The sequence below is a fragment of the Lampetra fluviatilis genome, chromosome 32 (genome assembly GCF_964198595.1).
Source record: "Lampetra fluviatilis chromosome 32, kcLamFluv1.1, whole genome shotgun sequence".
Lineage (NCBI taxonomy): Eukaryota > Metazoa > Chordata > Hyperoartia > Petromyzontiformes > Petromyzontidae > Lampetra > Lampetra fluviatilis.
In genome coordinates this window covers 12,625,817-12,697,905 of record NC_136306.1, presented here as the reverse complement: position 1 = coordinate 12,697,905, position 72,089 = coordinate 12,625,817, and the positions used below count along the sequence as shown (strand labels likewise).

General features: G+C 49.8%; 1 protein-coding gene and 1 long non-coding RNA gene across 2 annotated transcripts; one reads left to right on the top strand and one right to left on the bottom strand.

Moving 5' to 3' along the window:
• Nucleotides 1–14,534: 14,534 nt before the first annotated feature.
• LOC144943842 (hyaluronidase-2-like) lies at nt 14,535–53,775 on the bottom strand. The gene is made up of 4 exons (XM_078871690.1): nt 53,749–53,775; nt 23,338–24,344; nt 16,828–16,917; nt 14,535–15,070 (listed from the first exon to the last, which is right to left on the bottom strand). The coding sequence occupies exons 2-4, from the start codon at nt 24,313–24,315 to the stop codon at nt 14,597–14,599; spliced, it is 1,542 nt and encodes a 513-aa protein (XP_078727816.1). The 5' UTR covers nt 24,316–24,344; nt 53,749–53,775; the 3' UTR covers nt 14,535–14,596.
• LOC144943843 (uncharacterized) lies at nt 46,019–54,068 on the top strand. The gene is made up of 3 exons (XR_013639538.1): nt 46,019–46,452; nt 47,944–48,165; nt 54,038–54,068. It is a non-coding gene; the product is annotated as an uncharacterized LOC144943843 (long non-coding RNA).
• Nucleotides 54,069–72,089: the final 18,021 nt, after the last annotated feature.

Below are 72,089 nucleotides of genomic sequence, written 5' to 3'. Positions count from 1 at the left end.
TGATTACCCCATGGCTCTCCCTCCAGGTCAATACTTGACAGACTTATGAGCAGCAGCAAATAGGTTTTGGAGTTAAGGATAATTGAAGCGCTCGCACGCCAGTTCATTATTTTTCAATATGCCGTGCTCACCCGTCTCTAACACGAGTGCCCTTATGTTTCCATTAGTCCTTGTAGGTGAGACCTGCATACCCTTTTCTACAACACTGCACACCGACACTCGCTGTGCGAGGGGTTATAGCCTCATGACAATTATAAGGTATAACCGTCTAATTAGCGGGACGTTTTTGCCTAAGAAGACAAAAATATTTATATACATTTTGTTTGTAATTGTAACTTTTTACAATTTTCTTCAAAAGTACTGCCATGGTTATAACTTTTTAAAATCCAGAGGTTGCCGATGCAATTGGATCTCTCGGCACGGCAGGTGAAACACTGGTGCAGTTTCCTTGAATCCACCCACCTCTGCGGTATGAATGGGTTCATCACCGTCAAATTGGCAGATCGCGTGTCGTGGGGTAAAGTGTAGGTACTCCCGACCTCTTCTAAGACGTCTGGTTAGAATGTAAAAATTGCTCAACTACACTATGGAGGGGCTCTCTGAGCTTTTTTCAGTAGAGACCCTTCCACCAGCAGTGACATGAACAAGCAGTTTCAGGGCATGTGCCTTTTTGTAGGCACTTTAAGTATTGCAGTGGAAAGATGGTTAATTGGGAGACAGACTCATTAACTTTACATCACAGCTGCAAAGTATGCGATAGTTATACATTTTGTATAAACTATCACGAAATCTCTTCAGTTGTTTCTTTATAAATTATAAAAGGCCGTTAATCCAGACGTACGTTTATGACACTGTATGCACGGTATTATATCCAACACTTTATTTCTGTCACCAACAATGAAGCAGCAAGTTAAACACATCCAGGATTAATGGATGTCATTTGTCGGCTAAGATGAAGGAATACAAATTCAAAGGAGGCATATGTGATGCAGCTTAGGCAGAAGACGTCAAAGCTAAAGTGATTGACCCTCAAGCAGAAGGTTGTGAGTTCAAATCCCAGCTGGGGATCAACTCAGGCCCATCTTCTTTTCAGGGATGATAAATTGAGTACCACTTTGTGGGAAGCCTACTGTGTTTGTCCTGTGAGAAGAGACCAGCACTTGTCATAAGCATGTGTAATGTTCACCATAGAACAGTGGTTGTTCTATGGAGAGGCTGGGTCGCTTTTCAGGAATGTGGAATTTACACTGCTGACTTAGGGTGGCAGACATGTTGCCACTCCTGCTCTGCTCCACTCACTTTTGTCTTTAATCTTCACTTTCTTTTTAAGTTCAACTTATTTAAACATTCGAATTACTTAAATTAAACTTTTGTTTTAAAGTTAGCTTGTAGTTCTCGAGTTTTGCGCTGTCGAGTGGTTGTTTATAGCTTAATCAGGGGCCTGCTCAGGCCTCCTCGCGGAGAGCTTCCACAGCCTGTACCTTACAGTGCGGTATTGTACAATCCGGCACATACATGTGTCGTGTGGTGAATGACGACTCGGAGGCAGGTTTCCAGGTAAGGGCTTGCGCCGGTTTATTAACACAAGGGAGCAATGACTGCACTTGAGGTAGGTGCCCCTACACTGGGTCCTTCACGGGGAGCTCGGGCTCTATCTGCTGCTAGCCCAGCGATCTCGCCTCACCTAACCCTCACTGGCTCGTGCAGACGTCTCCCAGCCTTACCCCTGGCTATCTCTCCAACCCCTCTCTATCCCGGGCTCCCACAACGACCCCCCTTTCGTCACGGCCGCCCCCCTTAAGTACCCCCTGGTGACATGACATCCTCGCACCTCATCGCGCGTATGACATCACGTCTCCATACTACTCTACACATGCAATACGTTTTCACTACTTTCAGTAACACTGCACATCATGAAAAAATATTTAAACAACACATCTACTCCGAAACATTACCGTACTATTAGTGTCGAAAAAACGGCAGCCATGTCTGTACCTTGGATGGTGGGGCACTCGTGGGCGCAGGATCTGGCTTGCTCGTCAACCGAACAGCCTCCCCAAGCCACCCTCCTCTGTAACGTCAGCGCCACTGCCGTGAATCAGCCGGGTTGCCTACCTGTGGCGGCCTCAGCGCTGCTCTCTGGAGGGCGTGCGGCATACGCGGGTTGTGCCTCCTAGCGCGCCTTGGCAGGGGTGCGCCCTGGTCGGCAGAGCATTGGTGAGCTCGGTGCGGGACCAGCTCTGCCAGCCCTTCTCTCCCGCGGTCTCCTGTGCATCTCCTATACTCCAGCTGCATGTCTCGATTCCACATGATCAGCGGTCTGGTGGTTATGCACAGCGGTGTGTGAGCCAGAGCACTGACCTCTTTCAGCTACCATGGTACTGTTCAGCTCACCTGTGCTTGTGAGAGAAGCCTGCTGTTCAGTCGTCGTGGGAACTACAGCAACGACTGCTAAAACAACAGTAACTTCCAATTCTCAAACCCAATACTACACTTCAGCCCTATGTTGCACACTCGAGATGAAGGACGTGGGCAGGTGGTCCAAATCGAGGGCAAACACATTTATTGTGATCAATCTGTAAAACTTAACAGCAGCACGTGTGTCACAGCAATCCTCAACCGACGAGTCGCCATTAACCACGTGACTGGTGTACAAGTCCGGTTAATCAATAACCCTGCCAGCCACCCCCAGGCCCATCTCAGTCACAGTCATCGCATGCTGGTGTACACATGTGCATTAATGTACTGCACAGCACATAAGGACTTTCACAAAACCACACTTTACTCTCTTGCTGCTGAGGAAATAATTAAACGTCATTAACAAAAACTCTTACCTGAGCATTGAGTGTTCTCCTCCACCAAGAGACACAGGCTCACAATCTGCCATTCATGTACTTTATTTTATATTGTCATCGTAATGGTTTTACGATACGCATCTCTGTTTTTATCAAGCTTGCAATGTAGTACCTTTGTGACCACCATCCCATCTGGTACGCTGCTACCACTGTCAAGGACAAGAGCAGACTGCAGAGTATCATCCGCACTGCTGAGAAGGTGATTGGCTGCAATCTGCCTACCCTCGAGGACCTGTACACCTCGAGGACCCTGAGGCGAGCGAGGAAAATTGTGGCCGACTCCTCCTACCCTGGACACTCTCTGTTCCAGCTACTCCCCTCCGGCAGAAGGCTGCGGTCCATCAGGACCAAAACCACACGCCACAAAAACAGTTTCTTCCCATCCGCTGCTGGCCTCTTCAACAAGGCCAGGGGCTCAAACTGACTTTAACACTCAAACTGACTTTAACACTCAAACTGACTTTAACGCTCAAACTGACTTTCACACAATATCTGCACAATGACACCCTGCCATATTTGCACTATGTTACCCTATTTGCATTTTTGTAATTTTATATTGTATATTATAGCCATTGTATATTTTAGATTTTATTTTATTAAATTTTTACATACTTTAGCTCCTTAGTATTAGTTAGACTTTGTACCTTTAGTATAGTTAGACTTGTAAACCACTTATTTAAGATTCCTATATGTTGAATGTATGCACCCTCCTGCCAAAGTAAATTCCTTGTCTGTGCAAACTTTCATGGCGAATAAAACCCTTTCTGATTCTGAAAATTACCAATGGTATCAGAAAACGTGGTCTCTTACGCAGACTCTAGATTTGAAGTATTCGTGACTGCAAGGATTCATATTCTTAGGTTTTTTCGGTAAAGTCACGTAGGTAAAAAAAATTAATAATAGTAAAAAAAAAATAACGACGTTTCGGAGGCAACACAAGCTTCCGTCTTCAGGTGGAACCGTCACAGCACGATAGCTGTATCAAGTAAATGAGAGATTACAAGAGATACCATTCCGTATATATAATGGTTGAGGGGGGAGGGGATGGGCCAGGAACGGCCCACTTTTTATTATTATGGTAAGGTGCGGCTTGAGACTACGGCTAGACTACATAACAAATGACTGAGCCTTTATTATGGTGAGGTGCGGCTTGAGACTACGGCTAGCCTACATAACAAAATGCTGCAAATGAGACCGAGCCTCTGCCATGTAGATGGTAAAAGCACAAAAGCAGGTCAGGAAGAAACAGCCTCCTGCTATGTTGTTTAGTGGGTAAAACTTAGAGCAGAAAACCAGTGTGTGAAAAAAGAAGCTAAACCTGGTAAAACAAAACTGGCTGTCTATCAGTAACCTGTACAGTAACTCAAGAATAGTTGTCTGTCAAATAAGATGGTCCAAATAAGTGTAGTTAAATCTTTTTTGCATGGTTAATCACATCTTTCCAATGATTACTCAGTTTGTAACCATCATCACGGTTGAAATTATGTCTGTGTTTGTATATTTGTATGGCTTCGTGTACAACCCTTTGATGGTAGCCAGGAGGTTTGCAGAGCACCTTGGTCTCGGAAAAGACAATTTCATGACTCAAGTATGTTCACAGGGACTCTGATCATGGTTCTATTGATCCCTTTCCGGGCTCCATTCAGAGGATTCAGCGGGTCCCCTTTTGTAAACTGGTTCCCAGGTACAGAACACCGGACTTTATCTACAGTCTCACCGGTTGTTGGGAAATCCGTTCTTGCTATTGTAATGAGAGAGCGCACTGACGGGCGACGGAGGGCTGCATAGGCACTGCTGAATCAGTCATAGCCAATTAGAGCTAACGGTTCCATCTGGGCCAAAGTTAATGGGCGGAGCTCGTGGGTACATGCGGGAACCATCGGGAAGGTTCTGAGGGGGGCGTGGCTAGAGGCGGAGCTTAGCTCCGCCGAGAGGGATGTAAGGAGAGGCAGGGGGAGGACTCGAGGTCGGTGTGGAAGCCTGGAGTCTGGACTGCATCTCCGCCATCTCGTCACGCCACCGGCCACGTGGCAACCTCGAGGAGCGAAGCTCTCTCAACTCCCTGCGCGCCGCCAGCCAGCAGAACAGAGGACGAGTGAGCGCGCGCATTTCGGCAAGAAAGAGAGAGAGGGTGACCATCCAGAAAGTGGGTGTGGAGCCGAGCAGTCATCACTAATAAAAGAATAGACGCAAGTCTCAAACCGTCGTGGAAGTCGTTTATTACACACTTATGCTCCTGAAGGCAAGGTCATTTCTAAATTGTGCCCCATTAGCATGCGACACAATCACTTTAGGATGTTTTCACCTTATCACCGAAACTTGGCTGTGCAAGGGTTGTGACCAGCATTTAACTCATGTAGTCCCCAATGACTACTCGATTTTGGATGTGCCAAGACCAGGTATGGAGAGTGGTGGGGGTGTAGCTATAATTTTCCAATCAGATATAATTTGTATTATTCATCCAGGGTTGTTTGAGTCTCTGACCGTGCGTTGCACCACAGATGAGAACCAGGGATATATTTAACTTTTGTATACAGGCCACCTGGTTCCAGTGGTGATTTTGTGCATGATTTGTCCGAGGTGATCTCTCTACTTATTTTGGAATTCCCTCACACTATAGTACTGGGGGATTTTAACTCTTGGGTTGATGATCCCACGGAGAATTGTCCATATATTTACTGGACATCATGGGGTCTATGGGTGTTACCCAGTCTGTCTGCGGTACAACTCACAATCATGGTCATACACTTTACCTGATCTTTGCCCAGGGTGATACAGTTGCAGAACTTAGCTTTCTCTCCCCTCCATGGACTGATCACAGGGTGATCCAGGCTGTCATAAGAGGCACACACTTCCCTCTTAGACAGTGCGGTGGTTCCGAATCTCGTTGGATTCGGTCCAAGAAGCTAATGGATCCTATTCATTTCGATCTGGCCTTGACCCATTTAGCCTCATTCTCAAATAGGGGCACCACAATTGAGCAAGTTGAGAAGTGTGATGGCATACTTCGCTATGCCATTGATGGCACCTCATCGGTTAGTCCCTGTTCGCCCAGTGGTGTCTGCTCCTTGGTATTCCAGGGAGCTCCACTTGTAGAAGCAAGAACTTCGAAAGAAGGGACGTTATTGGAGTAGATCTCATTGCAATGTTGACTGGAAATCTCTGGTGGCTTGTCAATAGGATTACTTTAAGGTGGTCTTTCTGGCCAAAACATTTAATTATCAGGAAAACTGATTCAGGAAAGGAACCATCCCGCTGAGCTCTTCAGGATGGTCGACAGTTTGTTACATCCTGACTGTACAACCATCAGAATTATTCCTTCTATTGAGCGATGCAGAGATTTCCATCAGTTTTTTACCGATAGGCGTGATCTCATCCACAATGCAATCTGCCCGCCAGATCATGATAAGTTTCACAACAAAGACTCCTCTAGTTATGGATAGGTTTGCCCCAATTTCTTCCTCAGCCCTCTTGCAACTTGCTTCGGGGTTGAATTGGACCACCTGTGATTTGGATCCCTGCCCTTCGTAGCTCCTAAAGGAGTCATTGGAGACAGTATCCCTAATCCTTACATCAATCATTAATTCCTCCCTTTCGAACGGTGAGGTCCCTGTGTCCCTTAAAAATGCCCTGGTGCGACCACTTCTGAAGAAGCCGAGACTGAATATTGCGATTAGCTTCGCATTTTACCTATAGCGTTTGAGACCCATTCAGGGCGGTGAAAAGGGCGCACATGGCTTTAATGACTATGTCACAACGCTAGCTTGCACTGTGCAAATATAGCAAGTCACGGCTTACACGCTGTTGGCTCCATAGAGGTTTTTTGGGTTAGATCGCGTAAATATATAAATATGTCGTTAAGCCCACCACCACCCGACACAGCCAACTAGTAATGTTTTTCACGTAAACAGAACATGCCAATTCATCACTAGTACAGCACGCCAGTGTGTTGGAGAGCCAAGCCACAACAGTAATTCCTGGGATAAGGGATCCTGGGTCACAATCCCCAAACCCTGGGAGGGGGGACTGTGGGATGATGTCATCTTCCAGAAGGTTCTATAAGGGAGGCATGGCTAGGGCGGAGCAAGCCACGGACCTGTATATAAGCCGGACCTCTGAAGGGTCCGACCTCTGAAGGGTCCGGCTCAGTCATCTCCAAGCCGAAGACCGAAGACGGAACTGAAGATAAGACCCTGGACCCCAAGCTCCGCTGTCCTTTTAAGGGCCGGAGCTCAGTGAGGTCAGTGGTCAGGACCCGGAGACCTTGGCACGGTCGGGTCAGCGTAGCCTCCCCTAGGGCCCCTAGCCAGAGGGCTAAGAATTAGGGTGGTCCCAGTGTTAGGCGGCAGTGTAGCCCGGAGGCCATACCTCCTTAGGTATCAGGTGAAATGGGCCATTACCCCTTTGTGTTAGGGACCCTGTATGCAGTTAAATAAATATCGTGTTGCCTCACAGAAGTTTTCCTCTGGTTATTGACCCACTACAAGTCCATGGACAGGGGACAGATATCTGCCCTTGTCTTGCTTGATCTATCAGCGGCTTTCGACACAGTTGACCATGCAGTTCTGCTACAGTGTCTGAAAACCATGCCAGGAATTGGTGGACCGCCTTAAAGCGGATTGCCTCTTGTCAGGTAGATCCCAAAGAGTGTCCATGGGTCCCCATGTGTCACCTAAAGGGCCCGTCCTGTTTGGGGTCCCGCAGGTGTCACCACTGCTTTTCAACGTATATGTTTAGGTGCTGGGGGATATTATCCGGAGGCATGGCCTATGTTGCCACCAGTATGCCGATGACACGCAGATCTACGTCTCGCTTACTGACAAACTTGAGTTGCATGTCTCTGCATTGTCCGAATGTCTGTCCGAGGTAGCAACATCGCTGGAACAAAATTGTTTAAAGTTAAACTTTACAAGATCGAGGTAATGATAATTGCCTCTGATGCTCGATTCAGGCTGGGCCAGTGCCAGATTAAACTTCCGCTTTTTACCAGAGTTCAGCTTCGCACCTTGGCCAACGTATGCAACCTCGGGGTTCTATTTGACCACAGCCTAAACATGCATGCGCAGGTGGCGGCTGTGGTCAAGTCTAGTTTATTTCATCTCTGCCAACTCCACGGTTTGCGCCCTTTCCTGTCAGCCCGTGACCTTGAGTCATTAACTCATGCATTCGTATTGACTCGTCTTGATTACGGTAAAGCCCTATATGCATGGCTTCCACGTATCTTGTTGTGGCAGCTTCAGTGCAAAATGCGGTGGCCCGAATTCTGAGGCGTGTAGCCCGCATCGAGCACATTACTCCCACTGTCCACGACCTGTACTGGCTCTCAGCTTTCGCATCCAGTATAAGTTAGCTATTCCAGTCTATAAAGCTCTGCATGGTCTTGGACCAATGTACCTGCTCGCCCGACTTATCTGTAATACGACTGGGGTTTATACACTATGCTCTTCAGAGCAGGACCTACTACTCTCCCAGCCTCGGCTCTTACGCTCGAAGCTGGAAGGTCGGGCCTTTTCAAATGTTGCCCCAAGGATCTGGAATGCCTTGCCGGCAGTGTTTAGGAGAGAGTGCAAGACTCACTATTTTATCATGGCTTTTACTTAAACATTGTTTGATTGTCCTTGCATTTTATTTTAGTGTACAATGTTTGAATACCTCCTTGAGTGGAGGTGAAATTGCATTTAAAATACGGTTATACGGTTAACCATACCGACACGTGTATTTAATAAGATGCTTGTTTTTAACTTTGCAAAAGACAGAACATTTAAAATTGATTTTATTTTTTACACAGGTATACAATGCAATTCATTCTCTGCTAGCATTTGAAAATGGTTATTATAGATAAATGTCCATGTTTTCTTGGGTTGCTTCGCTAGTTTTTGTGACCTTGACAATGCCCAATTTTGGCTTTCCAGACACACACCCTACCAGCTCAACAACAAAGAAGTCACTTTGTATTATTTATAATGCACAAGTGCTGCATGTTCTGATGTATTACACAGCCTACAGCTTAGCACCTGATTCATGGTGTGGCCATTAAATATTCTGAAATTCTGCAAGCACAAGATTTTTGTAAGATATCTAATTTTTGTTATTTTGCTTTACCAAGTGCCTCATAACGATTACCACTGGCTCTCCAAACAGCCCTGTGTCGCGTAGAAAGGAATATTTTTCACTTCGAATATAAGCAATTGTCGGCGGTTAGGATAGCTGAAAAATAATCATAAATTGAATGTTCATTTACCAAGTTAAATAATTATATTTCGGGAAAATTGAAATGGTTAAAATGCACCGTACAATGCATCGAGCACCATTCAGAAAATGAAGTTAAAATAAAACGGGTTTTTATGGCAACAAATCAAATAATAATAATAAATGTTGATTTAATGAATTAATTCATAATTGAACTTAAAAAGGACATTCAGAGGCTCGGAGAATAAATTATTCATGGCCGGGTGGATCAGGAGGATAATATCTGTATTATAATGCAACCAACAGTGGTTACCTTGGGAGTGTGGAATTTCCGAAATTGTTACAGCTACTAATATAGACGACCAGTGACATTAGTCCAGTGCTAATTTGAATATGGGCTTACGACTTGAGTAGTGTCTTTCACTTGGCTGAGATCTCTGTGATGTTTACATTCATACCACTGTGGATTGGCCAACTCTTGCAAATTATGTCACATGATCTTAGATGTCCATTTTACAGTAGATGTTGGGTGCACGTTGCCAAGTCAGACATTGTCCACCAGATGTGGGAATTGAACCATTGACTCTGCGCGGACTGGGTTTGTGATGAGCACTGTACCCACTTGGCTATTTGGCCTCATAACCAATTATATGCTTAAACGATTTGATTTGGACACAGTGCAGATTTGTTGTAATTTCAAAATTCTGTACACAAGCATGAAATACATAAGCGCGTAGAAATTCAATAAATTAACAGGTAAAGAAATTAAACCAAACAGCTTCTGCTTTACCCATAATTTCGCTTGTTTGGATGTACATTGTTGTTGAAGTCCGTTCATTTTATTATATCACTTAAATGCGTTTCAAGTAATGTTTTGAGAAGATATGTGTTGCATTAAGGCAGATGAATGGGCCCCAGCTGAAGCGTGGTTGCAAGACCAACTCTGAACAACTGCAGATATCGCTTTCATGCGGGGTAATATTGGATGTACGCTCCGCTCGCTTCACACCGCAAATGCAAACACGTTTTTCACGCCTGTTCATTTACACACTCATCTAAAGCTGCTCCATGAATGACAAGTCCATAAATCTGCACTGCCAATGCTGTACAATTCCATAAAGGCAAAGCAGTGTAATGTTGTTAGATATCCAAATCCCATTCTATGACCACTGGGCCAGAAAGACTGAGGAAACGCTATGATTGCTTGTAGTGCATTCGCTAAGCAGTGGCCAACTTCTACCAGTATTGTGAATGATCAGGAATGGAACTCAGGCTGTCGCAGATGTAGTATAATAAAACCTGTAGTGTTGTGGGGGGTGGGGATTTGGATGTGGCTGAGCCCCCCCTCACACCCATCTGAAGTCTTAACCCGCCTCCCTTCTGAATGTATATAATCAAGGCCGATCGCATCGTTACTCATTCTCTTTAGCGTTGAACATTTGCTTAAGAGTTTGGTTAACATTGACTGTGTTGTGCCCCCCTCCTCCCCCCCCCCCGAGGTTTATATGCTCCCCCCCTATTACACAAGGTCACACTACTGGGTTGAGTGCAATGCTCTTACCACTAAAGCACAGCACCTATGTACACAAATGCATCCACCATACATGCATAAATACACTGGCACGTATACATACTGTAAATACTGTGACTGTATACATGAATGAACATACAAGGATATGTTTTGTTAGCATTTAAGTCAACCGATTGGCCCTGTGGCCCAGTGTGTACCCGCAGTATTCGTGTAAGCAACAAGCCCTGCACTCAGCATACATAAACTAGCCTCCGTTCTACATCTCCATGTAGTTAACATGTTTTTAGTCAATTTATCTATTGGCTTTCCAGATCAACGTTAATCTGCAGCATCAGTTTAAGTAATCAACTTCGGTCTGATCGGAAAAGTCAGACTCGTAGAACAGATATTGGCAAGACTGCTGAGCCCCACATTTTCAAAATCGGTCCAAGAGTTTGCATGCCTCAAACAAATGCTGCTGGATGATATTGATTTGGGCACCCAAGAAGCTGTACGTGGAAACACATTACGGAGATCTGCTTATAACTGCCATTACCCGTGGCTCCACAACAAGGCAAGATTAACTTGGATACAACTCTGGACTGGTTTGCCTGATTTTGTTGGGACACGCTCTGCCGAGGCACATCAGCAGTGTGTGTTCCATTAACATCCCACTGCAATTAGTACAGAAAAAAACAGCTATTGGAGATGCGTACCTCTGGAATAATTTTCATCTTGATGATCACTCGTCAGATTTTTCGTAAAATAAAGTAAACAAAAAATCCCACTCCTCTCAACACCAGTGGAACTGCCGACACGTATTTACGACAATTCTGATAAAAACTAGCAGTCATTAAAGATGGGAGCGATAGCCCGAGTCTACGTATCCCGGTGCAGTTTTTGAGATTTGTAAGAGAAACATATATATTAGGTCATCCTCTGGAGCGCTACTATATAGGGTTGCCACCTGTCCGACTTTTCCGAAGATCGTCTTCTTTTGAGGCAGCTACTGTCCTGGAAAACTGTCAGTATTCCCAGAACATTATAAGTCCCGGTCTTCCCAGTTGTGAAATGAGACACCACTCAAAACAATGATTTTACTTCCCGTCTTGTGCGATACGCTTACTCTTACCCTGACACATCCCAGTCTTCTGCATCTCAGAGGTGGCCACGTTACTGCTGCCATAGCATGCTCTCATCACGTCACTGCAGCAGTGCAATTCGTCTGCGTGGTGATGCAGCGTGGGAGCGCTGCGCTTCGGGTTATTTGTGACTCGCCAGTTGTTTAGCCACTGGATGTCGATGCCACCACGGAATTCCAACGCAGAAATGGCTTTGCCCCAGCAGCGCAGTGATTAGGCTTGGTTTCTGGAGTAAATCGGCAATTTCCCATTGACACAACAGGGGAGTTTTAACTGGCGCACTCGTGGACAGGATGTTCTTTTTATAACGAAATATAAGCTATAAAACAAGTCTGTTAAGAGAGCCTTCATTTGTTTGGTGATTTGACCGTACAAATGTAAATTCGTAAGTACGCAAACGTGCTTCCGAACAAGAACATACCCATTAATTGCACAGGTATGCAGCAATACAGATGTCTCGTTTAATGAGCAAAATACGTTCCGCGAAGATTTTTAACGATCACCGTGTTCTCATTGAATCCCATGTGTAACATCCTCAAAATGTTCCACCCTTGAACAACGTGAGAAATACCAATTGTAATTTTCAAATAAAGTAATAACACATCAAATGTAGCACTTACCACACGTGAAGAACCGCAGTGCTTGCAGGTGCCTGTCCTCAGCGTCTGCAATTAGCGCCGCCGCCACCCCACACCCATTACAGTACCACCACTAGACCCCCTCCCCATACGACGAATCATGCGGGAACACAGCACAGGAGAGCTGGTAAACAAACAGCTGCGGGCAGCCGTGCCGCTCCCTGCCACCACGGGACGCATTTAATTGATCGGTCTCCTCTCGCAAAGCGAAAATTTTGCTCGTTTTGCGAACAAATTGGTCTAAATTTAAATTGCTCATTATGGGGAATTCTCGTAGAAAGAACGCCTGTTAAGCAAAATACACCTGAATGTATTTTAATGCCACTATTTGCCAAAAATGGTAAATATACGGACCTTCGTATTGGTACGCTGTTTGATATGTTTCATGGCAATTGGTTTATCGGTTTTGTTGCTTTCGTGAAATCACCATCGCCTTGATCGTGTAATAGTTAGTACCCCACCTACCATGCAATGCGTCTCGTGGCGGCTGAGAAATTTGGAGATCCTTACTCAGTGGGGAAGCGATTGCCGACCAAATACAACGTTCAAAATTTTTTTATATAGACAATACACGTGATAAACGAGAGGACAACATTTTTATTCTAAAATGTGCTTGAGTCGTCTCTACTTTTTCCACTTCATTTGAATTATTATCTGAGAATAATTACTGTTTGTGGGTGAGCTGCTTCACAACTTTGGTGCCAAAACAACAAATCCCCTTTCAGTAATTGTCAATCTGGTCCAAAGTTTTAACAATAAAAACGTTCTACCACGAGAAAACATATAAAGTGTCCTGGGATACTGGACTGATAGACGGGCAGAAAATGGACAAAATGCTTCCCGAGCATAGGAATCAGCAGTCATTGGATTTCCAAACAAAGCACCTCCAGTTACGTAGCACCCTATTGGCAGAGCAGCTCGCCTACCCATAACCCCTTGCACGACACAGACGCAGTGGCGGTTCCTCTGTGGGGAAGCAATGGGGAGAGATCTCCCTCCACCCCCAAAACTAAAAAAAAGAGACATTTTATCGATATTTTTAAAGTTTGGATAAAAAAAAGCTTGAAAGTTCAGGAAAGCCCCCTGGGAAATTTCTAGACCCGCCTTTGCACAGATGCTTTAATCGTTTCCTGTTCTTAGTATAATTTGTTTGTTAATGAGTTGTCCGTCTCCAACCCGTATTGACCAAACAAGCTCCATGACTGACAATGAGCTGTACATTATTAGTGACTATTATATACAGTAATGTACAGGAAAAGTAAATGTATTTATGATTACAGGCATACCTCTTAGAGCGCTGCCTCTTATAGTGCTGATAAGCGCACACATGGAACTGGTGATCAGGCCGCGTGTGAATAGCCCGACACCGTGAAGGCGATCATCCACCAAGGCAACTACAGGACGTAACTTACTTTTATTTTTATGCCATCATTAAAAGTTCAAATTTTCATTCATAATATGCTTTAATACATTTATCATGTGTACAGTATCATTAAGGCTGTTACCGATACACCAATGAAGCTCTCATATATCGCTCATAGTTAAAAAAAATAGCACTGTCGGTAACGCATCTCCTTTGGAACCATGTTATAGTGACTTCCTATAGTGCTGTTTCGTGTAGCGCTCCATTTATCAAGAATGCATCCTGAGCGCTGTAAGAGGTATGCCTGTATATACTATTTACCTGGATATACTAATGATAACTTAAAGCTTTCGTCACTGCAGGAATTCATATTATTTGGGTCTTTCGGTAAAGTGAACCTATCTACGTGACTTTACCGAAAGACCCAAAGAATATACTAATGATACTAATACAAAATAAATTTGGAAATGCATACATGGCTACTCAAGCGGAGAGAGGTCTTGGGCCTTTAAAATTAAGGAGATGATGCACAGATGCAGGAGACAGTAGAGTAGATATAAACGTGTGTCCGGTGTTACAGGAAAAAAGAGCCATTCACGAGCATCGAGAGTGAACGGCTGAATTAGGTGGACCACACACAGGAAATTAGGTGGACCACACACACAGGAAATGTCAAATGGCAGCTTACCACTGGGGTCCCATGGGGCTCGGCACCACTCGTGCAATCGCAAAAGGGGAAGAGAAAAAAAACCTTGACAAAACTGACCTGCCCATTCAAAATATTACACACTGCTTTCCACACAGCCCTTTCCCCATCCCCCCCTCTCCTTTCCCAACCATCGTGGGTTTCTAGGCCGGCCAACCAGCCGCCACTGCATTCGTCCAACGTCCATCCGAATTCATGGTCCGCTCAGGTCTCCGCTCCCAGCCAACAGCTCGGACAAAACTAGCAGCATGAGCCAGACGACGGGGATGACGCGGCGGAAAGCAGGCGAGCCGGAGCCCACGTGGGTCTGGCTCCGCTCGTCCACGCTGCAACGCGTGCCCACCCAGCCGCTGAAGCAGCGGCACTCGAAGTTCATCCTCCAGCGCGCGACGTCACGAGCCGGGAGTCTCCCACTCACCACGAAGCCACCCCTGGCTCGTGGGACGTCGCCGGCATCACCACCGCCATCCTCCCATGTCCACGGCCGCTGAACCTCAAAAGCGTCGTCGCTCAGATGCAGAAGGGCGCCACTGTCCGGGTCTTTGCGAGCGCAGCGTCCGTTCCTGCGGCACAGCGTCTGGCCACAGAGTCGCGCCGCGGATGTCACATTCACCACGTATGGGCCCAGCCGCTCTGCAATGTAGCTCCGTAGTTTCTCGCAGTTTGCCTGCGAGGGGGCACACCGGCAGACGGGGCATCGCCAGGATCATTAGGCGTGAGAAAGGAGTGGTAAAGGATTCGCTCGCTGCTGCCCGTGATGTAATGGTCAGCACACTGGACTTGCGATCTAGAGGTCGCTGGTCCGATTAAATTAAAACAATTGGGCCACTTTCTTAAACCGCCACCCCCCCCACCTCTGTCCACCCAGCAGTATAAATGGGTTCACCACAGCTAGTTTATCAGCAGATCACGAGTGGAGGAGTAGAGTTTGGGTTTTCCCAATCCGTTCAAGATGTCCGGCCAGCGTATAAAAGTTGGCCATAAATACCTTCCAGAGCGGCTCTCTAAAGCCCCCTCTAGTGGGGGCCCTTGTGTCAGCAGTGGCGTTAACAAGTAATTGCAGGGCTGTGCAGTTTCCTTGAACTGTAATTATAATGATGCCATTTATTTGGAAAGCCTAACTGGGTATCAAAGCCTCCTTTTCAGGATGGTCCTCAATTGGGATGTTCTCCCAATACCCAGCGAACATCCCACTTCCTGTGCTGCCCACTCAGATGGGTTCACCACCACACCTGCAGTACTGCCATCTCCTGGCCACCTCAACCCTAGCAGGTTGGGGAGTTGCACAAAGCTACGTGATCAACCAATACTTGCCTACAAATGACCGGATTGCATCTGCCACTGCCACACCACATTCCAAAATGATTCCAACACTTTAATTCCGCGTCTTTCAGTGAAAACTCACCCCAAGGCACCTTACGTTGATGCACATTTTGCACAAGTTTCTTATCTGCTCATTATGACTGCATTAAACAACTCACCACACATACACTGTGCACAATGAACATTCTTCACAACAACAGCCAGGTTTCGAAATGAGACTTACAATTCGACAGCTTTGCATCACCATAGGAGTATTTTGGGAGCACATTTGACAAAGATTCACCTGTACCAGCCAAGTGGTTTGGTGGAAATGTCAGGCGATAAAAGTCTGACCGTATCAGCCTTGATGGGTTGTGCAGTGTAATACGTTGAATGATATTTGCAGGTGGAAGGCCATGGGTTTCCTTAAACCTTAGGCATCAAGATCGTCAAATTGATGCGTGCTCTCACAGGGAGCCATCACTATTCCTGAGTAAGTGGTGTGCCATGCTTTATTACTCTGAAAAATATTGGAACAGCTGGATTTTGAACAAGCCGCAGCGTGTGCAAAGTTGACATTAGAAGACGAAAACAAATGGCGTCTACTTCATGAGAAACTTAATTTGTCTGTTTGAGTCGGTCGATCGCAACGCTGGCGTGATTCGCGTCGTACAGAGTTGAGTTCAGGTTCCTTCTGACCAGGAGGAACCCATTAATAATTAGTTACACATCGCCAATGATTTTTTACTTAAGTAAAAAAGCCGTGTGCTACTTTTTTTCACGAGTAATACAATGAAGTTTTATAATTGCCTAGATGTTGCTGTTGCTACGTGTGTTTACCAATTTATTCATTTGCGGGTAATTTTTGTGTTAGGATGTTTTGGCCGATACATGTCAATTTGTTTTTTTAGCTATAGGAGGAAACCGAGAGAACCTGGAGGAAACCCATGCAGAACACTGGGAGAACATACAAACCCCACACGGAAAAGTTCCCGGGTTGGGAATTGAATCCAGGTCCTTCTTGCTGAGAGGCACCAGGATCGTTACAACTACGCCACCCTGCCGCCCACTCATCTCCTATCGCTGTAATGGTTCGAGTTGGGAATTTGTTTGTGGACGCACCCTGGAGCGAGCGTACTTGATGTCTCCCCACAGGATGACTCCAGCTGCCCCCAATGCTGCGCTCTCCCCGATGCTGTGCTGCAAGTCGACCTGTAAACACAGAGAGAGATCGGCCGTTCACAAGAGGCTCCAGTGAAACGGATTCTATGCATTGCAACAGCTCTCTTGACTCGATGACAGTCCCCCACCCCACAAAAGTTCGTCCGAGACGAAGGATCAACCAGAACAACCCCGTAGAGTCCCCCTGCTGCAGGCTCAGTGCCCCTTTATTCTGTTTAGTGTTTGACATTAGTTTAAACTTTGTTTGGTGTTGACTGTCAAGCCCCCCACCCCCACCTAGTGTTTCTACGTGCCCCCTTTAGACAAGATCACGCCGCAGAGTTGCAAGGCACAGAGGGCTGCACAGCGTGCGAGCGGAGCCACTGGAGAGGCAGATCTCTCGTCTGCTGGCCCTGTGCCGCTGCTGCTGGGATGACTCGCGAATTCACTCAAAAGAAAAAATTAATACTTTTAAAATATTTATTTTATTAAAATAGTGTGTTATCTCTGCTATGAAGGAAACGGCCAACACACAGCCTTAGGAAATATCTATAGTAGGCGAAATTTCGCGCAATCACGATTATATATATGTTTTCGTTTCAGGCACTGTCCTTGGCGAATGTGTTGAGTTGTTTTGCAATTTGTGCCAGTGCACCACTACCAACGTAGTATCGAGTCGTTATTGGTGCGGTCCAGTCACTCACACGAGCGTAGTCGGCTCTGAGATAAGTGGTGAAGATTTCCCATTCCCATAACAAAGCGTCTGTCTTAGTGTTGTGTGGTAAAAGACAACGCTGAGGCAGGTCTTCAGGTAAGGGCTTGCGCCGGTTTATTAACAAAGGGAGTGAGTAACCACCAGGGGTCGGTGTCCTACACTGGGTCCTTCTCTTGGACCCTTATCTCTCTCTACTGCTAGTCGGCTGGCCGTCTCTTCGGGCTCTCTCGAGCCAACACCTACCTACCGACCGAGGAGAGCAGCACCTTCCGTAACTACAGCCACTTCTTCAGCTCTACCCCTAGCTGTCTCTCCAGCTCCCTTCAATCCCTCTCAATTCCGGACTCCCCCAACGACCCCGCTTTTGTCACGGGGCCCCCCTTAAGTACCCCTAGGTTACATGACCTCATCGCACCTCACAGCACGAATGACGTCACGTCCCCATATTACTCCTCTACATTACCCCCCCGTGAAAAAAATCAACCGACCCGGCTGTGAATGATATGGAAGCAGAGCCCCGTTAACCTGAAGAGGAGACAACAACGGATAACAATGATAACAAACATGTGAAGCGCATGTGAAGGTGAAGTCGTCTGCGGGGAAACCGAACAAGAACATTAGGGCAGTACGACAATAAGGAAGGCCATCATCACGGCGATGGCTGGAGGCCGATGACAAGGGTCCCAATGGCCATCATCGGAACCGAACGCTCCTTGACCGCGTGTGAACTGCAGGTCCGCTCCCATGTGCGGTGTCGGTCATAGGGAGAAACAACGCGCCAGTTGGCGACCGGCTCGATGTCGGGGCCTCCACAGGAAGAGGCGTCGCCTCAGGAACTACTGGTGGGGGCTCTGTCGGCGCACACACAGGGCAGATATTGTGCTCAACATCAAGACCCGTGCGGCCCGATGTGTCGGACGAATCAATCACCGGCCGCTCAGGAAGTGGGGATGAATCAAGGAGGCTAGGTGGTACATGTCTTTTCAGCCGCGACGGGTGTACGATTCAGTGCCTGTGACAGAAACGAATGCGAATACATTGTGGGCGTTGGACCTCCACGACCTCAACAGGGCCTTGCCAAGGGTGGTGCAATTTAGGGGATGTGCCAACAGGTACTTGGGGGCAGGGGAGCCACGTCTCTGCCCCTTTTCCCATGGAAGGCCGGAGGCCTGATGTTTCGGCAGGTGCTTGTTAGCCGCCTGCCGGCTGGCCGAATTATACACAGCTGCCTGCTGTGCCTCGCTCAGCCGGTTGAGCGTGGCCTTCATTCGAGCGGCCACTGCAGACCCCTTCCTCGAGGATCCCAGGTCCATCTGTACCTGAATCGGGGGTTCCGTATCTCGGCCATACATTAGATAGAAGGTCGAGAACCCCATTGAGGCATGAGGGGCCATCCTGTACGCGGCCAGGGCCCCCGGGACGAACAGGTCCCAGTCCAACTGGGACGTGCTCACCTGATGGCAAAGCATAGACGTGAGGGTGCGGTTTAACTGTTCAACCATGCCATTGGACTGAGGGTGATAGGGCGATGTACGAATTTTCTTGGTGCCAAGAAGGTCACAGACCTCCTCAAGCAGTATTGAAGAAAAATGTCGGCCCTGGTCCATTAATAGTTGTTCTGGCGCACCCTTGTCCAACACATAACCCTGCACAAAGGCCTCGGTGATGGACGAGGCCGACTGGTCTGGCAAAGCCACGCCATAGGCCAGCGCGTGAGGTACTCGACCCCAACTAAGAGATATTTGTGTCCCCATTGGGACATCGGAAAGGGGCCCAAAATGTCAATTGCCACAAGTTCATTTACACGAGCAACCCGGATGGACTGCAGCGGGGCCCGATCATGGCCAACCGGGGCCTTCCACCGTGCACAATCATGGCAACCTTTCAAAAACAGTGCCACATCACTCTCCACACCTGGCCAGTAGTAGTCCCGTTTAAGGGTCAACAAGATCGTATGATAACCCAGGTGCATAAGTTTCTCGTGAATGTCAGGAGTCAATTTTCCTCACAAGCCAGTGGGTACCACCACGCAATAGCGCTCCAATTCAGTATCTCAACACATGAGGAGGCCGTCATGCACAACCGGACCCGCCGATGAAGCTGAGCCCCGGGCGTTTATCCCAACACGGCGTCATAACTCCAACAAAGAGGAGTCATCTATCTGCAAGTTGGACCACACCTCTTGGGAGAGGCCCAGGCCAATGTCCGGAGGGGGGGCTGCTTCGGCCGTTGCAACCAACTAGGCCGCGGTGTCAACCGGGGTCCTACAGCGACTGGAACCCAGGGTACACGCGCACCCGCCCTCCGTAGGCAATCTGGACGAGCCATCTGCGTTTCCATGCTGTGTCCCCTTCCTGTGGATGACATTGAAGGAATATTCCTGCAGCACCTCAAGCCAGCGGGACAGCTGACCTAAGGGCTGATCTATCCGCAGGGAATATTGCAGGGCCACATGGTCAGTTCGAACGGTAAACCGCCTGCCATACATGTAGGGCCTATACAGCTGCACAAAAACCACAATGGCCAGCAGCTCTCTCCGGGTCACACAATACCGCTGCTCAGCGGGGAACAACACGCGACTGCCGTATGCAACGACCGCAAGCACATATACATGCCCGTCTGAAGTTTGCCAACGAACATCTGAATGATTCAGAGGACAACTGGGTGAAAGTGTTGTGGTCAGATGAGACCAAAATTGAGCTCTTTGGCATCAACTCAACTCGCCGTGTTTGGAGGAGGAGGAATGCTGCCTATGACCCCAAGAACACCATCCCCACCGTCAAACATGGAGGTGGAAACATTATGCTTTGGGGGTGTTTTTTTGCTAAGGGGACAGGACAACTTCACCGCATCAAAGGGACAATGGACGGGGCCATGTACCGTCAAATCTTGGCTGAGAACCTCCTTCCATCAGCCAGGGCATTGAAAATGGGTCGTGGATGGGTATTCCAGCATGACAATGACCCAAAACACACGGCCAAGGCAACAAAGGAGTGGCTCAAGAAGAAGCACATTAAGGTCCTGGAGTGGCCTAGTCAGTCTCCAGACCTTAATCCCATAAAAAATCTGTGGAGGAAGCTGAAGGTTCGAGTTGCCAAACGTCAGCCTCGAAACCTTAATGACTTGGAGAAGATCTGCAAAGAGGATTGGGACAATCCCTCCTGAGATGTGTGCAAACCTGGTGGCCAACTACAAGAAATGTCTGACCTCTGTGATTGCCAACAAGGGTTTTGCCACCAAGTACTAAGTCATGTTTTGCAGAGGGGTCAAATACTTATTTCCCTCATTAAAATACAAATCAATCTATAACATTTTTGACATGCGTTTTTCTGGATTTTTTTGTTGTTATTCTGTCTCTCACTGTTCAAATAAACCTACCATTAAAATTATAGACTGCTCATTTCTTTGTCCGTGGGCAAACGTACAAAATCAGCAGGGGATCAAATACTTTTTTTCCTCACTGTATATAGCAGGGGTCACCAAAAAGATTTTCTAAATCATGAGCAAACACAAGATCCAGGTTCGATTTAACACCATACATAAAATTCGTGATCTGATCCCATCTGTGAAGGATGTGATCCTTGACATGCAATACCCCGGTGTCTACAAACTAAGATGTGCCTGCGGCAGTAGTTACATTGGGGAAACTAAGCGACATGTCTCAGACCATGTTCCTGAACATAAGGCAGATCTGAAACACGGTAGGACCAATACGTCAGTCAGGACTGATCATTGTTTTAATGTGGTGGGCTCACACGAAATACATTTCTCCAAGACGAAGGTACTCTGCAAACCCACTGGCTATCAACAAAGATTCGTTCATGAAGCCATCCATATATATAGACACAGACACACTTTCAACCGAGAAAATGGGTACAAACTGAACAATCATTGGAAGGACGTTATTAACCAGTTTACATCATAATTGGCTGTGATGTTTCCATCCTACCTTCCGATGTTAGCAGTTATTTTCGACTCTCTGATTTTACATTAACAGGTTCACACTAACATAGCCGCCGTTTACATTGACATGTTAATCTCTTACATTGACATACTAATCTCTCTCACTTTAACATCACAAGCCCCTCCTACTTCATTTATGACCCTTGGGCTACACCCATTTCAAACCTTTAAAACAGCCTGCCTCAGCAGCTTTCCCCCTCTTTTTAAATCCTTTATATTAAGTTCACTTGCTTGCTTGCTTGCGCGCTTACGACCGTGCAAATCTTTCGGTCGTTTTTTAACCCACTTCCCGTGATCCAACCGAGCTGACATTTTGCACACAGACTCGTTGTGCGTGACAATTTATTTTCGTGAAATTGTTTTTCCAAAATTTTCCACTTTATAGGAATTTTTTTTTTCATATTTAAATTAAAATACCAATGTGATAAAAATGAAACTCTAACTCAAGAAAAACAGAAATGAATAATACAATAAAACCGATGCCACGCATATAAAGGATTTATTGTGAAAAACTTTGTTTTTACGGGTTAATTTTTAAAATCCTTTATATTAAGTTCACTTGCTTGCTTGCGCGCTTACGACCGTGCAAATCTTTCGGTCGTTTTTTAACCCACTTCCCGTGATCCAATCGCGCTGACATTTTGCACACAGACTCGTTGTGCGTGACAATTTATTTTCGTGAAAATTTTTTTCCAAAATTTTCCACTTTTTAGGAAAAATTTTTTTTCATATTTAATTTAAAATACCAATGTGATAAAAATGAAACTCTTACTCAAGAAAAACAGAAATGAATAATAAAATAAAACCGATGCCACGCATATAAAGGATTTATAGTGAAAAACTTTGTTTTTACGGGTTACTTTTTTCTCCTGATGACAAACGTCGTGATATTTTTTATTATTTTTGTATTAACTTTATTTTCATTTTTTTTTTGTTCTATCTATGTGACTTTACCGAAAGACCCAAAGAAGAGATGGCTATACTTTTTTGGAGTGTGGCCTCTTGACATTGACTAAAGCACACACAGCTCTTATCTTCCTACAGCAGATTCCACATGTGAGGAATGATTGAAGAGTACATGGTCTGACATAAATAGTAATTACCAATCTTGATTTGAATGTGTTTTAGGAGTTATTTTGTTCCTGGCTCCTCTAGAAGTACAATGTAATTGGTTAATCGATGTTCTGAGATTTTAATCCCTGCCTGGCAGATTGGTCTGTCTTGCTCCGTCTTCAAATCAGGCGGGTTCACAGCAAACTCTACTTGATTGCCACTAAACAACTGTTTTCCCTGCAAGTGACCTTTTTGGAGGGCCCTGACAAGTTGTCTCAGTTGCAGGCAAGCTTGCTGGTGCTGTGTAATCTAAGTTGAGTAATCAACTGGTGATTTTTCACCATTGGGATTTTTGGCCAATACAGTACCAGTACATGAATTTTTCTTTTTAGCTATATATTTTTTAAGCTATAAAATGTGTTTAAGTTATGTAACATTAGCTACATTTTTATTATTATTATATATACGAATCCCCTGTGATTGTTGGAAGTGATGTTCCATGGACCAAATCACAAGGAATGCGCTCGATCTCATTGGATATTAGAAGCTAAGCAGATAGTGATCTATTATTTTTCTACCTACGTGACTTTAACGAAAGAACCAAAGAGTATGGATCCCTGCAGTCACGAAAGCTTCAAATCAAGACAATGTAGTAGTACCGAACATTGAACCTTCTTGTTGTAGCTCGCACGCAAATCTTTCAACGTCGGTCCAATAACATGTGAACTTCACTACATTACCTCGGCCATCAGCTCAAAGGTGTAGGCGTAGGCGGGCTGGGAGTACACGAACACGGGCAGCGACGGCCGAGACGTTGCGGCCACGCGGAGCGCCTCCTGCACGCGGTGCCGCACGAACCTCTCGCCGTTGCGTGACGAGGCGAGCGTCCGCTCCATGTAGACAGAGGGGAAGAGCGCCGTGCTGCCCTCCCACAGCCAGCGCAGGTCGTCATTCCGCCGCAGCTCGACGGCCGGGCACCGGCCCGTGTAGTTGAGCGGCCGCTCCTTGTAGTCGTAGTTGTAGCAGTCAGGGAAGAGGTAAAAGCCCCAGAGCGTGCGCGGCCTCAGGCCCCTGGCCAGGCGGATCGTCTCATTCATGAAGGCGAGCGCCGCCGCGTCGAACTCCCTCTGGGCCTGCAGGGACACCCTGGGGCCCGGCCAGTTGGGCCGGCGCTCCCGCACGAGCTGCCGTGACTTCTGGCGGTACACATCCTTCTTCTGCCAGTTGCGCACCCACTGCGGCCGCCACTCCTCCCAGTCGATGACGGCCAGCTGGTCAGGCCCTGAGCTGGCCGCCCGGCGCGCCACGTACATCTCGATGTCGAGCCGCGCCTTCTCGAGGTGGCGCTGGAGGCTGGCGTTCTGCGGAAGGCCACCATTGACGGGCGTTCCGTCCTCGGTGTAGAGCGGGTAGAGGCCCAGGCGGTTGTAGTAGAAGACGGTGACGCTCTGCGCCGTGATGCCCTCGCTGGGACTGGAGGACATGTCGAAAACGCCGAGGTTGAGGTCCACGTTGAACCGCTTTCGGCACTGCTGCGTGGGCGCGTTCCAGACCACGATGAACGGCCGGTTGGTCATCACTGGAGGCTTCGTCTGGTTGAGCTGCTGGGGCTTGGTCGATGCTGCTGCTGCCCCCATCGTCACTAGAAGACTCGCGAAGATCAGAGCTTTGAGGGGTATTTCCAAAACGCCAGTGCCCAAGGCTCTCGTGCGAATCATGTTTGTTCAGGCTTCTTGTTTTGAGGTGTCTAGAAATACAGAGCAAAAGAACAGGTTTTAATTAAAGATTGCTCCCTGCCAATACACGGTCCACGTGTTCTGTTTGACCGTAGCGTTAATAATACATCTGCCATAAATAATATAACTCGTTAGTGCGCGCCATTTTCTAATGAGTACACATGAATTTCGGGATCACTGTGATTCTGAAATTACGCATGTCATCTGGTTTATTTACTTTTGTGTTTGAAGTTTTTTTTTTACTCTAACACGGTATTACATAGTACAAATTCTATAGAAAGTAAGAGAGACGTGCAGGGTTTATGAATATATGGCGATCTGTGGCAGGCCACGCGTGACAAGAATGCGTTCATATGCCCGTTTGTGTCATTACCACAACAATTATGGCACATTTACCCCACAGATCCCCTCACGGCTTTATAGTCCATTAAATTCCTGGTAAAAAGCAGTAATTACAATGTTGTGTGAGTCAGTTTTTTTATACAACACCAAGCGCTACTTAACTGAATATTCATTACTTTTCCATGAGGCAATCACACAACCATTACGGTAATTCTGCGTAGAAACTCAAATGTTGCGTAAAAATTGGAGCCCTGTCAAAAGTTTCCTATCATTCATTGACTTTTAGTGGCGAGAAATGATCATGCATTAAGAGTGTAACCGACACTTGCACATGAACAAGTTTCAAGTTTGTTAAATTTGTTTAACCAGGTGAGAAGTCGAGACCAGCGGTCTCGTTCGTAAAAGTGATGTGGGGCTTGAGTCTGCCAGGAGGGGGCGATGACTACTGTTGTCTGTGTCATTCCAAAGAATGTGTCATTCCAATTAAGTAATTTGCACAACAGTAGGAGTTGCAAGAGTGCTGAATTATATCATGCACAAGCATACATTTGTACACGCGTATCTGTACCCAAATCACCAGGAAAGCGCCTGATCTCATTCGATCTCTGGATAGGTGACCACCTTGCGCAAAAGACAGATGTCCGAGGTGTGGTGGGCAGTAGGAAGTAATGACCGGCGTGATGAAGTATGGTCAAATATTTCCTGCGGCCCGCACGGCGTGGGGCGGCCTTCATCCAGCAGTGTGTTTGCAAGATTAGCTGTAAACATGTGTGTACACTCACGGTGAACGGTGTTCGCTCGATTTGAACTCGACTACACGACTGCAGTCTCAAATGTACAGAAACCTTTGCTTTTTGCAAGAATGCTAAATGTATGCAAATTATAATTTAAATGCTAATACACAGATTGTTACATAATTATTCAACGGCGGGCACTAAGCGTTATAAATTACAATTATACACCGAATTCAAGAGACTACGGTTAAATGTGCATAAGGATTCATATGCGCCACTATCCAGAGAATATAAAATGGCAAAGGGTTTCTCTGAATTTCTTTATCATTGTGTTAAGGGGTGGGTATAGAGTGGGTGGTGTAACAGGGCAGCAGTGGCGCAGTCGATGGCGATCCCACTAACCTGGTTTTCATCCTTATCCATGGATAACGTCAGTGCCAAGAGGACACTGATGATATTATGAAGTTTCCATTTGTCCTGGTTTTCCCAGCACGTAAAACAAACGGCTTTTATAGATGCATGCCAAGCGTATCATTTCCATACGGATAAATGCTCATCTTTATCAGATTTCTCACGAAATATACCCCCCTGTCACCATATTTCTGTAGTGACATCAGGGATGTCACTGTATGGTGCCGGCCCGGAAGGGTCGTGGTCGTTCGATGTTCCTACATCGTGGACAGCACCGTGTGGGTGGCTGTGTGTAATACCAGCCCTAGCTGAGCTTGGCGAGCACTGGGATAGTGCGGGCACCACACACGGTTGCCCCGGGCCATGGCACTCTGGTTGACCCCGTAGACACGTGATCCGGAATGTACACACAGGGGGCCCCGGGTGGGGGAACTGGTGGGTGATCACGTTTCCAGAGAGAGTTCTTGAGAAGGTTCGAGAGGGAACGAGAATGTTCGGGAAGGCGGGCGGGGCCAAGCGCGGTGCGGCCCCGACCGGAGAGGGATATAAGGCGGGTCCCTGAGAGGGACCGGGGTCACTGCATTCTACAAGCTGGAAGCTCAACATCTACAAGCGGAAAGCTCTACGTCTCAGGCTGAAGCTCTCCATCCTACGAGGCAGCCACGTGGTTGGAGACCCGTGTGAGGGATCGACCCTTCGTAGCCGTAACTCGCTGTAGTCTGGTAAAGGGGCAGTTACCCCTTTGTGTTACGGTGTTACAAATAAAAGTGTTGCCTCTAAAAGGAACAACGTCTGCGACTCAGTTGGACCCACTACATTTCTGACAAAACAAGCAGTCACTAAAGATGGGAGCGATAGCCGTTGTCTCCGTATCCCAGGCTGCCCGGTGCAGGTTTTGAGGTTTGTAAGAGATAAATATATAATTTATAGTTACGCACTACAGGGTTGGCACTTGGCCTGGTTTTTCAGGATCATCCTCTGTTTTTGCGAGCAGCCACCTTAGAAAACCTGTAAATCTTCCCGAATAATTCACACATCCAGTTTTTTTGTCAAATAATAGAAATATTATTACAATACATCACTTCAGAAAATGTACGTGTAGGTTTCCCCTCTTGTATTGTGAGATATGCTTCTTCCCAAGATGTCCTGGTTTTTGTACTTCGGAGGTGGCAACATTCGTGGCAAGTGGTGTTTTAACCTGTCCGGGGCATTCCGCAAGCTGTACTCTGCCTCAAGTGAGGACCTGTTGCTGTGAACAAAACATCAACGCGAGGGAGACAACGTTGACCAGACATACTATTCACGTCATTCAATGAAATGCTGAACTCTATCTGCACTATATGTTGTCATCTTCATAGTGACGTTTGATGCCCAGGCCAGATGTTTTCTACATTTTGCGATCTTCAGCATCTCTCCTGGAGAGTTCTGTCCGTCCCATCAGCTGATCCGTTTCCTTTCTCCATCCCGTCCATCGTTCCACGTTCACCTCCACAATGAAGGAAAGTGATGCTGCTGATGTTACGGGCAATAGGCAGTCACTAACAGCACAGCAGCAATTGATCCAACAGTGTATACAGCTAAAGAGGAGGACTTCATTTCCATATAGTATGTCGTTTGTTGAATTCAATATCCCAGCTGCACTGGCAGATGTAATACAGCACCGTTTAAATTGACACTTCGAGCCAACATCACATGTTGCTTGAAATACGTAAAATATATATACGGTATTTAGGAAAATAGCACCGGTGCTTAAATCAATCGTCTTCTTTTATAGCCTACGATCAAATCACCCGGAATGTGTCCAATCTGCTTACATTTCGGAAGCCAAGCAGAGCTGAGATTGGTTGTTGTTACCGAGATGGGAGACTGCCTGGAAATGCCAAAAGTGTTGTGGGTCATGGGCTGCGAGGTGGCCAGGGGACAGCAACACACCAGTGGATTTTAAAAAATGTGTGTAGATCTTTCGATGTTGCCACCTCATATCTATGGAATTTCTCCAGGTATTCCTGCTTCCTCCCACATGAAGCCAACCATTCTCACCCTGTGAGAATTCTCCAACATCCTAATGCAGAGTCTCCCTCAATATACGAGCGCAGAGACTCAATGAAGCTCTCCTGGGTAAATAATGGGCATTTATTAACACTGTTCTTGTAGTTGTGCTGTATGGCTTTGGTGTGTGTGTTAGAGTTGTACTGTATATCTTTTGGCACAATATCTGACGTTTTGCTCCATATACCTGGGAGCTTCTTTAGGAATTGAATGTATTTAATCGATTTACTTTATTCCTGAATACATTTCCAGCCTGTTATGCAAAACGTTGTAAATCATGCCAAACAACAGACGGTACAATTCAAAAACACATCGGATGGTATTTAGTATCATTATGTTTTAAAATCGTTTTTTTTCCCCGATTGTAGTGTGTGTCCCAATTGTATTATCTACATGTAAACCAATGCACTGAAATCTGCTGCACAATGTTTCACAAAGTGTACAGCCACACCACAAGCCCTGGACGAGTCCTAGAACCACTCAAAATATCTAAGCATCATAGCAGGACTAGTATCGGATGAAAACACAGCATATTTCAACATGCGATATTTGTGCAGTAACTTATAACTCGACTTTGCAGAACGTGCAAGTGTTACCTGTGTTGCGCACCTGGGTTTCAACCCTTCCGATCCCTCCTGCGCTGTCTTCTTGCTATCCAGAATTGGTGAGCCATCTGGCCATCTGTTAAATATTACTGTGGTTTCCCAATGTGAACCAGTTATGTAATTGCAGTATTTAATGTTTATCATGCACCGAAATTAATCTGGCCAGGTGGCACTGTGGTTAGAGAGCACTCGACTCGGAAGGTTTACACCTCGATTGGGTGAAGGTGCGCACTTGCAACCGCATGCACAGAGGCACTGCTGGCATGAATGACTGTGTATGCCGTAACTCGGTGTTTCTCCAAGTATCTGCTCTCCCACAAGATATAGGCATCTTTACTACACCTCGCTACAATACATAATGCAGCCTGAACGATAAATAATTTGTGAAAATTAATGCTACTGATATGTGTTAATTGTGATACATTTGGAAGAATTTCACGCTCTGGATCCACGTTTACTACACCCGTGCGTGCCTCTGGCTTTGGGAAATTGCGAGTTCCTCCTTTTTGGAGGGCGTGTGACTTTAAACAAAAGTGGTATTCATCCGATTATTTGCTCCAAACAAAATTAACTTTCATTAAATATTTGGCAGTGGTTTTATTTTGCACCAGAAGCTCGTCTCAATTTTTACTCTGTGCCAGAGGGACGCTGACACCCAAAACAGAAGACTCAACCTCAAACACAACGATGAATATCATTAATACGATACCGCAATGTAAATAAATTTGGCATGGAAAACTTCACGCTCTCAGAAATGCAGTGATTTTTTTTACAACTTTAGGAAGATAAACCTTCCATTGCACAACCACTCCAGGCTTACATACATAGCGGTACTGTACTAATGTTATCACCGGCAGAGGAATAACTCAGATTTGAACTCATAACCTTCAGATTACGAGCCGCTCGCTTTGGCTTGTGACGCCAGATCGTCTACTCTAGTCAAAATTACGGTAAGGCCACGGGTAGGACGACTGAGTGAACTAAAGAGAAAACCCGCATGACAAATATCCAGTCGGTGCGTGAAGAGATGTTCACACTCACTTGGTGCATCTCCCGTATCAGCCACGTGCACCGCGCTCTGCGTGTGCACGCAGCTAGCGTGCGAGTCAACGTGCGGCGTAATGCTCTATGTAACCTCCCCGTATCCCGCTATACAGATAGTCAATCTAAATAATACGAGCTGCCTTGTTCACATTCAGGAGCGTCATGGCAGACAAAAAAAGAACCTCGATGTATTTTTAATGCTGCAGGGCCCCCTTTGATGGTGTTGAAACTGCGCGAGGAATAATCCACACTCTCACCGCAATAGCGAAACCTCGTCACATCAAAGGCTGCAAAAACACTGGCTCCCTCGTTAAGAACAATACGGGCAATGAGAATCAATCAATGGTCGCTCGTTGCGAAATGTTACAAAAGGAGATAGAGGGCATAGAGCCAATGCGACTCACTCCATCACAGCGTGTGCAGCACAGCCATTTAGGCGACTGGGTTCTGATAATTAAGCCACAAATCACTGATGGTGGAATTTTGCGTATTGCTTTTTTCCAGATTATAATTAAGAGTAATAATATTCTTTGGGTCTTTTGGTAAAGTCACGTAGATAGGTTAAAATTAATAAAAATAAAATAAACAAAAAACGTCGATGTTTCGATCGTATCACAAGTGGACCACTTGTGTTACCGGCCCTAGAGGGGCACGGTGTGCGATGTAGCGACATCGCTGGATATGACCAGGATGTAGGTATAGTACCGGCCCTAGAGGGGCACGGTGTGCGTTGAATAATAGCGTTGGATGGTACCATGCTGGAAGTGCAATGCCGGCCCTACAGAACACGGTGTGGTCATGTGAGGCCATGGCACACGTGACTGGCTAAGTTGACCGAGGGGCCCCAAGAGGGGGTTAAGGGAGGGTCACGTGATTGGGACCCCAGGTCCTTCCCAAGGGTTCTAGAAGGTTGACGTGGCCAAGGGCAGAGCCGGCCACCCCACAGAGAATATCAGCCGGGTCCTGAGAGGGACCGGGGTTGTTCATCCCGGGAAATATTTCTTCGTTTACGATCTCCGTTCTACGAGTCTTCCAGCACGTGGACCCGGGCAGATGCTGTTGGTCCCAGGTCCGTAATAACAGTTACGTGGTAACTAGTGTAGTAACTAGTGTAGTAACTAGCATAGTAACTAGTGTAGTAACTAGCGTAGTAACTAGTGTAGTTAGCCGGGTGGTCACCACCCTATGTTGTTATGCTGTTAAGGGGAAGTTACCCTGCGTGTTGGAACTAAATAAAAAGCGCTGCCTCCAAAGACTATGTCTGCGACTCAGTTGAACCCACGACACATACAATACCGTGTAACATCATGGGAGCTATCTTGGCAGTTTCAAAGTATAAGAATATGTTTTACCTTTTCTGGCAATAAAATAGGTCCTAAGATATCAAACACCAAACAAAAACATTTTTCAAAGAATCACGTTTGCATTAACCACACATACTTGTGAACGTGCAAACAAATACATGCTCTAGCAATGTATGCATTGTCTTTGAAACTGATTGGTCTACACTAGAGACAGCTTTCTTTAGGAGTCTCAACCAGTGTTAGACCCAGAGAACGCCAAAAGACGACCAGCACGTTTTTGTTTACATGTTCACCACAAGTATGTGTGGTTAATGCAGACATGATTCCTTGAAAAATGTTTATGTTTGGTGTTTAAACATCTTAACACCTGTTTTATTGCCAGAAAGGGTAAAACCTATTCCTATATAACTGTGTACATATGTATATATGTGTATTATCATTCATGTAATGAGTGGTCTCCGACACGGTAAGTAACTTCAGTTGTTTATTCAATAATAGCTCGGTACAGCCACGTTGTCTCCATCTCTTTCTTTTGCGGACGTCCACGCTTCGTGTGGCTACGCTGCCCCGTGCCACGTGGCACTCACCCGCTCACCAACGCACCGCCGCTGGCTGACTGACGGTGCGCTAGGGAGCGGCTGAGCGGCTGAAGGACGAGCCGCCACGTGGCCGATGGAGATGGCGGGGCAGCAGCGGCGGGGAGCTCCTCTTCAGTCTTCAGCACCGACCCCTCACGTTGCTCCGTGTCCCGCTTATATCCCCCTCCGGAGGCTAAGCCCCGCCTCTGGCCACGCCCCTCCTGGAACCTTCCTGAACGTTCCAGAGGCTTCCCTGGTGGAACCGCCCCTCACCTTTACCCCAGATATAAACCCCACTGTGGATAAGCATGGACTGTATCAGTAATATATGCCCCCCCCCCCCGATAATCCAGGCGATGGTGCTCTCATTACACATGTGTAGTAACATTGAATGAGTCACTGTAGCGCATGGCGCTGGGAGACTGGTAGACAATGGGATTGGGGTTAGCAGGACGTTTACCACTTGGACCTGTGAGTGAGGCACGGAGCCTGCTGGGGGATCCAGAGGGGTGCGGGGCCGAGGGTGGAGCCTGGCCACGCTGGGGAGGATAAAAGGTGAGCTCCGAATCACAGTCGGGGCTGCTGCCATCTGGAGTGGAACTCGTCGTGCTGCCGTCGTCGTGGTCTTCGCCTCTTCAAGTTGTGGGTCTGGCAGCGTGTTGGCTGTCCTGACTCGGTGTGTAGTTATCCCCTATGACTGTGAAGGCCGGAATAAACAAGAGAGAGTGCCTCTTACTAGTGTCTCTGAATTAGTACACTACATGATCAGATTTCAGAAAGTTTGGTGCAATTTGTCCATATCTTCTTCAATGCTTGTGTAGTGCCATAAGAGGGGAGGGGCTGCTGGGGGCTCTGGGACCCTAGACAGATAAGCCCTCGGCGCCGGGCGCTAGGATCCCAGGCACCCCAGACAGTTAAGCCCCTTGGCGCCACCAACGGGGGGGGCTGTGTGTGCTCTGTGGCATATCAGGGGGCGCACACAACCCCACCCCTCGTTGGGGACGAGGCATAAAAGGGCAGCTCCCTGGCCGATCGGGGCCAGTCGCAGCTCAAGATCCAAGACCCGCCAGCCAACCAGCTTAGGACCCTGAACCCCCTCATCCCGCTTGTCCTTGTAAGGGCTGGGACGCTGTGAGGGCCAGTGGTGGGACTCTGGGACTCCCGGCTCTACGTCCTTGTAAGGGCGAGTTCCGAGGAAGCCAGAGTCCAGACCCGAACCTTGGCTGGGTCGGGTCAGGTAGCCTCTCCTAGGGTAATTGTAGCCGGAGGACCCCAGAGCGTAGCCAGAGTAGTGTATCTAGGCTGTGTACCCTGGCTGTGTACCTAGGCTGTAACAGAGTATCAGGACTGTTGGAGTGTTGTATTGTAATAAAGAAGTTACCTCTACAAGTGTCTCCGGAACCCATTACACTTGTATAGAGTACGCCGATGACATTTATATGGGGAATGTTTTTTTTTGTTTTTAATAATGTAATGCAGACTGCCCCCCCCCCACCAAAAGAGAAATTAAAATTCAATGTTTGATCAAACATTTAATATCCTCCCAAATAGCTTCCTTAGTTGAGACCACTCGCGTGACCCAAGGCAGTGGGAATCCACGTGTGAGATGCTTGCTGATGAGTAGTTGTTTTACTCCCGCATTCGCCGTGACAAGAGCCACCATCCACGGCGCCGGGTCAACACTGCCTGTGATCGAGCGCCGGGCTCCGAATGACCAGCGGGAGTGGGGGGTATGAGCGCTGGGTGGACAAAGTGGCTCGGTTCCCAGTCGAGAGCGAGATAACTAATTACTGCGCCGTATTCACGGGAGCGCACCCAAGCCTTTCCACACCGCGCGGAGGTAAATGGGCGGCCGTATCTAAGCAAGTTGGGAACACACAGTGGCTATGCCCCTGTGTTGAACACCCGAGGTAATTTAACGAAAGGGCTTTTTTAATATTTACCGTATTGCTCACTCACTTTACCGAAAAAACCTAAGAGTATACTCACTCACTACTGACCGCACTATTATGCACCTCATGAACGTTTACAATGAGATGACTTGGGGATGAGTTCCAGATTTAAAATGTTCACATTTCGAATTTTTATGGCATTTTGTTTGTAATAGGATATGATTGATATGCGATAAATGACAGAAAACCCCTTTCCTAAAATCAGTTTGCTCCCAGGATTAGCGTGGCTGTACCTTTTCCACTACTTGTTTCCCTTCGACCTTTGTAAACAATTTGATATATGTGTGATAGGAGGCGAAACAGTACAACTATCCTAATTGATTTTGTCTTACTTTGGAACAGCATAATAGTTATTGCGTCATTCCACAATGGAGGGCTCACATTTGTGCTCACGTTTAGTAAACTCCCCACGAGTTTTGTTTCAAAAGATGGTCTCACTTTTCGATTTAAAGCTTTCGTGACTGCAGGGATTCATCTTCTTGGTTCTTTCGGTAAAGTCACGTAGAAGGGAAGTAATAAAATAATATATTATTTTTATTATGTTTTATTTGTATTATTGTATTACTTCCCTTCTACGTGACTTTACCGAAATAACCAAGAAGCTGGTCTCACTTCTTTGATGTTGTTCATATTCAATTCACATTAAATTTGTCGTCTGGAAGCCTTCCTACTTTTTATCTGATAAATTACATGATTTCTCTCCTATGATGAATGGATTTGGTTGATATAGGGATCGGCAAAATAATCCTCCACCAGTTTTATGATTCGGGCTCTCATCACGCGTTACGGTTGTGCCTCACTCCCTCAGAGATACTCTTATGAGCGACCAATCGCCAATGTCCCATTTTTTTATCATCATGTTCCCAATGTCAATCATGACATCTTCTGTCACTTACCCGTTCTGTTCTCTGATTTATAAACTCACTATTTTCCAATTGTCTTTTTAGAGTTACATTTACGAAGTGAGTACTATAGTTGTTACTCTTTAGTTCTTTCGGTAAAGTCATGTAAAAATAAAATAAATAAAATAATAGAATACGACGTTTCGATTGCAATACAAGCAACCGTCAACAGGTAGAACTAATGAAATGTTGTATTCTATTATTTAATTTATTTTCTTTCTACGTGACTTTATTGAAAGAACCAAAGAGTAATTCCTGCAGTCACGAAAGCTTCAAATTAAGTTTTACTACAGTTGTATTTAGTCAGTCAAGCAGGCAGCCTGTAGACTATTGAGGCACTTCCCAGCAATCTCACTCTGCCACTGGGTAATCTCGGAACTCGTGCAGCAGCAGCCGTTACTCTCTTCCCAGCCCTGTGCATACGTGTCTCCTTCAATCGCTGCTGCATATAAGGATGTTAACTTACAAAAGCAGAGACAAGTGTGGCAGTGCGATAGCAGAGGTGCGCTCCAGACAATGGCCGGACATCGCGACGGTGTGCCTGAAATAAATAATCCACACGCGCACACACACGATACGTCTATGCTGCATTACACACGGGAATAAATATATCTGCTCACATTAAACCTACGAGCGAACCTATCCATCCTGCTGCAGCAGTAAGAAACACAAATGGGCCGTGAGAAATTAACATTTTAATGATACCGAGAAGATTTCAATAAATGCCCATGTCACCAAACGACAATATTAAAAACCATTATTCTCATTCTGCCCAGACCTTGAGGCAGCGCGTGGCCATTCCCGCATATCTGCCCACGCATCTCGATGCACAATATCGTGTTATCGTTGCTCGTGACAACATTCTCTGCAATGTTCCGCAATCGAGATATCTCACCCCTGAGGCAGACGTCACCATCAGCTTCCCACGTCCCTCGCGTAACCGAATTCCCTGTGCGGCCACGTGCAGGTTTAACAGAATGATCGTAAGGCGTAAGGCTGCGAGTTCAATTCCTGGTCACAGATACACTTGAGCCCATCATCCCTCTGGTGTCCGTAAAATTAGTACATTACCCCCCGTAACTTTTGAATAGAGACACAAGCTGCATGCTGCCCCCCGTCAACTAACGCTGCTCACGCAGACTCCGTGGCTACTCAACGTGGGACCACAATAGCCGCTTGCCCTTCCCAATTTTTTTAAAACAATTCCCGTGCCGTTTGTGCGAATGTGTGATTCCTACCGCTGGCTCGGAACCCCCGCCAGAGCTCAGTGCTGCGCGGTGTTTATTTAATCAGCGAGACACTTTGACTTTGACTTCACACTTTGCTTTGCTATGTGCAGGGTTATATAATGTTATTGCTGCTACACCGGTTTTTATTATTTTCTCCATCTCCGCGTCCTTAGTCTCATTACTGCTGACCGAGAGGAAAATCAGAATTACGCGTTTGTGCAGCGACGCATATTTACCAGTGTTGATGTGATGGTAAAATAATGGTGGACGGCACTCTGGGCTCTGTTGTTGCATAAAGCATGGTGCATATGAAATGTTACGTCCTCGTTAGGACAATAAAGGAATATCTTTATTTCTTTATTTCAAGATAATAAATCAATCATGTATTTCAAGAGGAGCTATTGCTGCGTGTTGTTTTAGCCCTTCTTTGAGATCAATGCCACATCTGCTTCATCTCAAAAGCCATTCTCCTTTTATCTTCATTCAGTGTCACTTTGAAATTGCAGCGAGATAGGATCTTGGGATGCTGGGGGTTATGTGGCAGCAGCAGGGTAGGGAAATGTCGAGATGATTTTTTTCTGTCGCCAAACAATTACCAGGAGTCAGAAATACCATGCAGCTTCATTGCACGTTCAATTTAGAAACTTGGCTTCATCCTGATTGTTTAATTAAGGCACGTGGTGTTCGTTACATCAATCAGAGTGCTTTGTGATTGCATTTTCCCATGAAGTGGATTCATTGAATGATGCTCACGAAGCCAGCAGCATCAGCAACAGCATGATTTGTTGGGATAAATAATTATGAACGCTGGTAAGAAATCAAGGATGCTGTGATTCACACCTTTGTGCAATTTGTAATAAAACACAGCTTTCATATGATACTCATTCCACCAGGTGAAATAACACACTCTGGAGGTGATTTCTAACTGCACAGCCACAATAATGTTTGTGTGTTTGGGGAAATTGTGGTTGAAGTGCTTTTTACACTGAGCCACAATCTCACGTTCCATTCCCAGTTATACACATTATATTATCAGTGGTGCGAGTGGTGTTGAAACCTGTCCTGGGATTCCCATAGGTTGACTCAGGCATAAATTAATAATCTGGTGTGGCATGTAATCAATGATATTGGAGAAAATAGTGGAAAGGCAGGGTGCTGGTCCAACTTTGCCCTTTTGTACAATTGTTACGCCTTAATAGGAGCTCACCAACAGCATGCAGCTCGATATGTTCTATAAGGATGTTTTCTTGTTCTCAAATAAAATATATATGTACACTTCACCTGCCAGGCCCATTATTTGTATAGGTACCTCCATGCTGTTAAATGAACTATTAATTTTAATTGCCTCACGGGGTTGATGGATAGCTTTTGGAATTGGAAAGATTTTGCTAAAATTGCCATTTACATTTTTGTCAATTTTATTTTATGAGCTTGGGCAGGTGCAAATCTTTGTTGCAGTTTTATATGCCAACCCACCCTGCAAAGAGTTTGTATTTTATCTTAGCAGAGAGAGCTATCCGTGTGCCCACTGTCATAACGACATGCTTCGGAGCGTTTAATAAATGCGAAAAAGAGCTTACGCCGTTGATTATAAATGAAAGTGTTTAGGTGTCCATTGATTGAAATGCAACACGCAATATGACTGTGTGCTTGAAGAGCGTAAGAGCTAAACATATTCTTTGTTCTTTGGTTCTTTCGGTAAAGTCGTGTGGATATAAAAAATGAAGTGCGTAAAAATATCACGACGTTTCGATCGCAACACATCAGGAGAAGGGGTTAGCCTCTAAAGGCAAACTGTTTATAAAGGTTTGGAGATGGGCGTAGCTCAAGTTTATAAGCAGCACCAGCAGCATGGGCGGGGCAGCGATGCCAACGCAGTAAAGGGTTCGCCAGGAAATCACTGCACCCTGCTCCACACACCACACTGCTGATAGTGGAGGTCGATTGACAAGATAACACAAGTCAAGTCATGACCCAAAGTGGTTAATGACATTTTTCCAATGATTGCTGAGTCTATAACCTTCCTCTCAGTAGGAATTGTGTCTGTGTCTGTATATATGTGTAGAGGAGTAAAAGAGAGTAGTGGCGTCATGTGCGCTGTCCAGTGCGATTGCGTCACGGGACGTAGGGTCATGCACGCTGGACAGCGCACATGACGACACAGCTCCTCGAGGATAAAGGGGGTACCCCGTGACGTAAGCGGGGTCGTAGCTGGAGAGTAGTAGGGTGGAAGTAGGGTGGAACGGGGGGAGCCAGGGGCAAGAGGGGAGGAATAGGGGATAGCACAGCGCCAGGGCTGGACGTGGCTGTGCTCCTCGCTCGGCCGTGTTGGCTGGTCCCACGGCCGGCGCAGAGGAGACGGCACGGGGCAGCCGGCTGTGTCGGGACCCAGTGGGACATAGCACGGGACCCCTAACCCCTGGGAAGTGGTTCACCCCCCCCCCCCCCGTTTGTTGTGTAGCCCTTAATAAACGGCGAAAGCCCTTAACCTTACCTCCGTCTCTGAGTGAGTCGTCGCGATCTCATCTACATATGGATGGCTTCATGAACAAATCTTTGTTGATAGCCAATAGGCTTGCAAAGTACCATCGTCTTAGAGAAATCTATTTCGTGTGAGCCAGACGCATTAACATAATGATCAGCCATGGCCGAAGTAATGATCCTACCGTGTTTCCAATCTGCCTTATGTTCACGAACATGTCGATTAGTTTCTCAAATGTAACTGCTGCCGCAGACACAGCTTAGTTTGTAGACCCCGGGATATTGCATGCCAGGAATCTTGTCCTTCACAAATGGGATCAGATCACGAATTGTATGTACTGTGTTAAATCGGACCTGAATCTTGTGTTTGTTCATGATTTAGGAAATCTTATGGTTACCCCTGTTATGTACGGCAGGTTGATGGTTTTTATTGGATCCTCAGATCGCTCCTTCGTCACGGTTGGGGTGATGGCTTTGCGGATTGTGTAGTCAGAATATCCATTCGCCTTGAGAGCTTGGTGTACTTGCTTGAGTTCACTGGTTAGGTGTTCATGGTCGGAGATACATTGAGCTCTATGGTGTAGTGTTTTGATGAGGGAATTCTTTTGGGATGGATGGTGGTTGGAATCAGGCTTTAGGTAGGCGTCAGTTGGGTTACTTTCCCGTAGACAGAATGGCTCATTCAGCCATCTGGTCTCTTTTTGATTTGGACATCCAAGAAAGGTAGCATGCCATCCTTTTCTACTTCCATGGTGAATTTGATGGCTGGGTGTATGGAATTGATGTGGTTGAGGAATTGGTTCAGAGCCGGTCGGCCATGTGGCCAGATGACGAACGTGTCATCTACGTACCTCTTCCACAAAGACGGACGTAGAGTGGATGCCTGGATGGCGTCTGTCTCAAAAACAATTTCCATGAAAACGTTGGCTCCAACTGGAGATAAAGGGGAACCCATTGGGGTGCCTTCAGTTTGTTTGTAGAATGTTCCATTCCAGGTGAAGTGTGTATTGGTGAGGCAGTGTCTCACCAGGGCTGGTACATCAGCATTCAATCCTTGTTGGACCAAATCTTCGATGATTGCAATGGTATCGGGCACAGGAACTTTGGTGAACAAATAAACTACATCGAAACTGACGAGTAAATCACCTGGGGACAGTGAGGTGTCTTTAATTGGCGATACCAGGTAAGCTGAGTTAAGAACAGAAGAGGTGGTCTTATCAGTGAATGGCTGCAAGGTCTCAGACAGATATCGGGCAGCTGGTAGGTGGGTGAGCCAATGGTGGAGACGATGAGACGAAGGGGTGTACCTTCTTTATGGATTTTTGGTAAGCCATATAATCTGGGTGGTCTAGCAGCAGAAGGTTTTAAGGAAAACCGTTTGGTCTGTTCAATTAATGAAGCTGAATCAGTGATGATGTTGTTCGTTTTTGTAACGAGGCTGTTGGTGGGATCTCTTTTAATTTTTGTAGGTCCTGAATTGTGTTATTGTACACGGTTTTGTCCATGATGACTGTGGCATTGCCATTGTCGGCTGATCGGATGACGATTTCATCCCTCTTTTTTAATTGAGATTACTCAAAACGCTCATCCTTACTGATGTTGCTGACTGGTATCTTAGCGCTTTTGAGGGTTGCAGCGATTTCAGATCTTGTCACATCTGCAGCGATGTGTCACAGTTAAACATAGCCAGAGACCTATCTCTCTTAGTTTGTTGTCCTTCCTCCGCACCTTTGATGAGCACGGTTGGCTTCATATGGTGCAAAAGAAGTTCAACATCCGTGCAAGTGAGACAACACAAAGCACAGCAGGTGGAAGACCAGTATATTATATTAAAGATTCACTTCGAAAAACAAATAGATAATCATACAAATATTCAGAGATGCTGCAGTGGTGTATTGGTCAGCACACTGGACTTCAGAAGTCGCCAGTTCGATTTCATCTCCCGGCGCGGCAGTTGAAACAATGGGGCAAGTTTCTTAAATCCGCACGGGCTCTGTATACACCCAGCAGTGTGAATGGGGTCACCATTGAGTTGATCAGCAGGTCGCGTGTGGTGGGGTTTAGTGTGGGTACGCCCAGCTCTTCTAAGGCGTGCAGCCAATGTGGGGAATAAGTATAACCCGTAAAAACTAAGTTTTTCACTATAAATCCTTTATATGCGTGGCAGCGAACTTAATATAAAGGATTTAAAAATATATTCGCCTGTGGAGGACGCGGGGATCGATCCTGCGACCTTTGGCATGGGAAGCGAGGGCGCTACCAACTGCACTACTCCGCCACGGCCTGTGGAGGGGTTATGCTCTGGGCTCTTATACTGTGACGTTCAGCCAAAGCGATGAATGAGTTCTATTTGAATATATGTAAAATATTATTTTTTTGCCTAAAAATTGTAAAATTTTGGGAATTTTTTTTCACGAACATTAATTGTCTGTCACAACGAGTCTGTGTGGAAAATGGCAGCTCGATTGGATCACGGGAAGTGGGTTAAAAAAGGAGCGAAAGATTTGCACGGTCCTAAGCAAGCAAGCAAGCACGCAAGCAAGCAAGCACGCAAGCAAGCAAGCACGCAAGCAAGCAAGCACGCAAGCAAGCAAGCACGCAAGCAAGCAAGCACGCAAGCAAGCAAGCACGCAAGCAAGCAAGCACGCAAGCAAGCAAGCACGCAAGCAAGCAAGCACGCAAGCAAGCAAGCACGCAAGCAAGCAAGCACGCAAGCAAGCAAGCACGCAAGCAAGCAAGCACGCAAGCAAGCAAGCACGCAAGCAAGCAAGCACGCAAGCAAGCAAGCACGCAAGCAAGCAAGCACGCAAGCAAGCAAGCGAACTTAATATAAAGGATTTAAAAAGGCCAAATACTCTCTAGAGGAGCTCCCTGCAGTGGCGGTGCTTCCGCCAGCAGTAGCGTGAGCGAGCAACACGCAGGGTTGTACCTTAACATTTTGGTACATTTTACTATTGAATCAATATAAAGTGGGGTTCCATCGTTTATTGTGCAAGATAACAATTATCCGTCAGGGTGGCTCAGTTTGACCACATCTGCGCTGGCGGTTTACGAGAGTGCAGTTTTAGGAGCGGTGTCACACGATAGGAACAATTGGGGCACTTCCCCGCAGTTTGCTATATTGCCCGACACAAAAAAAGTCAGAGTAAAAGGCATTTAAGTTGACAAATTGCTTGATTGCCCAAAATAGAGGCCAATCATGGTGCATTACACGTATCGACGGCGTGTGCTCGCGACATTTGAGATGACATTCATTGGCGCTGCACGCCGGGTGCGTGCATCCGCGCAACCCCACGGAATGTCCAACATTTAGTATTCCAGTCACCTCACGGCGGAGCAGCCCAAACGTGTGCACGCATGTGGACCCGTGACCCTGTGGGGAGCGGTAGCGTAGCGGTTACCGTACTGCGCAACGAACAGCCACCAGTGACGACTATCTGAACCAGTCCTGGGCCTCCCCTAGGTCGACTCAGCCTGAAATTTAGGACAAAACATGCTGCGATGTGTAAACATCGTCACTTAGGGAGACAAAGGCGGCCGAGCATGGTGCTGGCCACCCCAACCCCCTAGTGTCCCGTGCCAGCCTTCATACAGTGAGGGAAAAAAGTATTTGATCCCCTGCTGATTTTGTACGTTTGCCCACTGACAAAGAAATGATCAGTCTATAATTTTAATGGAAGGCTTATTTGAACAGTGAGAGACAGAATAACAACAACAAAATCCAGAAAAACGCATGTTGGCAATCACAGAGGTCAGACGTTTCTTGTAGTTGGCCACCAGGTTTGCACATATCTCAGGAGGGATTTTGTCCCACTCCTCTTTGCAGATCTTCTCCAAGTCATTAAGGTTTCGAGGCTGACGTTTGGCAACTCAAACCTTCAGCTCCCTCCACAGATCTTCTATGGGATTAAGGTCTGGAGACTGGCTAGGCCACTCCAGGACCTTAATGTGCTTCTTCTTGAGCCACTCCTTTGTTGCCTTGGCCGTGTGTTTAGGGTCATTGTCATGCTGGAATACCCATCCACGACCCATTTTCAATGCCCTGGCTGAGGGAAGGAGGTTCTCACCCAAGATTTGACGGTACATGGCCCCGTCCATCGTTTCTTTGATGCGGTGAAGTTGTCCTGTCCCCTTAGCAGAAAAACACCCCCAAAGCAGAATGTTTCCACCTCCATGTTTGACGGTGGGGATGGTGTTCTTGGGGTCATAGGCAGCATTCCTCCTCCTCCAAACACGGCGAGTTGAGTTGATGCTAAAGAGCTCCATTTTGGTCTCATCTGACCACAACACTTTCACCCAGTTGTTCTCTGAATCATTCAGATGTTCATTGGCAAACTTCAGACGGGCATGTATATGTGCTTTCTTGAGCAGGGGGATCTTGCGGGCGCTGCAGGATTTCAGTCCTTCACGGCGTAGTGTGTTACCAACTGTTTTCTTGGTGACTATGGTCCCAGCTGCCTTGAGATCATTGACAAGATCCTCCCGTGTAGTTCTGGGCTGATTCCTCACCGTTCTCATGATCATTGCAACTCCACGAGGTGAGATCTTGCATGGAGCCCCAGGCCGAGGGAGATTGACAGTTCTTTTGTGTTTCTTCCATTTGCGAATAATCGCACCAACTGTTGTCGCCTTTTCACCAAGCTGCTTGGTGATGGTCTTGTAGCCCATTCCAGCCTTGTGTAGGTCTACAATCTTGTCCCTGACATCCTTGGAGAGATCTTTGGTCTTGGCCATGGTGGAGAGTTTGGAATATGATTGATTGATTGCTTCTGTGAACAGGTGTCTTTTATACAGGTGAAGTATTGGAAATGACGGCAGGAAACTCCTTGACGGGTAACACACTTTTTATTAAATCTTGACTTGTTATTCTATTCTTCCGACGGCACACTTTACTTAACTCGTGTAGGCTCTCTGCCTCTGGCTACACTCTTCACTTAGCTCGTGTAGACTCTCTGCCTCTGGCTACACTCTTCACTTAGCTCGTGTAGACCCTCTGCCTCTGGCTACACTCTTCACTTATCTCGTGTAGACTCTAGGCCTCTGGCTACACACACATCACTCGTCTCGTGTAGACTCGTCTCGTGTAGACCCTATGCCTCTGGCTACACTCTTCACTTATCTCGTGTAGACTCTAGGCCTCTGGCTACACACACATCACTCGTCTCGTGTAGACTCTATGCCTCTGGCTACACACTTCACTTATCTCGTATAGACTCTAGGCCTCTGGCTACACACACATCACTCGTCTCGTGTAGACCCTATGCCTCTGGCTACACACACTGCATGCTCACCCTACACTCCGCCTCTGGGTTACACCGAGTCCCGGTCCCCACAGGACAGCGGGACTGGGTACCGCAGGGCCCTATCTCTTCCTCTCCGTCTTCAGTCTTCGCTGGTTACACTCTCCCCTTACGCCTGTGTGCATCACCTTATATAGTCCCTCCTCCCGGGAGACGGAGCGGATGCGGACCTCGACGTGAGCATCGCTCCTTAGTGAACCAATCACGACGCGCTATCTCTACGATCCGCTTTCCCCCAGCGCGTGTTTCCACTCACCAACCAATCACGCCGCGCTGCCACCCGATCACTCCCTCACCAGCGCGTCACCGGCACCCAGCCAATCAGCACCACACAACCCACGATCCCGCGCTGACCCCTGATCCCTCACCGTCAGCGCGCGTCACCACACACCCATCCAATCACGACGCGCTGGCACCCGATCGCTACCCCAGCGCGTATCACCACTACACAGGTAACAAGCTGCGATTAGGAGCACTCCCTTTAAGAGTGTGCTCCTAATCTCAGCTCGTTACCTGTATAAAAGACACATGGGAGCCAGAAATCTTTCTGATTGAGAGGGGGTCAAATACTTATTTCCCTCATTAAAATGCAAATCAATTTATATCATTAAATCCTTTATATTAAGTTCGCTTGCTTGCTTGCTTAGGACCGTGCAAATATTTCGGTCGATTTTTAACCCACTTCCCGTGATCCAATCGAGCTGACATTTTGCACACAGACTCGTTGTGCGTGACAATGAATTTTCGTGAAAAAAAATGTCCAAAATTTTACACTGTTTAGGGAATTTTTTTAAAATATTTATTTACCAATTGGTTAATGCTGGCACACAATCATCTGACCCATGGGTGGCAGCCATCTCAAGCCAGAGGACGAGAGGACTCTAGCCGCCCCGATGCCACGCATATAAAGGATTTATAGTGAAAAACTTTGTTTTTACGGGTACATTTTTTTTTGACATGCGTTTTTATGGATTTTGTTGTTGTTATTCTGTCTCTCATTGTTCAAATAAACCTAACATTAAAATTATAGACTGATCATGTATTTGTAAGTGGGCAAACGTACAAAATCAGCAGGGGATCAAATACTTTTTTTCCCTCACTGTAGGTGCTATTCGCTAATAGCACTTGCCTCAACAATTTGTTGAGGCTATAGGGGAGTCTTTGTGACCCTGCCAAACCATCAGGCAGGTCTTGCTGTGCAAGCAGTGGCAAAATAAATTAAATGTACGGAAATACATTTTAAACTGATGACTGTTTGTTGACGGTGTTCATATAAAAAAAGACCCCCACCGCATGTCTGGGAGTGATGTTCGCGTTATCATTACTTCGTCAGCCCTTCTCACAGCCTCAACGGAGGGTTTCGTACAGCAGCATTTATTGTACCAACCAAACACCATGCAACAACAATTTTCAGAACCAACCAAAAGGCTGCTAACAAATGTTTTAATTAGCGACACTGCAACATTCAAAACCGTTCCTTTCTCCGTGCCCCGTGTGGCCTGGGCGCCTACCCAGACGAGGTTCACCCCTCTGAGCGGGACTCTACAGTAGCTCTGGGGATTGCAAGTCAAGAGGTCGATACAAATTGCAGATTGTTTTAGACATCGTTTTTTTTTTTTACAATACTTGCAGGCAATGTGTTTAAATGATAAATGCTAAAGCCAAAAGGCCCTTTTTACATTAAATGAAACGCGTGTGCATGCGGTATAGAGGATTTCGGGTCACTGCTCTTCCAAAGCGAGTGACAGTCACAAGGCAAAGTGATTTCTTGCTCAGATGAGCATTGAGGTGGTGCTTATCTCCCGTTTACAGCCCTGAGTCAGGAGTGGATATTCCACATTCCTGTGGTCGGGGGCAAATATTTCGTAGGACAACCACTTTTGACTTCCCCGCAAAGGGGAACTCAACCTATCAAACCTGGAGGAACGATGGGTCTGGGTCAACCCCCGTGCAGGATTTTAACTCGTAACCTTCCAGTCACTGCCACTCGCTCTAGCTCCGCACCAGCTGCAATGGATTCAGTGACAGTCCAACTGGCGTTAGAAGTGCATTCGATATGCACCGGTGCGCCACTGTGAAAAGCGCACTCCGCAGGTGTCCCAGCAGCCAGTGACAGGACCAGTCACTCGCGTGGTCAGGTTCCAGGTTAGGGTTACCGGCCCGCCGGTTTGTGACTTTGCTGTCTCCGTTCCGTGCCCGCAACCAAACATCAACAGTGCACCGTGTAGGATGCATGCTTGGCCGTTGGTTGTATTGACTGTCCACCTGAGCAACATATCCACTGATATTTACAATCCTGCGTCGGACAGTGGGGTGCTGGCCCAATTGGGGGAGCCTAAGCAGAAATTCTATTTATTGGGAGGGCCCCTTTTTTATTTCTATAAACTCTCAGTAAGATAACAGTAGAGGTCGAGACGACAGTACGAGGTGTTGTGATGAGATAACACAACATCTCGCACAAACTAAGATGTCATGAAACGAGAAGAGACGTGTAAACAAGAACAACAAAATAGAGATGAAATATATTAACTGTTGTTTGTGCATTAATTGTCTTGTTTTTGTCATCAGAATGAAGCGGTCGATGCAACACTGTGAGGAGGTGCCTCCGCATAGCGGGGCCGGTATTGAGAGCGATCACCATGGGCCTTGCAGCCCTCTTGCTCACAGCTGAGTGGGCAGCAACCTCAAGTTCTGTACTCAAGCGTGGATTCACACAACGGCTTCCGAGGAGGCTCAATGAATGGCTGCTGCTGCCTGCGTTGTAGCAGTGGTTTACAATACGCCCTTGGCGTTGGTGGCCACCGGATCTGGCGCGGTGCACGGGCGTCGCGGAGTCGACCGCGTGGCGCGCTGCGCTCTCTGTGGAGCGGCTCGGCACCGGAGACGCTCGCGGGCGGCTCGAGGGTCCCTCCTGCCCGAGGAGGGGCGGCGAGGGGTGCCCTCCGCTCCCACGCCGCATGCTCGCGGTTGTTCAATCGGCATCGCTTCCAGGCAGCGCCAAGGGCAGATTAGCAGCGTCAGGCAGTAGCGAGGCGTTTCGAGTAATGCAGCCGGCGCCGTGTAGCTGCCGTCGTGAAATGACCGACACACCGCTCGGCTGTGCGTGCATGGAGGGGGCTGGCGTCGTCCGCGTCGATGGGTTACCTTGAGTCAAGGCATTGAGTCAAGGCCTCGCCGCTCACTCTTGAGTACGTTTGCTGTCGGCGCGATTGTTCTTACAGCCGCGGCCTCTCCGTGGGTTCGCAGTCGGGGGCGGTTGCTGTGTGAAGTCCCAGTTGAGTAAAACTGCGGGGGTATTTTTTGTGAATTCGGCAAAATGTAGATCATGACGCCGGCACACAATGAATGGCGTCACTCTTGTGAATGGTGTCAGGGGATCTTTGATGACCCAGTATGAAACAGGTGGCGCGGAGTACCGTATGGTAAATACACCCGCACGGTAATAACCAGGGCATCTTGCCGGCTTCATATGCTAAACCCATATGTTAAACACAAACACAGTGAGATCCCCCGTCAGCCTGCATCAATTGTTGGGAGTTTTGATTGACACGCAGGTCAAGTCTTGCTATGCCGCTGGCATTGCTTGTCCTGGAAGTGGCTGAAGGGCAGATAGATACGGGCCTCTTGTTCGGGGGATGTTCATCCACAAGTGGATTGACCAAGAGCTGTAAAGCAGTGCGGTTTATATTGTGGTGGCAAGAGTGGGACAGTGAGGGTGGGGAAAGGAGTGGGACCGTGCAGATGTTCACGAGGAGCATCCTCAAGTGTCGTATGTGTTGGGACCATGTGTAGTGGTACGTGATATAGATACTATTATGAGGGTGAAAAGTATGTGTTTATAATGCATGCACTTTACTGTTAAACTTAGTAAACCCCACAGAGATTTTAAGTGGTGGTGGCTGTAAGAGCACAATTATCAGAATATTTATCCTGGAGGAATCTGATCTGAGCTATGAAGCTCTGTTTCACAGATGTCCAGTCGGGGCGCGTAAGCAGGTTACCTAGGGGAGGCCTAGGACCAGTTCAGATACCACTTTTGATGTTAACCGTGGCCAATCGAATGGCATTCACTGCACTTGTACTCCCCATCGAAGACAAGTAGGCATCGCACATGAGGGGGTGGGGTGGCCAGCACCACGCCCGGCCACCTTTGTCTCCCTAGTAGCCAAGTTTGCACATCACACCAGATATTCGTTTGAGGCTGAGTCGACCTAGGGGAGGCCCAGGACCGGTTTTTATAAACGTCACCGGTGTTGGCCATGAGCGGGAATCGAATTCGGGTTGCCGGGTTTGTAGCACAAAGCACTAACCGCTACACTACCGCTCCCCATCACACACACACATACACACACATACATACACACACATACACACATACACATACATACACATACATCACACACATACATCACACACATACACACACATACACACACATACATCACACACATACATACATTACATACACACATACATCACACACACACATACACACACACATACATCACACACACACATACATCACACACACACCTGTGTGTATGGAGACGTGTGCCTGACTATATTTGACTACTGTAAGTGCAAATTTTGACAGGAACTCGTTATATGCGGATCTACAGCAAAATGTCAAAGGTCTCTCCCCTGGCTCTACATTTAACAGCGTTGGGCCTTGTGCGCAGATGTCGTCGGTGCCCATCGGGTTCACTGCCCCCAAACCCTGCGAGCAGCCCAGTGCCCCAGGGCTGCCCTGGCCTGCGCCACGAGGGGGCGCCCGGGAGCGATTGGACTGCGACCTCTTCCAGCGCTCAGCGGATCCCGCAATCATCTCGAGGGCCCCTGTTGGGGCTCACGTCGCGTCACGGCAACAGTTCAAGTCAACTCAACGTCCTTTGTTTAACCAGGCGAGCGCCCATTGATGTCCATTATCTTGCCCCCGCAAGTGAGATGTACTATTCAGGGCGGACTGAAATCGGTTAGTATTGTTTTGCTGTTCAACAGTCAATGTGGAGCCTTGGAAATCAGTGGTGTGTGGTTAGAGATGTGCACCCTACAAACCCCAGGTACCCGAGTTCAATTGATGGCTATGGCTAACGTCAGTGAACCGGTCCTGGGCCGTGTGCCCCCCCCCCCCATGTCTCCGTCACCAGTGGTGAAGTATGTTCTATCAATCCCCGTGGTTTACACAGTGGGGGAGTCCCTCCATTAAGCATTCAATGTCCGCTTCGCAACGGATTACGACGCGCTTGGGAAAATCCCCGTAGGAATGAGCCAGGTGGCTTCTGTGGGAATTGTAGGAATGACGACATGCAAATAACCGACTCAATAATTGATGTTCGCGTATTTTCACACATGTTGGTGCTGTCTGCCCATTACCAAATCACCCAGAGGTGAGCAGGGTGGTGTCTGGAGAATGCCTGAACGGGCGACCACCTTGGATAACAGGCGACCATCTTGGATAATGGGCGACCACCTTGGATAACAGGCGACCATCTTGGATAATGGGCGACCATCTTGGATAATGGGCGACCACCTTGGATAACGGGCGACCATCTTGGATAACGGGCGACCACCTTGGATAACGGGCGACCATCTTGGATAATGGGCGACCACCTTGGATAATGGGCGACCATCTTGGATAATGGGCGACCACCTTGGATAACGGGCGACCATCTTGGATAACGGGCGACCACCTTGGATAATGGGCGACCATCTTGGATAATGGGCGACCACCTTTGATAACAGGCGACCATCTTGGATAATGGGCGACCACCTTGGATAACGGGCGACCATCTTGGATAACGGGCGACCACCTTGGATAACGGGCGACCATCTTGGATAATGGGCGACCACCTTGGATAATGGGCGACCATCTTGGATAATGGGCGACCACCTTGGATAACGGGCGACCATCTTGGATAACGGGCGACCACCTTGGATAATGGGCGACCATCTTGGATAATGGGCGACCACCTTTGATAACAGGCGACCATCTTGGATAATGGGCGACCATCTTGGATGACGGGCGACCATCTTGGATAACGGGCGACCACCTTGGATAACGGGCGACCATCTTGGATAATGGGCGACCACCTTGGATAATGGGCGACCATCTTGGATAATGGGCGACCACCTTGGATAACGGGCGACCATCTTGGATAACGGGCGACCACCTTGGATAACGGGCGACCATCTTGGATAATGGGCGACCACCTTGGATAACAGGCGACCATCTTGGATAATGGGCGACCATCTTGGATAATGGGCGACCACCTTGGATAACGGGCGACCATCTTGGATAACGGGCGACCACCTTGGATAATGGGCGACCATCTCGGATAACGGGCGACCATCTTGGATAACAGGCGACCATCTTGGATAATGGGCGACCATCTTGGATAACGGGCGACCATCTTGGATAACGGGCGACCATCTTGGATAACGGGCGACCACCTTGGATAACGGGCGTCAGAGGCTGCTTTGGGGGCTCCGTTGTGCAGGGCGGCAAAGGGCAATGTAGAACAACTGTACTGTACTCTTCTCCCATATCTGTGCTCCTCACCTTCAACAACTCGCAGTGACCAGGGTGGTGAAGTATGGACAAATAGCCCCCCAAGACCTCATTCACAAATGGATTGCCCAGAGAGCTGTACAGGTTCGGATTAGGGATGTCTCTGTTCTATACACGTGCACGACCATACTTTGGTGCCTTCACATCCCCTCAGAAACATGTCACACAATTATAACTCTGCTGTAAACTCATTGCGATTCAAATGGCTAGACATCACAGCAAGACAATTAAGGCATCATATTAATTTATTCATCTGCCAGCCAGTCAGTGCCTCGTGCCTGTTTAGTCAAGGGCTAATTGTAATCCTCTACAGTATTCCCTCGTTATTCACGAACTTGCTATCCGCATTTTTGGCTATCTGCGAATCGCATCAGGAACTCTACAAGACTGCATTTTAAAAATGTGATTTATTACTTTCATATTTATTTTGTATTTACTTTGTTTATTGTAAAAAAAAATACGAAAATGTTCATGTATTTAATAGCTTATGTATTATTTGAGTTAATCCCTTAAAATATATAGGTTTTCGTAGACCAATATCATCATCTGTGAAATTTTCTATTCACGAGTATATCTGGAACGTATCCCTCGCGAATAGCGAGGGAATGCTGTATAATACATTGATGCCGGATTCTTTCACCAGAATTTACACAAGGATGTGACTTGTTAATTTTATTGTTAAATTGTGGCATTGCAGATACTGCAAAAAAAATCACTGCAACGTTTAATGACGTCTCAAACATTTATTTGTATATACAGTATGTTCTTTTATCATACATTCGTTCATAGCCAGCGCTTTTATTCGTAGTCTCGCGGGCAACATGCTCAGCATTCAGCCATGTCAAGTTGGGGTGGACGGTTCAATTCCCACCATGTGTGCTAGCTTCTTCCACAGAGAATTACCAGAGCCAGGATTGCCACGGGAATAGCAGCGTGCGGCAAGAGACCAATGCTGCTGACATCACGAGTGGGCATAGAGCCGTGAAGCGACTCGTGAAGCCCCCACAGCATGGAGTGGAGCATTGTATGGGGCCAAGACGTGGACGCTGCTAAAGAAAGACACAAAAGACTGATAAGTCTGGAGATATGAGTTGTGGCACCGCATTGATAAAATTAGTGGGATGGAGAAAGAGTGAGAAATTAGGACGTTCGATAGCAGGTTCAGGAGGATAGAACTCTCATTAGAATAAAAAAAAAATAGCAAAAGATGTGGACTGGGGGATATCTGCAGAGTTGAAAGCTTTATGGAGGAAGTTCCACAAGGAAGGCTGTTGGGAAAGAGGCCAAGAGGTATAAAATGAAAAGTCTACTCGATCACTGGAGGGGGGGGTCCATAGAGGGCAATGAAGACGTGAACTCCGAGCCAGAGAGGATGGAGAGAGTTTGAGACAAAGATGCTGCCGTCTGGCAGAGGGATTAAACGGGACTAAAGATGAATCTGCAAAGTGGTGGCTGAAGACTCCGTAATATAATTTGTAATTACAGAGCATTATTTGTCAGCATCATGGCTCAAATACACCATCTTGAAATTACTCCCAAAAGACATTGAAAATGTAACTATTAACTATATTTACCCATGGTGAAAATATGAGATTTATCGCAATGGGATACCACCTCATTAAATAAAGGATATCTGAACAAATGAAGAACCATGCCTTTGGAAACACAGGCCCCGGGTCTACATCTCTCCAGACTCTCACCTCCAAAAATAAATGACAATGAGTTACATCATTGTCTATTGGCAGATTATACTCGTCAATGAATTGCCTTCGTGATAGCCTTGCACTGTAAGAATGGAGCAATTACCAACTCTTCTAAATCATTTTTTTGTATATTTCCCTTTGTCAATCTACTGCTGGATAATAGCCTCCCCACGTTGTGCCGGTAATGGGGTTTTTTGACGATACTTCACCATTGGAGATTGGTGGAGGCAGAGCTTAGGACCAGTTCAGCTATCACTTACCACCGATGTTTACCGTTTCCAGGAATCAGGCTTGCCTGGTCCACAGAATGATATAAGGAATGTCTCAAACATCCTGGTGCAACGTCTCATTTGCAGTGCTGTGGCGATAGAATGTGGATCACATGGTATTATGCAATGATTACATGACTTTAATTGACATAGTCAGTACCAAAGGTGAGCCTGTGTTAGACAACGCCGCTTACTTGAATGGCCTATTTACGCAGGTGAACCTGCCAATCATTTCCAGTCATTACAGCTCATTACGGCGATATCATTAAATGTGACCACACGCGCCGTTAATGGCCATAAGTAGCACTTTGTATGTATGGAGCGTGTAAGTTTACGCAGCAGCGGGAAAGCTCAATCACGTCTAACAATCAGCGGACGTAATTGCAATGATTTGCATTGTGTAATGTATGCACAATTGGACAGCAAACTGCTCGTGTACGGAGAAGCTTTGTTTAGCGTGGGGGACACAGAGGGCGAATGCAGGCTATGTGATTGGAATCTTAGGACCACACTTTGAGTCGATAACCCCCGTAAAGGATCACATTTCGGGCAGTGGTAGATAAATGTGCAGAGCTCTCCGATGCATTTTCAGCTTGTTGCGTGCAGAGAGTTTCGCGTGATGTCCGAATATTCCGTTTTTTTATGAAGCTCCCAGCATGTGGAGAGAAACGTCTACGCGCTACACGGGGGCTTCGTCGGGAATTTAATCAATCAATGGATACAACCCGACAACTCATTGGAGAAAGCCTACAGCGGAAATACATTAAATGCATTCTTTTTTAGATGTTATGGATAGCTACGTGCAATCACACAGTAATATTCACCATCAAGTCACGTCAAGGCATATCTCTGCCCAACATGAGCAATGGGGTGACACTTATCGATACATGAGCAGCCCTGAGGCAGCGTTGGAAATTCCACATTCCCACAGTCGGGGCCAGGCTCTTCATCGGACAGCTCCTTCAGTTTGCCACAAAGCGAGTGTCGCTGGACTGAGTTGACTTTTTTTTAATCAGGATTTGAACCTGCAACCTTCTAATTGTGAGTCAGACCCTCTCAGTAAAGTGTCACCAGCTCTACGTTTAAATGTGATTTACAATAAAGCAGCTGCTTTCTAATCAGCTGTTCTTCTGCGATATGTAGAACCATCTTCACGATGGAGGTTCATAAATTTAGCTAAACCTATCCATCTCTCTGAAGTTTGCTGTCTTTTTGGGGACAACGTTTTAATAGTTTGTGATAATGAGAGTGGCACAGGTGGTGGTTGTGATCGTAAAATGAAACGTTTTGCTCTCATTTGCGAAGCAGCATGACACCAGGGCAGTTTGAACCATTACAACTAGATTATCACTCGAGATAGGAGCACGCTGTGCATGTCGCATATCACTGGTTTAATTTCGCTAGATGATGATACGCGCTTTAATGTGCGATGAATTCATTATTCCCACTATTCGTTCTGTATTTTGGATATTAGACATTCAAAAACACTATCTTCATTATTATTTCAGTTTATACGTCTGTCACGTTAATAATACCTGCTAAAGTTGTATGCAGACAAATAACCTGTGATTGTTTAATTACACCAATAGACCCTTGAATAAACGTTATCCAAACCATATAATGTTGATAATAATTCTACACATTACAGAATCGTTCTAAATGTATCCTCTTGATATCAACTTATTGTACATATGCCATGAGCCATTGACAGTGGACATATGTGTACACTTGTGTTTTATATTGCACAACAATTTACAAATATAATTTACTGGCACAAAGTATAGCAAAACTTTGCACAAATGTAACCATAAGCCACATGTGTATCTACATACGCACTGTATATACAATACATACAACGTATGCGTTATATATACGGGAATTTGAAATAACCGGTTGCAAAGTAGTGTTTACAGAGATATGTCGGTGTATTGAGCTGTAACTCACCTGCGTTAGAAGAATATCTAATCTTCGTTGATGCCACCATTGCCTCTCCTTGCTCTGCAACTCTTCTCATTTCTGGCTCAGTCCCATTGTTGAGGATTTTCATTTGAAAAAGGAAATAATCAGCCTTGTTGCACGCGTCTTGCATGGGTGCATTTGAATGAGCTCTTAACCAACAGATAACGACACAGAAGCTCTTAAGTAGAGCAGCAGCGATCAACAATGCACGATAACAATTGTGAGGCAGTATATATTCTGTGTATATAATTGCATGGACTGCTCTGTTCTGCAGGCAAATGCCCGGCTGCGTTGAGGGCTCAGACCACGTCGCCGAGCGAGCAGCTTGAGCGCTGCTCTGCTCAGAGTGGCCGCACGCGGCTCGTGGCTGCGAGGAGCTGTGCCGGACTGCCGGGCGAGGGAATTCACGCGCGACGCTCAGCCCTTCCACTAGGCGGCCACGGGGCCCTGGGTCGGAATTTCCTCGGCACACTCGTCAAAACAAAGATCTCCCGTGTAGCCTTAAAGGGCTGTTGGAGAAAATGTCCTTAGCTATAACCGCATTGTTAACATCCATTTCAATGTGCCGCCCTGCTCAACAAAAATGTTGAGCAGTGCCTATCTCTGTCACCAGACCTGAGCTAGTGATGGAAATTCAACATTCCAATTGTGTGAACAAGTCTGTCCATAGGACAGCCATTTAAAATAAATTTGGTTGAATGCAGATCTTGTACAGACAGCATAACGTAGTCCCTTCTTATACTGCGAGTTATTTAACATAACATTCCAGGCTAAGAACTTTTTTGCTTAACCTTTTATTTTTGTTGTTAAAAGTGTAAACTCCATTTTACAGACTGTTATTTGACTTTTTTGCAAAAAAAAATATTTATCATTTGTATGGGCGTCAGAGTTCGACTGTCAACAACTTGTTTCCTGTGATTTTCTGTTTGTACTGGGGAATTTGTCCTTTTATAGAAGCATTTAATTGGAAATTCCACTGGTACACACAGGCAAATTGCTGCTGCATGCGAGATATCTTAAAGGGCAGCAAACAGATGATACGCCAACCATAGCATCCCCCAATGATGCACCACTCCCAAAATGCCATGCTGCTAAGGTCATATTTTTCCAATCCCAAATTAGGATTCTTTAACTTGTGTGTGCGATTTTTCATCAAATTTCTCGAAGTGAGAACTGACTTGCCAGACATTTAGTACTTAACTCACAATCAGCTTATTGTAAAATCGAATATATGTATGTATGTAGAACTTCTTTCGCACTGTACATAGCCAACCGTGCTAATCGGAGGTGCGAGAGAAGGACAACAAACTAAACACAAAGCAGTTCAATAATGTCAATAACATGTGTTCACGGTCTAGAGTTGACTTAGTATATCATGTTTCCAGGGCCAATAAAATTAGTACCATTTTGTGGGAAGTCCAGAGGTTGTCCCTTTGAGTGACTGGTTTCCAAAATAGGAAAGTGGAATTCCAACCAATGGCTCACAATTACGAAAGCAGACACGCACTTCCCATGCTTGTATGAGTGGGGTATGCTGCTCAAATTGCGAGGCGTTTATCCAACAGTGGATTGATGATGGTGATCGCTGCAACACGAGCACAAGGAAGGCAGATTTTGTTTTTAATGAAGTGAATCTGGTATGCTCCCACAGAAAGTTTGAGCCTTAGTCATGGCACCACTGTGCAATCTGCTATCCAACTGTCTTAAGTTGAAAATTAATTCCAGCCAGAAAAATGTGGCCAGGTGGTACTTTTCCAAAGAACTTAACTCACAATCTGATTATGAATTAATGATCCAGCACTCACGAATGAACTTCAGTCGCTCGCTCACCGTTGGTTGGCCTCTTACTTATCTCTCTTATAACGCTACTACCATGGTCATTGTTCCCAAAAAATCCACTCCTTGATTCCTCCACCCATGTTGCAGAATCGGCCCGCCAGACTGACTGTTTCATCCCATCCACACCATGTTCACCCACCACCGCACTGCAGATGATCACAGCAACAAACCAACCCACAAACTCACCCACCTACTCACCACATTGCAGGTCTAAACACTTATTTTTCTGCTTCTTCCTTTGCACTGTACGACTTTGGAATTCCCTCCCACCCCCCCATTGTGTTATAACCTTGCTCAATTCAAGAAACGCATTAAATCTATTCCACATTCAATGGTGCTGTTTGTTACTGACTGCTTGACATTTTTGGCTGGTGGGCCTGTGTTCAGCAACTGTGATTTAAAATAGAAATTGGGACTGTCCACTCGTGCCTTCATCGTCCGGGGGTCAGTAAAACAAAGAGTTTGTTCGCTTTATGGGAAGGCCAGTCTGCATGTGCTGTGGAGAGACTTTCCCCGACCAATGTGCTCAGTCTCCCAACAAACTCGGACTAAGACCTTCTTAAGTCTCACAGAGAAATCTATACCAGTACCTTTTCAGACCAGATGGTGACACTACTGTGTCTTAAATGGGGTTTTTAATGTCTGTTCTAGCTTTGATTTAGTTAAACCTGAACCACTGGACTGTATAGTAATAAAACACATGCAGTAATGAGACCCGTTTGTCAATCCACTGCTGATGAATGCCTCCCCGCACCTCGTTAGCCATACTTCACTTCGCTGCTGTGTGCGGATTGATAAAGAGGTGCCCGTATCGGTTCAGGTATCACTCGCCACTGATGTTAGCCGCCCCCGGGTTCGAGCTCATGTCCTCTGGAGGCATAGCACAGTGCGCTAATCACTGCGCCACAGCTCTACTCAAAATACTGTAGTATACAGAAATCAACATTGTTATAATTCTAAATGGACTAATTGAGAAAAGTCCAACACTACAAAAAATGCCATTATTTCATTTCAAATTTAAATATTGCTTTTCGAATTCAATTTGGACCAATTTTGACCACTACGCCAACACACACAAAGCATGTGGATTTTTACAGAGGATCTACATCTTTGCAGAAACTCCAGGTCATGCACATCCCCAGCAATAACTGCCTCCATACTTATAATAGACTTCCTGTAAGTCAGCTTAACCTAAAATAGTATCAAATGCAACGAAAGGACAGAGGTGGCAGGGTATGCGAGGTTAGCTCCACCACTTCCTCTTGTGTTGTGCCAGCCTTCATAGGTGCTCACTTACCGCACTTGTTCGGTCTTGTAATCCATTGCCCTAGTCAAGTGAAGCCAACGTGCCTTCAAGGTCAAACAAAACATTTAAAGCATTGGCGGAAATATCGCATTCCTATAGCATGTGTGGTGCCACAGCGACGGGGCCGCTCGGCCGAGCCAGGGAGCCGCCCGGCTTCCACCGCCGCACTGCCCCCCATCACCCCCCCCATATAAACACGCACCCGCACCCACGTAGGGCCTCGTGGTCGGGTCACCTACCCTGAGTTTTCACCCGAGGGCCCCCTAGGGGGGTTACCCCACGGTTTCTCAGGGCCAGGGAATTGGACAGGACCCTTCCCAGGCCAAGTAACACTGCGGCGCCGTGGGCGGATTTGAGATCGCACGACCACGGCGAGCTCAGAGAGCCCCGCAGTTAGAAACGCATACAAACACAAACACGGGTCAGCAAGGCAGATAGCTGGGATCAGGACCCGGGACGACTGATTGGTCGAAAGTTCAAAGGCCGGCGGGATCGCAAAAGAGCGGGAAATCCTAGGCTCAGGATTGGTCGAGAGACCAAGGCGGTCGGGACGGGGGCTCCTAGCCTTTGATGTGAATAGTTTAAAAGAAAACGCAGGGGCAGTAGGGAACTCTCTTCTTCTGGAGTTTGGACACGGGGTCAGCGACGAAGGAGTCATCGGGCGAGCCGCTAGATTGTCTGCAGGACGATCTGAGCGCCGCAAGGTCACCAAGGACTACAGACGGTATCGTGTTGCGCGCCTTACAACACCTCAGAGCGGAGGGTAGGATCCGTAGGAGAGGGTTAGTTCGGGGTAAGGACGAGTAGGAAAGCGGTTTAGCAGAGAGCGCAGCATAGAATAGGGCTACACGGCACCAGAGTGTGGGTTAGAAGCGCCTTGCTGTCCCGCACACACACACGGGTGGCTCGGTTGGTTAGCAAGGGCTAATAAAATCTCGAGCGTAGTAACAAAACCGTGTTGTTGGGTGTTTTTGGAACGTGGTATTAGCGTGCACTGCATTCGCGAGTGTGTGGTCGTTGTACGCATAAAGGCCGTGGTCTCTGTACGATTGTGCGGGTACGGAGGTGTGTGCGTTAACGCCCGGGGAGAGCACTTTTGGTGTGTTGGCGTGACTACGCAGCCGTGTGAGAGGAGAATCGTCCTTGTCCGATATTTGTGTTGACGTGCACGCGCGAGTGGGGGAGGGGACGAGTCGTCGTGTCGGCGTGTGCCCCGCTTGCGTGCGCTCGTTACTTGCGTAAGCTCTCGGCGTGCGTAATCGGCGTGCCCAAGGTGCGCGATCGTAACGTGGGCGGCCAGCGCGGCGCAGAGCGGCGCAGGAGTGGGTATCGCGTGTGGAGCTGTATGCGTGTGTGCGCGCACGTTCACGACGTGTGTAACACAGGTGCGCGATCCTAACGTGAGTGGTCAGGGTTGGGTGAGTGCCGTGCAGAGCTGTGTGTGGGTGTGCGCGTGCGTGGTTATCCATGCCTGCTACGCGGACCCGCGGTGGAGGGGAATCCTCGGGTGACGGCTCCCACACCCTGGGTGAGGAGCCTAGCGGCGGTTCGCTTAGCAGCGGTGGGGCGATTGATGATGTTAGTCCGGCCGTTAGTATTATCGAGGGAGGGATCTCGGGGGCTAGCGACCCCTACAAATTGGTGTCGGAAGCGGTACGGACCCCCGCGTTACCTCACGCTAAAATAAGACTGATATTTACCGGCCGGGGGGCCCCTTCGTGGAAGGCATTCGCCCGCAATCTCTTAGGGGCCAAGGAAATTAATGGATGGACGGACGCGCAGGCAGTACGTCAACTTAATATGAATCTTGATGGGCGGGCAGCCGATTTTGTAGAAGCGTTACCCGCGAGCGCACAGACACAGCTAGAGGAGCTGATGCGCCGACTCGATCAGCGTTTTGGCACACGTGACGAGGAGGAAGCAAAATCGGCCTTAGAGGCGCGCCGTCGCCAACCTGGCGAAGATCTCCGTGATTACGCCGAGGATGTGCGCGAGTTAACAAAGATCGCACGCCCGGGGTACGCAACTGAGGTTATTGAGGAACTGGCTGCCGAGAAAATCCAGCGGTACCTGTCTCGCACGGCGTGGTGGCAGCCAGACATGAGCTGCCCACGTCTTCCCTTTAACACCCTTGTCGAGCGCGCACGTAAGTGTGAAAGAATTCACAGCGAACGCGCGCAGCTCCGGGGGCTGGGACGAGAGCGCGCCATTGCGAGCCTGCTCTCGGAAGACGAGGAGGAGGAACAGGAGCTCGCGAGGACGGTAAGGGGCCGGGAAAGAGAACCTCCCGTGTCCCGCGAGACAACCCCGGGTTGGGTAGCTGGGTTACAGACCGGCATGGGAGATATAGCCGGCCAGGTAACCCAGGTGCAATCCTCCGTTGAGACCATCCGATCCGAAATGGGGGACCTAGACTCCGCGGTAGGAGGGCTAACTGGAAGGATAGCCCGACTAGAAGCAGAGTATGAGCAACAGCGCACGGGGGGAGGAGGGAGTGGGCAGAAAGTTCGCCACAGAGCCGCCACTCCTCCCAGGACGTGTTATGTGTGCGACCGTCGAGGGCATCTCATGAGGGACTGCCCTCAGCTCGCCCGTGCGAGGCCGATGCATAGGTCAAACACTAAGCCCCCCCTAGAGAGGGGACCACCGGGGGATGAAATCGACGTGGACCCGACCCAAACCAGCTGTAATAATAATGGCGAGCGAGTGATCCATAAACAGGTTACAACGACAACACCCAAGGGCGCAGGGACCTCGGGCGATTGGCTGCGGGAGCTGGTGGCAGGGATAACGGGAGCCACGTCGCTGGTGGAAGGCCAGGTGAACGGGCAGCGCACCCGGATCCTGTTGGACACGGGCGCCGTGGCCTCTCTCATGAGCGCCGCGCACTGCAGCATGCTCGGGGTGGACGTGGGCTGCCTGCAGGCCCCGGATCGCGCGCTGCACACGGCAAGCGGAGCCGGGATGGGGTTGCTGGGGAAGGTCTCCCTCGAGGTCCGTCTAGGAAACCAGGTGTGCACACAGGAATTCTACGTTTCGAGTGTGTTGTGCCACGAGTGCATTGCAGGAACGGACCTCCTGGAAAAGTTGGGACTTAACGTACAGCCCCGGCAACGATGCGCTACGGTGGAGGGCAGCGGGGAGCGGATTCCGTTCCTAGGACAGGAGCCGAATCGCCCACGCTTCACACCCGTGGCCGCTACGCTGGTGTCGGCCGTCACCATCGGGCCTCTCGCCGAGATGCTGGTGCCAGTGGCAACCCTCTCCACCGACCCAACCCACCGACCATCGGGCGAGGTAATGCTGACTCCTCACCCGGAGTTGGCATCGCGATACGGGGTGGTAGGGTCAGCCACACTGGTAAACGCAGATGGGGGCCGGCTGTTAATACGTGTGTTTAACCCACACAGTACCCCGGCAATGATACGACGACGCACCCCGGTAGCCACCGTACACCCCCTGCACGCTCGCCACTCGAACGACTCGGTGTTCGCACTCTGGGCGGAGGACCCTGGCCGCCCCGAGGACAGCCAGGATCTGGCCTGGCGGGTCGGCCCGACCCCCCGAGCCGAGATTGTTCCCCTGCAGGATGCGTTACATGTGCCTTGGGCAGCCTTACCTAAGGGGGAGGCCGATCAGCTGCGCGGGTTATTGCGGGAGTACGCCGACGTGTTCAGTGAGCACGATTCGGACGTGGGCCGGACCGACCTGGTCAAGCACCAAATTGACACAGGTGCAGCCCGACCCATCAAACTCCCCGCATACCGAGTGGGCGCGCCTGAACGGACCCAGATCAAAGAGGCAGTCACGGATATGCTACGCGATAACATAATCCAGCCCTCCGCGAGCCCTTGGTCTGCCCCGGTGGTACTGGTAACGAAAAAGGACGGATCGACTCGGTTCTGCGTTGATTACCGAAAATTGAACGCAGTCACCCTCGGCGACGCTTTTCCCATCCCACGCATCGACGACACCTTCGACAGTCTCGCAGGAGCGCGGTATTTTTCCACCCTCGATCTGGCGTCCGGTTACTGGCAGGTGGAGATGACGGAGGAGGATCGGCCAAAAACAGCATTCACCACCCCGATGGGCCTGTTTGAGTTTCGAGTGTTGCCGTTCGGACTCACTAACGCGCCCGCGACGTTCCAGCGGTTGATGGAGTTGGTGATGCGGGGCTTGCAGTGGGAACAGTGCCTGATTTACCTGGACGACGTAATAGTGTTCAGTAGGTCGCTGTCCGAACACTGGTCCAGGCTGCGGGAAGTATTCCAGCGACTGCGAGCAGCCCATCTCAAGCTCAAGCCACGTAAGTGTTACATTGCGCAACGCGAGGTGGGGTACCTCGGACACCGAGTCAGCGAGGCAGGGGTGAGCACCGATCCCGAGAAGGTGCGTGCCGTAGTGGATTGGCCGCGGCCGAGGAACCTGACGGAGATCAGGTCATTCTTGGGACTCGCCACTTATTACCGTCGATTTGTAAAGGGATTCAGTGAGATTGCACGCCCCCTCACCCAACTCACCTCCCCTAAGAACCCCTATCAGTGGTCGGAGGCCTGCCAGACGGCTTTCACCACACTCAAAGACCACCTCACCCACACCCCCACCTTGGCTTTCCCAGATTTCACCACCGATTTTATTTTGGACACTGACGCCTGCAGCAGTGGGCTGGGCGCGGTGCTGTCGCAAGTGCAGGGTGGGACGGAGCGGGTCATCGCATACGCCAGTCGGACCCTGAGCGGGGCCGAACTGAACTATTGTGTAACCCGTCAGGAACTGTATGCTGTAATTTTCGCGTGTAAACAGTTCCGACCGTACTTGTACGGCAGGAAATGTCGTGTGCGCACCGATCATTATGCACTGCAGTTCCTCCTTACATTCAAGGAACCGCGGGGGCAGATGGCTCGATGGCTGGCGCAGCTGCAGGAGTACAACCTGCAGATCGAGTACCGAGCGGGGCGAACACACGCGAACGCGGACGCCTTGTCAAGACGGCCCGCGGTGCGCGCTGAGACGAGGGAGGGAGACGCCTGCCCGTGCTTCACGGGGGGACGCTGCCGCCAGGCAGCAGAACCCAAGGAGCGCGCGGAAACTAAACTCCCCCCCCCGAGAGAGAGTGCAGTGTGCGCCGCAGGAACCCCTGCAGAAGGAGCCCGGGGACAGACGGATCATCCCACCCCAACCGGGCGGATCCAAGAGGATGTCGGCTGCGCCTTCCCGGGCTTGGACGACGAGCAGCTGCGACAAACCCAGCAGCGGGATCCGGATCTGGCGGCGGTGGAGGCGGCACTGCGAGAGAGGAAGGATGCACTACCAGGGCCCTGGAGCGGTTTGTATGCCCGGTTGTGTGTAGAAAACGGGGTGGTGAGGGAACTGGCCGACGCTGGGCAGCCGGGGTGCATCTGCGTTCCCGCCCATGTGCGACCCCAACTACTACGACTGGTACACGACCACCCGCTCGGGGGCCATGATGGGGAACGGCGCACCCGGGAGACTCTGCGTCGCCAGTATCTCTGGCCTAAATTAGCGCAAGATGTGGCCGCCTGGGTGCAGGGCTGCCGGGCCTGTCAGCAGTGTGGGCAAAAGCCGGCGAGGTACCAGGTACCCCTGAGGCCGTTCCGAGTCAGTCGGACGAATCAGTTGGTCGGAATCGACCTGCAGGGGCCCTTTCCACGATCCCACCGGGGCAACCGATATATTCTTGTAGCGGTGGAGTACTTCACCCGCTACCCCGTGGCGGTGGCTATCCCGGATAAAACAGCCCTCGTAGTGGCCCGGGCCTTCGTGGAAAACTACGTACTTAAGTGCGGGATCCCCGAACGAGTCATTACCGACCAGGGTAGTGAATTCGAGGCCGAACTATTCCAGGCGCTGTGCCGAGAGTTCGGGATCCAGAAGGACCGAACCACGGCATATCACCCCCAGGCAAACGGGATGGTAGAGAGGATGAACCAGACTCTGGCCGGGAAGCTTAAACGCATGGCGGCCGCGAATCAACAGGACTGGGACGAACACCTCCCCTATGCCCTGTTCGCCTACACCACCGCCGTTCACACATCTACAGGACAGACCCCGTTCCTAATGATGTTTGGTCGCGAGTCTCGCCTGCCCGCAGATCTGCTGTTCGGTGTCCCTCCGCCGCAACGGGAGGAAGGGAGCCACCCCATGGAGCACTTGCTGGAGACCCTGCGAGAGGCCAGGGGCCGAGCCTACCCGCACGGAGAGGCCGCGCACCAGCGGCAAGAGCAGGGCGCCCGACCCCGTATGGAGCCCCCCTTCTACACTGCGGGCTCCGAGGTGTGGCTGTACACTCCCCGCGTCAGTGCCGGACAGGTGGGGAAGCTGACCACCTACTGGCGAGGACCCTGGATTGTGAGACGGCAGATCTCACCATGGACGGTGCTGATTCAGGGAGGAGAGAGGGGCCGGGAGATGGTGGTCAACATCCGCCGACTGAAGCCGTGGCGAGCAGCCCCCGAGGGGGGGAGCCCCGCCGTCCAAGTACCCCGAAACCCCGGGGTCCCCCCACCCCCCGTGCCCGGGGGCCTCGCGCAGTATATGGGCCCCACGGAGCCCCGGGCTCCGAGGGGCCCCGGGCGGGGCCGGGGGCGACGAGGACGGCGACCCTTAAACCCCACCGCCTCTGAGTTTGTTCCCCAGCCCGCAGGTGCCGGAGACCGAGGGGAGCCGTTGGAATGGAGGAGGAGACCACCGCCGGAGCCCCAGGAGACGGAGCCGCCACCCCCGAGGCCAGCCACAAGGGCCGGGCGAATCCCGCGGACTCCGCGGCGATACCTCGTGGGGGCAACCCAGGCGAGGTGCTCCAGTCAACCCGGGACGGGGACTGGCACCCCGGGGGGCTATGTGGTGCCACAGCGACGGGGCCGCTCGGCCGAGCCAGGGAGCCGCCCGGCTTCCACCGCCGCACTGCCCCCCATCACCCCCCCCATATAAACACGCACCCGCACCCACGTAGGGCCTCGTGGTCGGGTCACCTACCCTGAGTTTTCACCCGAGGGCCCCCTAGGGGGGTTACCCCACGGTTTCTCAGGGCCAGGGAATTGGACAGGACCCTTCCCAGGCCAAGTAACACTGCGGCGCCGTGGGCGGATTTGAGATCGCACGACCACGGCGAGCTCAGAGAGCCCCGCAGTTAGAAACGCATACAAACACAAACACGGGTCAGCAAGGCAGATAGCTGGGATCAGGACCCGGGACGACTGATTGGTCGAAAGTTCAAAGGCCGGCGGGATCGCAAAAGAGCGGGAAATCCTAGGCTCAGGATTGGTCGAGAGACCAAGGCGGTCGGGACGGGGGCTCCTAGCCTTTGATGTGAATAGTTTAAAAGAAAACGCAGGGGCAGTAGGGAACTCTCTTCTTCTGGAGTTTGGACACGGGGTCAGCGACGAAGGAGTCATCGGGCGAGCCGCTAGATTGTCTGCAGGACGATCTGAGCGCCGCAAGGTCACCAAGGACTACAGACGGTATCGTGTTGCGCGCCTTACAACACCTCAGAGCGGAGGGTAGGATCCGTAGGAGAGGGTTAGTTCGGGGTAAGGACGAGTAGGAAAGCGGTTTAGCAGAGAGCGCAGCATAGAATAGGGCTACACGGCACCAGAGTGTGGGTTAGAAGCGCCTTGCTGTCCCGCACACACACACGGGTGGCTCGGTTGGTTAGCAAGGGCTAATAAAATCTCGAGCGTAGTAACAAAACCGTGTTGTTGGGTGTTTTTGGAACGTGGTATTAGCGTGCACTGCATTCGCGAGTGTGTGGTCGTTGTACGCATAAAGGCCGTGGTCTCTGTACGATTGTGCGGGTACGGAGGTGTGTGCGTTAACGCCCGGGGAGAGCACTTTTGGTGTGTTGGCGTGACTACGCAGCCGTGTGAGAGGAGAATCGTCCTTGTCCGATATTTGTGTTGACGTGCACGCGCGAGTGGGGGAGGGGACGAGTCGTCGTGTCGGCGTGTGCCCCGCTTGCGTGCGCTCGTTACTTGCGTAAGCTCTCGGCGTGCGTAATCGGCGTGCCCAAGGTGCGCGATCGTAACGTGGGCGGCCAGCGCGGCGCAGAGCGGCGCAGGAGTGGGTATCGCGTGTGGAGCTGTATGCGTGTGTGCGCGCACGTTCACGACGTGTGTAACACAGGTGCGCGATCCTAACGTGAGTGGTCAGGGTTGGGTGAGTGCCGTGCAGAGCTGTGTGTGGGTGTGCGCGTGCGTGGTTATCCATGCCTGCTACGCGGACCCGCGGTGGAGGGGAATCCTCGGGTGACGGCTCCCACACCCTGGGTGAGGAGCCTAGCGGCGGTTCGCTTAGCAGCGGTGGGGCGATTGATGATGTTAGTCCGGCCGTTAGTATTATCGAGGGAGGGATCTCGGGGGCTAGCGACCCCTACAAATTGGTGTCGGAAGCGGTACGGACCCCCGCGTTACCTCACGCTAAAATAAGACTGATATTTACCGGCCGGGGGGCCCCTTCGTGGAAGGCATTCGCCCGCAATCTCTTAGGGGCCAAGGAAATTAATGGATGGACGGACGCGCAGGCAGTACGTCAACTTAATATGAATCTTGATGGGCGGGCAGCCGATTTTGTAGAAGCGTTACCCGCGAGCGCACAGACACAGCTAGAGGAGCTGATGCGCCGACTCGATCAGCGTTTTGGCACACGTGACGAGGAGGAAGCAAAATCGGCCTTAGAGGCGCGCCGTCGCCAACCTGGCGAAGATCTCCGTGATTACGCCGAGGATGTGCGCGAGTTAACAAAGATCGCACGCCCGGGGTACGCAACTGAGGTTATTGAGGAACTGGCTGCCGAGAAAATCCAGCGGTACCTGTCTCGCACGGCGTGGTGGCAGCCAGACATGAGCTGCCCACGTCTTCCCTTTAACACCCTTGTCGAGCGCGCACGTAAGTGTGAAAGAATTCACAGCGAACGCGCGCAGCTCCGGGGGCTGGGACGAGAGCGCGCCATTGCGAGCCTGCTCTCGGAAGACGAGGAGGAGGAACAGGAGCTCGCGAGGACGGTAAGGGGCCGGGAAAGAGAACCTCCCGTGTCCCGCGAGACAACCCCGGGTTGGGTAGCTGGGTTACAGACCGGCATGGGAGATATAGCCGGCCAGGTAACCCAGGTGCAATCCTCCGTTGAGACCATCCGATCCGAAATGGGGGACCTAGACTCCGCGGTAGGAGGGCTAACTGGAAGGATAGCCCGACTAGAAGCAGAGTATGAGCAACAGCGCACGGGGGGAGGAGGGAGTGGGCAGAAAGTTCGCCACAGAGCCGCCACTCCTCCCAGGACGTGTTATGTGTGCGACCGTCGAGGGCATCTCATGAGGGACTGCCCTCAGCTCGCCCGTGCGAGGCCGATGCATAGGTCAAACACTAAGCCCCCCCTAGAGAGGGGACCACCGGGGGATGAAATCGACGTGGACCCGACCCAAACCAGCTGTAATAATAATGGCGAGCGAGTGATCCATAAACAGGTTACAACGACAACACCCAAGGGCGCAGGGACCTCGGGCGATTGGCTGCGGGAGCTGGTGGCAGGGATAACGGGAGCCACGTCGCTGGTGGAAGGCCAGGTGAACGGGCAGCGCACCCGGATCCTGTTGGACACGGGCGCCGTGGCCTCTCTCATGAGCGCCGCGCACTGCAGCATGCTCGGGGTGGACGTGGGCTGCCTGCAGGCCCCGGATCGCGCGCTGCACACGGCAAGCGGAGCCGGGATGGGGTTGCTGGGGAAGGTCTCCCTCGAGGTCCGTCTAGGAAACCAGGTGTGCACACAGGAATTCTACGTTTCGAGTGTGTTGTGCCACGAGTGCATTGCAGGAACGGACCTCCTGGAAAAGTTGGGACTTAACGTACAGCCCCGGCAACGATGCGCTACGGTGGAGGGCAGCGGGGAGCGGATTCCGTTCCTAGGACAGGAGCCGAATCGCCCACGCTTCACACCCGTGGCCGCTACGCTGGTGTCGGCCGTCACCATCGGGCCTCTCGCCGAGATGCTGGTGCCAGTGGCAACCCTCTCCACCGACCCAACCCACCGACCATCGGGCGAGGTAATGCTGACTCCTCACCCGGAGTTGGCATCGCGATACGGGGTGGTAGGGTCAGCCACACTGGTAAACGCAGATGGGGGCCGGCTGTTAATACGTGTGTTTAACCCACACAGTACCCCGGCAATGATACGACGACGCACCCCGGTAGCCACCGTACACCCCCTGCACGCTCGCCACTCGAACGACTCGGTGTTCGCACTCTGGGCGGAGGACCCTGGCCGCCCCGAGGACAGCCAGGATCTGGCCTGGCGGGTCGGCCCGACCCCCCGAGCCGAGATTGTTCCCCTGCAGGATGCGTTACATGTGCCTTGGGCAGCCTTACCTAAGGGGGAGGCCGATCAGCTGCGCGGGTTATTGCGGGAGTACGCCGACGTGTTCAGTGAGCACGATTCGGACGTGGGCCGGACCGACCTGGTCAAGCACCAAATTGACACAGGTGCAGCCCGACCCATCAAACTCCCCGCATACCGAGTGGGCGCGCCTGAACGGACCCAGATCAAAGAGGCAGTCACGGATATGCTACGCGATAACATAATCCAGCCCTCCGCGAGCCCTTGGTCTGCCCCGGTGGTACTGGTAACGAAAAAGGACGGATCGACTCGGTTCTGCGTTGATTACCGAAAATTGAACGCAGTCACCCTCGGCGACGCTTTTCCCATCCCACGCATCGACGACACCTTCGACAGTCTCGCAGGAGCGCGGTATTTTTCCACCCTCGATCTGGCGTCCGGTTACTGGCAGGTGGAGATGACGGAGGAGGATCGGCCAAAAACAGCATTCACCACCCCGATGGGCCTGTTTGAGTTTCGAGTGTTGCCGTTCGGACTCACTAACGCGCCCGCGACGTTCCAGCGGTTGATGGAGTTGGTGATGCGGGGCTTGCAGTGGGAACAGTGCCTGATTTACCTGGACGACGTAATAGTGTTCAGTAGGTCGCTGTCCGAACACTGGTCCAGGCTGCGGGAAGTATTCCAGCGACTGCGAGCAGCCCATCTCAAGCTCAAGCCACGTAAGTGTTACATTGCGCAACGCGAGGTGGGGTACCTCGGACACCGAGTCAGCGAGGCAGGGGTGAGCACCGATCCCGAGAAGGTGCGTGCCGTAGTGGATTGGCCGCGGCCGAGGAACCTGACGGAGATCAGGTCATTCTTGGGACTCGCCACTTATTACCGTCGATTTGTAAAGGGATTCAGTGAGATTGCACGCCCCCTCACCCAACTCACCTCCCCTAAGAACCCCTATCAGTGGTCGGAGGCCTGCCAGACGGCTTTCACCACACTCAAAGACCACCTCACCCACACCCCCACCTTGGCTTTCCCAGATTTCACCACCGATTTTATTTTGGACACTGACGCCTGCAGCAGTGGGCTGGGCGCGGTGCTGTCGCAAGTGCAGGGTGGGACGGAGCGGGTCATCGCATACGCCAGTCGGACCCTGAGCGGGGCCGAACTGAACTATTGTGTAACCCGTCAGGAACTGTATGCTGTAATTTTCGCGTGTAAACAGTTCCGACCGTACTTGTACGGCAGGAAATGTCGTGTGCGCACCGATCATTATGCACTGCAGTTCCTCCTTACATTCAAGGAACCGCGGGGGCAGATGGCTCGATGGCTGGCGCAGCTGCAGGAGTACAACCTGCAGATCGAGTACCGAGCGGGGCGAACACACGCGAACGCGGACGCCTTGTCAAGACGGCCCGCGGTGCGCGCTGAGACGAGGGAGGGAGACGCCTGCCCGTGCTTCACGGGGGGACGCTGCCGCCAGGCAGCAGAACCCAAGGAGCGCGCGGAAACTAAACTCCCCCCCCCGAGAGAGAGTGCAGTGTGCGCCGCAGGAACCCCTGCAGAAGGAGCCCGGGGACAGACGGATCATCCCACCCCAACCGGGCGGATCCAAGAGGATGTCGGCTGCGCCTTCCCGGGCTTGGACGACGAGCAGCTGCGACAAACCCAGCAGCGGGATCCGGATCTGGCGGCGGTGGAGGCGGCACTGCGAGAGAGGAAGGATGCACTACCAGGGCCCTGGAGCGGTTTGTATGCCCGGTTGTGTGTAGAAAACGGGGTGGTGAGGGAACTGGCCGACGCTGGGCAGCCGGGGTGCATCTGCGTTCCCGCCCATGTGCGACCCCAACTACTACGACTGGTACACGACCACCCGCTCGGGGGCCATGATGGGGAACGGCGCACCCGGGAGACTCTGCGTCGCCAGTATCTCTGGCCTAAATTAGCGCAAGATGTGGCCGCCTGGGTGCAGGGCTGCCGGGCCTGTCAGCAGTGTGGGCAAAAGCCGGCGAGGTACCAGGTACCCCTGAGGCCGTTCCGAGTCAGTCGGACGAATCAGTTGGTCGGAATCGACCTGCAGGGGCCCTTTCCACGATCCCACCGGGGCAACCGATATATTCTTGTAGCGGTGGAGTACTTCACCCGCTACCCCGTGGCGGTGGCTATCCCGGATAAAACAGCCCTCGTAGTGGCCCGGGCCTTCGTGGAAAACTACGTACTTAAGTGCGGGATCCCCGAACGAGTCATTACCGACCAGGGTAGTGAATTCGAGGCCGAACTATTCCAGGCGCTGTGCCGAGAGTTCGGGATCCAGAAGGACCGAACCACGGCATATCACCCCCAGGCAAACGGGATGGTAGAGAGGATGAACCAGACTCTGGCCGGGAAGCTTAAACGCATGGCGGCCGCGAATCAACAGGACTGGGACGAACACCTCCCCTATGCCCTGTTCGCCTACACCACCGCCGTTCACACATCTACAGGACAGACCCCGTTCCTAATGATGTTTGGTCGCGAGTCTCGCCTGCCCGCAGATCTGCTGTTCGGTGTCCCTCCGCCGCAACGGGAGGAAGGGAGCCACCCCATGGAGCACTTGCTGGAGACCCTGCGAGAGGCCAGGGGCCGAGCCTACCCGCACGGAGAGGCCGCGCACCAGCGGCAAGAGCAGGGCGCCCGACCCCGTATGGAGCCCCCCTTCTACACTGCGGGCTCCGAGGTGTGGCTGTACACTCCCCGCGTCAGTGCCGGACAGGTGGGGAAGCTGACCACCTACTGGCGAGGACCCTGGATTGTGAGACGGCAGATCTCACCATGGACGGTGCTGATTCAGGGAGGAGAGAGGGGCCGGGAGATGGTGGTCAACATCCGCCGACTGAAGCCGTGGCGAGCAGCCCCCGAGGGGGGGAGCCCCGCCGTCCAAGTACCCCGAAACCCCGGGGTCCCCCCACCCCCCGTGCCCGGGGGCCTCGCGCAGTATATGGGCCCCACGGAGCCCCGGGCTCCGAGGGGCCCCGGGCGGGGCCGGGGGCGACGAGGACGGCGACCCTTAAACCCCACCGCCTCTGAGTTTGTTCCCCAGCCCGCAGGTGCCGGAGACCGAGGGGAGCCGTTGGAATGGAGGAGGAGACCACCGCCGGAGCCCCAGGAGACGGAGCCGCCACCCCCGAGGCCAGCCACAAGGGCCGGGCGAATCCCGCGGACTCCGCGGCGATACCTCGTGGGGGCAACCCAGGCGAGGTGCTCCAGTCAACCCGGGACGGGGACTGGCACCCCGGGGGGCTATGTGGTGCCACAGCGACGGGGCCGCTCGGCCGAGCCAGGGAGCCGCCCGGCTTCCACCGCCGCACTGCCCCCCATCACCCCCCCCATATAAACACGCACCCGCACCCACGTAGGGCCTCGTGGTCGGGTCACCTACCCTGAGTTTTCACCCGAGGGCCCCCTAGGGGGGTTACCCCACGGTTTCTCAGGGCCAGGGAATTGGACAGGACCCTTCCCAGGCCAAGTAACACTGCGGCGCCGTGGGCGGATTTGAGATCGCACGACCACGGCGAGCTCAGAGAGCCCCGCAGTTAGAAACGCATACAAACACAAACACGGGTCAGCAAGGCAGATAGCTGGGATCAGGACCCGGGACGACTGATTGGTCGAAAGTTCAAAGGCCGGCGGGATCGCAAAAGAGCGGGAAATCCTAGGCTCAGGATTGGTCGAGAGACCAAGGCGGTCGGGACGGGGGCTCCTAGCCTTTGATGTGAATAGTTTAAAAGAAAACGCAGGGGCAGTAGGGAACTCTCTTCTTCTGGAGTTTGGACACGGGGTCAGCGACGAAGGAGTCATCGGGCGAGCCGCTAGATTGTCTGCAGGACGATCTGAGCGCCGCAAGGTCACCAAGGACTACAGACGGTATCGTGTTGCGCGCCTTACAACACCTCAGAGCGGAGGGTAGGATCCGTAGGAGAGGGTTAGTTCGGGGTAAGGACGAGTAGGAAAGCGGTTTAGCAGAGAGCGCAGCATAGAATAGGGCTACACGGCACCAGAGTGTGGGTTAGAAGCGCCTTGCTGTCCCGCACACACACACGGGTGGCTCGGTTGGTTAGCAAGGGCTAATAAAATCTCGAGCGTAGTAACAAAACCGTGTTGTTGGGTGTTTTTGGAACGTGGTATTAGCGTGCACTGCATTCGCGAGTGTGTGGTCGTTGTACGCATAAAGGCCGTGGTCTCTGTACGATTGTGCGGGTACGGAGGTGTGTGCGTTAACGCCCGGGGAGAGCACTTTTGGTGTGTTGGCGTGACTACGCAGCCGTGTGAGAGGAGAATCGTCCTTGTCCGATATTTGTGTTGACGTGCACGCGCGAGTGGGGGAGGGGACGAGTCGTCGTGTCGGCGTGTGCCCCGCTTGCGTGCGCTCGTTACTTGCGTAAGCTCTCGGCGTGCGTAATCGGCGTGCCCAAGGTGCGCGATCGTAACGTGGGCGGCCAGCGCGGCGCAGAGCGGCGCAGGAGTGGGTATCGCGTGTGGAGCTGTATGCGTGTGTGCGCGCACGTTCACGACGTGTGTAACACAGGTGCGCGATCCTAACGTGAGTGGTCAGGGTTGGGTGAGTGCCGTGCAGAGCTGTGTGTGGGTGTGCGCGTGCGTGGTTATCCATGCCTGCTACGCGGACCCGCGGTGGAGGGGAATCCTCGGGTGACGGCTCCCACACCCTGGGTGAGGAGCCTAGCGGCGGTTCGCTTAGCAGCGGTGGGGCGATTGATGATGTTAGTCCGGCCGTTAGTATTATCGAGGGAGGGATCTCGGGGGCTAGCGACCCCTACACATGTATTAGTTTATCCATAAGACAACCATG

What these genes read in the sequence shown, in the direction of transcription:
- LOC144943842 (XM_078871690.1), bottom strand. Translation starts at nt 24,315, where the DNA reads ATGATTCGCACGAGAGCCTTGGGCACTGGCGTTTTGGAAATACCCCTC. An exon ending in CCTTTGAGCTGATGGCCGAG is followed by an intron (nt 16,918 to 23,337) that starts GTAATGTAGTGA and finishes CTGTGTTTACAG; the next exon opens with GTCGACTTGCAGCACAGCAT. An exon ending in TCAAGTACGCTCGCTCCAGG is followed by an intron (nt 15,071 to 16,827) that starts GTGCGTCCACAA and finishes GCCCCCTCGCAG; the next exon opens with GCAAACTGCGAGAAACTACG.